The 72,089-nt window shown below is 40.7% G+C and overlaps 1 protein-coding gene across 1 annotated transcript; it reads left to right on the plus strand.

Moving 5' to 3' along the window:
* Nucleotides 1–8,515: 8,515 nt before the first annotated feature.
* On the plus strand, nt 8,516–30,148 carry SMIM3 (small integral membrane protein 3). The gene is made up of 2 exons (XM_029219214.1): nt 8,516–8,780; nt 28,836–30,148. The coding sequence occupies exon 2, from the start codon at nt 28,847–28,849 to the stop codon at nt 29,027–29,029; it is 183 nt and encodes a 60-aa protein (XP_029075047.1). The 5' UTR covers nt 8,516–8,780; nt 28,836–28,846; the 3' UTR covers nt 29,030–30,148.
* Nucleotides 30,149–72,089: the final 41,941 nt, after the last annotated feature.

Consider the following 72,089-nt stretch of genomic DNA (forward strand, 5'->3'; position numbering starts at 1 on the left):
TTATTTTTGTCCTTTACTCTCTTGATGTGGCATATTACATTGATTTTTGGATGTTAAACAACATTGCATTCCTGGAATAAGTCCCGCTTGGTCATGGTGTTTTTGTGTGTGTGTGGCCTTGTTGCTAGGTGCATATATGTTTAAAATTTCCTGACGGACTGGCCCATTATAAAATGTGGCTCTTTTGATATAATTGGATTTACACCAACCATTTCATTTTTTAAATATCACATATGTATTTTTGTTCTTTTATTACTCCTTTACTGTTTTCTTTTGTATCAAGTAATATTTTCTAGTGTTAATATTTCAATCATTTAATGATTGATGTTTAAAAATTGCTCTTCTTTGCTCATCTATTCCAGTATGAGAAAACCAAAGCTAAGAAATTAACCTCTATCAGGCTTTACTTGCAGTCCCTAAAAATAAGTGAATTCATCTTTTCTCAAGGTCCTCAACATTTGCTAACGTTCCTGACCTGCCAGCAAGTGAACTTCTTACTATCTTACTAGCATGATGCTGGGCTCTGTAAGCCATAAAATAGGTTTATCGGACCAGTCTCCTGGGAAGACTTCATAGTCTTGCTTCCACAAGGAGGTACAACTCTTGTTCCTTAATGGTTACACAATCATATTTTCTCAAATATAAAACTCTTTGGATGGCTTTGTTTGTATAATAGATTTATCCAATTGCAGCCTGATAAAGATTAAGGGCAGATTCTTTGAATCTTGGAGGTTATTCTTTGCAAGTAATTACATTACTAGGGGCTCAGAGAAAGTATTCACTTTTGAACTCCGAGGGATCAGTGGGAACAGAATATCATTTAAAAATATTTCCTTTTAGTTTGTATAAGCCTACCTTGCTAAACTGAGGGTTAGACATAGATCAGGAAGAAAGCAAAGAAGCAAAAGAGAAAAACAGGACATCCTCGTAGGCATATCAAATACAAAACATTAAAAATAGTCCAACAACAATATTCTACAATGCATAAGCACAATCTACAATTATGTTCCCCTCATCAACTTATTAGGCTTATGTGATCTATTCTTGACTCACAAATTTTGGACCAGAAGTGTACTTCCATGAAGTTTTCACTTCTGGACTAACAAGAGTCCTAGAAATCCTGATATAGATATAGATATCTACCTGTGGTTGCAACGTCAGCTTATGTGGAGAAGCCTAGCCCTATAAGTCTATTCCAGTTAAGAGTGCCTGGTACAATCTTTCCCACCAAGTCATTTGGACTGTCCTATGTTGAAGACTTTAGCATGCAGCAGAAGACCTGAGGTAAGCATGCAAGGAAAGCAAAAGTCACTTGATCTTGATTAGACTGAAGGCTCTGTTAATTTCTTAGAGAAAACAATTATATCAGAATAGAGGAGAGTAAAATTCTATTGGGTTGTGGACTTTGTCAGTGTTTCCTCAAAGGTAAGAATATACTGTGGACATGGGGATACTGACAAATCTACTTTAAAAGATGAACATAGGGAAGATAGAAATCATTTTTTTGATGGGACAGCTTGTCCCAGTTTGTGGGCTTAATATTTAATGCATATCCTACAACAGGATTAAGCCAATTAAGAAATATGGAGCATACCGAGACTTCCCTGGTGGTCCAGTGGTTAAGACTACACGCTCCCAATGCAGGGGGCCTGGGTTTGAACCCTGGCCAAGGGACTAGATCCTATGTACTGCAACAAAGATTCCGTGTGCTGCGACTAAGACCTGGTGCAGCCAAATAAATAAATATTTAAAAATAAAAAGAAATAGGGCTTCCCTGGTGGCGCAGTGGTTGAGAAACTGCCTGCCAATGCAGCGGACACGGGTTCGAGCCCTGGTTTGGGAAGATCCCACATGCCACGGAGCAACTAGGCCCGTGAGCCACAATTACTGAGCCTGCGCGTCTGGAGCCTATGCTCCGCAAAAAGAGAGGCCGCGATAGTGAAAGGCCCGCGCACTGCGATGAAGAGTGCCCCCCACTTGCCGCAACTAGAGAAAGCCCTCGCACAGAAATGAAGACCCAACACAGCCACAAATAAATAAATAAAATTTAAAAAAAAGAAATATAGAGCATATTAAACACAGCTAATTAACTTTACTATCCCTCCTGATTGTGAATGACACATTGTGGGTTATATGGTAAGAGGCCAAGCCTTTGGTATTTTAGTCATCTAGGAAGCAACAAAGATGGTTTGACATGTAAAAACACATTAATAATTACATTTTTATAAACTATGGAACAGATCTTGGGAAGGTAATATTGAAAAGAATTTTCAAAAAACCATCAGTAGTTTAAGATGGAAGCCTAGATGCCTGGGAACAATGAATGGTTGTAGCTTGGCTACCTATTAACCAGCGTGACAATACACTGGTGCTAAATAAACATAACTGTAGGCATAATTATAAGGAACTTCAACTATCTAAGAAATGAGGAATTTCTGCACTTTTTTTTTTGTTTTGAAATAATCAAGGCCATGACAAAGTCAGCAGAAAGTACAGACAGCTCTTCTGGTCAGATATATAATATCTGATATTTGGGCAGATTACACAGAAGTGAAAAATAACTTTTACTATCTCTTGTTGATAACAAACTGAATAGTCCAAGACTAGTTTGTCATTTTAACATAAAGGGAAAAAATCAAGTTCTACTCTTGTATTAATATAACAATTTGCAGCAAAGATCTTTTTAACAAGTCCTATGAGTAAAGCCATTAAAGCAGAGCCAATTTTGTCAAAAGTTTTAACATATTTCATTCTTTCTTTTGAGACTTACAATTGGTAGGTATTATAAACCACGGAAAACAAGGTTTTCTTTCCCTCAAACTTCTACAACTTACCTATCCAAATTTTGTCTCTTACTAATCTTCACATTCTGGCACAGTCAGCCGTTTATTTTACTTCAAGACAAAATTGCTCTTTTTACGTTGATAAACACAATCACACTCATAATCTTACATACACATTCATATTTCTTTGCTACTTCAATTCTTAATATAGTCTCAATGGCCCATATAAATTAAAACTTAAAAAAATAAATTTATTTTATTTTTGGCTGCATTGGGTCTTTGTTGCTGCATGCGGGCTTTCTCTGGTTGTGGCGAGCGGGGGCTACTCTTCGTTGAGGTGCGCGGGCTTCTCATTGCGGTGGCTTCTCTTGTTGCAGAGCACGGGCTCTAGGCACGCAGCCTTCAGTAGTTGTGGCTCGCGGGCTCAGTAGTTGTGGCTCACGGGCTTAGTTGCTCTGCAGCACATGGGATCTTCCTGGACCAGGGCTTGAACCCATGTCCTCTGTGTTGACAGATGGATTCTTAACCACTGCACCACCAGGAAAGCCCAAATCTTTTTAAGCTTATACATTTATTTGAAGAGAACTGACATTGTCACAACTAGATTTTTCTTCTAGAAAAGTGATAGGTTCATACATTTGTTCGTATCTTATTTTGTGTATTTCAAAAAGATTTTTCTAGTTCCCATCATATTGAATAAAATGGGATCCTAACATAACAGAGAGCCCAGAAATAAACCCACACACTTACAGGCAATTAATCTTCAACAAAGGAAGCATTAATATACAATGGAGAAAAGATGGTCTCTTTAGCAAGTGGTCTTGGGAAAGCTGGACAGCTGCATGTAAAGCAATGAAGTTAGAGCACACCCTCACACCATACACAAAAATAAACTCAAAATGGTTTAAAGAGGGCTTCCCTGATGGCGCAGTGGTTGAGAATCTGCCTGCCAATGCAGCGGACACGGGTTCGAGCCCTGGTTTGGGAAGATCCCACATGCCACGGAGCAACTAGGCCCGTGAGCCACAACTACTGAGCCTGCGCGTCTGGAGCCTGTGCTCCGCAAAAAGAGAGGCCGCGACAGTGAGAGGCCCGTGCACCGCGATGAAGAGTGGCCCTCGCTTGCCACAACTAGAGAAAGCCCTCGCACAGAAACAAAGACCCAACACAGCCAAAAATAAATAAATAAAATTTATTTAAAAAAATGGTTTAAAGATTTAAATATAAGACATCATATCATAAAACTCCTACAAGAAAACATAGGTAAAACATTCTCTGAGATAAATCGTACCAATGTTTTCTTAGGTCATCCTCTCAAGGCAAAAGAAATAAAAGCAAAAATAAACAAATGGGACCTAATCCAACTTATAAGCTTTTGCACAGCAAAGAAAACCATAAACAAAATGAAAAGACAACCTACAGAATGGGAGAAAATATTTGCAAATGATGTAACTGACAAGCGCTTAATTTCCAAAATATACAAACAGCTCACAGAACTCAATATCAAAAAAACCTAGCAACCCAATCAAAAAATTGTCAGAAGAACTAAATAGACATTTCTCCAAAAAAGACATGGAGATGGTCAAAAAGCACATGAGAAGATGCTCAAAATCGCTAATTATTAGAGAAATACAAATCAAAACTACAACGAGCTATCACCTCACATTGGTCAGAATGGCCATCAACAAAAAGTCTACAAATAATAAATGCTGGAGAAGGCATGGAGAAAAGGGAACACTTCTACACTGTTGGTGGGAATGTAAATTTGTGCAGCCTCTATGGAGGTTCCTTTAAAAACTAAAAGTAGAGCTACCATATGATCCACCAACCCCACTCCTGGGTATATATCTGGAAAATATGAAAACTCTAATTTGAAAAGATACACGCACACCAATGTTCATAGCCGCACTATTTACAATAGCCAAGACACAGAAGTAGCCTAAATGTCCATTGACAGATGAATGGATATATATATATATATATATATATATATATATATAATGGAATGTTACTCAGCCATAAAAAATAATTAAATAATGCCATTTGTAGCAACGTGGATGGACCACCTAGAGATTATGATACTAAGTGAAACAAGTCAGAGAAAGACAAATATCATCTGATATCTCTTATATGTGGAATCTAAAAAAAATGATACAATTGAATTTATTTACAAAACAGAAATAGACTCACAGACAGAAAACAAACTCACAGTTACCTAAGGGGAAAGCAGGGGAGGGGTAAATAAGGAGTTTGGGATTAACAGATACAAGCTGCTATATACACAATAGATAACCAACAAGGTCCTGCTGTATAGCACAGGGAACTATATTAAATATCTTGTGGTAACCTATAATGGAAAAGAATCTGAAAAAAAAAAATATATATATATCTCACTTTGCTGTACACCTGAAACCAACACAGCATTGTGAATCAACCAAAATTCAATTTAAAAAATGGGATCCTATCCATTTCTCTTTTTTTCCAGCTTTACTAAGATATAATTGGCATTTAACATTGTATAAGTTTAAGATGTACAAAATGTTGATTTGATACATTTACAAACTGTAAAATTATTACCACCACAGTATTAGCTACCATCTCCATCCCATCATATAGCTACCATTCCTTTTTTGTGTGTGTGCTGAGAACATTAAGTTCTACTCTCTTAGCATATAAATTACAACTTTTAACCAATGTAACTACCTTCTATTTCCTCATGGAGGTAACTGTAGGCAAGTAACAGAATATGGTTTGAAATACACAAACATTTAGCTACGAGCAAAGCAAACATAAAACTTCCTATGGCCACACACATCCCTTTTAAATTTCTTAAAGGGGCAAAACTGAACATACACATTAATATACCCCAAAGGCTTATCTACTCTCAAACATAATAATAAGAAGCATGTGCGGTGTGTATGTGTGTGTGTACATACCATGCTTGGTGACCAATGTTTTTGTATTCTATCTTCCTCAGAAATTATTCAGCCGTCTAAAGATTATTCACCAACTTACTTGATTTAATATCAGTCAAAATTCTTAAAGGCTTTGGAAATTATGTTTAAGCTGATATATTACAAAGTAACACAATCACAAATGACATAAACAATTTAGGAAATTCAGGTTAACTACAGTCTCCATGATAAAACACTCTCCATCACTGTATCACAATAACTTGTTGTGTAGTCCTCATGGTTTCACAAATTGATATCATCTCGCTTATTTATTTGTTTACTTACTTATTGTGAACATTTTACCACTAGATGTAAACACAATAAAGAAAGAGAATTTGGGGCTTCCCTGGTGGCGCAGTGGTTAAGAATCCGCCTGCCAATGCAGGGGACGCGGGTTTGAGCCCTGGTCCACGAAGATCCCACATGCCGCGGAGCAACTAAACCTGGGTGCCACAACTACTGAGCCTGCGCTCTAGAGCCCGCGAGCCACAACTACTGAAGCCCCCACGCCTAGAGCCCGTGCTCCGCAACAGGTGAAGCCACTGCAATGAGAAGCCCGCGCACTGCAACGAAGAGTAGCCCCCAGTCGCCGTAACTAAAGAAAGCCGGCCCACAGCAACAAGGACCCAACACAGCCAAAAATAGATAAATAAATAAATAGATTTAAGGAAGAAAAAAAAAAAAAGAAAGAGAATTCGCCTTCCTTGGTGACCAGAACATGTAGGAGACTTTCAATGAACAGTTTTGAATAAAGAAATATATGAATACTCAATAATTGTATCAGACAGGAGGAATAGGTCTCATTTTACTACTTTACAAGTGAGGTAACTGAGGCATTAATGATCATTTAGCTACTGAGTGACAGACTCAGAATTTTGGTTTCCTGACTTCTAACACAACATACCACATTATTTCTCACAACTAAATAAATGCTCATGTGCAAGTGAAAAATATACAAAAGAAAATACACTGAAGAAGAATATTCTTGCACAGATGTGATTCACAAAGAGGGTATCAGAAATGGATTGCATCCTAGTGGGGGCACCTTTAGGCAGTGCTTTGATAGAAGCCAATGTCATCAGACTACAGCTTCTTTTATTCAAACTCCCCCCACTATGCGGGGGGAGGAGGGTGGAATCTCCCAGTAAGTATTGCTTATTTCTTTGAGTTCCTGTTGTTTTTCGCTTTGGTATACTTGTAATGGAGGATTAAGAAAGACAAATGTGAGTTGTCCCCTGATTTTTGTTGTAACGAAAGCTTGTTGCTGAAATTAGCTATTCTTCCCCTCCTACTACCCCAACACAGCATCCATTATTCTTCCCTTCCAAAGCTGTCTTGGTAAAATCAGCCCAGCTGAGACACCAGACGTAATGTGGGATATCTCCGATAGGATATTCAAATTTCTTCTTCTGGCTTGCCTTTTGGGTGCCAGGGCAAATCATTACGAAAGAGAGACTGAGACACAGTCAAATGGGAAAGGCAGACCAAGCCTGGCTGCAACTAGCTCTGTTCGGGGCCTCTTCATTCTCTAAGAAGGAAGCCAGTGTTCATACAGGGCACATGGAGTTACCAGCTGTCCATGCAAAGGAACCCCTGCCCCCTTCCACTAACCAGGGAATATTTTGTATTAAGTTGAGATTATCCTCCTTTAACTTTTTATTTTTCCCTGTCAATAGTTTTGTATTAAACTACTCAGAATTGTGTGGTACTTGTTTTTAGGATCCCATACTTCTCTTTTCATTAAAATATGCTGTTGAGTGACAATTCCTAGAATTTTCGTCAAATAACTTCTCATGTCAGTCCCCTTCATCCTCATTGCTTTCCCTCTAAAAAACTGGCATCTGGTAGTGATGATTTAGAAATCATTTCTGCTCACCTCATTCCTGATTCAGAGAAAAGAGTAGGGGTTAAGTCCGGCGCTTACGCCATACGAAATTTGGTCTTGAGCAAGTATGGTTCCTACTGTACATATCTACTGGGCAAAGGAAGAAACTGAAACACAGCTGGGCTCCAAGACTCCTCAAGTTTGCACTGATGGTCAAGGCCTGAGCTCCTGTGTTTTAAAATAGTAAAACTGAAGAACGCTGGGCTACTGAATTAAATATTGTAGGTGCCGAGATGGGACTGGGAGTCCCCTTCACTGGGTAGATCACAGAGGTGTGTAGGAGATTGCAGAGTTGGCACTGTCCTTGTGGAAGCTGGGTGGGGAAATGGTAGGGCCTGGGAGGCCTCTCAGACACTGAGCTCTAATGGGCCTTAGATTGGGCCATTTCACTGTTATCACAAAATAAACAGGAGGCGCAACCCTGTCCTCACAACACGACTGGGAGACAGGTGTTCCTGTCCTCATTTTACAGAGAATGCAACAGTCAGCGAGGTGAAGCCTCTTGTTAAGGATCCTATGCTCAGTACACTGCAAAGGAGGAGCTTTGAGTTCTGCTCCTCCATTCAAACCTCCTTCCAAAGCAAACTCCAACCAAAGGGCTAGACTTTCCCATGTGTAAGACTACAGCTGGAAAGGATCACAGAGGACACATTTTAGGTCAATTCTCTCTGTTTACAATACAAGAGAGTGGAGACCCTCGACAGAAGTGATTGCTAAGGTCACAAGGCGAGTGCGTGACAAGTGGCACTCTCGGAACCCCAAGACTCGGTTTCTTCTTTCCTGTGCAGCCCGCTGGGGAGGCAGGGGGAGGAGTTGAGCCGGGCTGCAGCTGCCGAGGCCCCCGCGTTCCGGGGGCGGTCCCTGGCGGCCGCGCATTCCAGAGCCTCCAGAGCCACCCGAGCAGAGCGTGCCCCGTGCCCAGCCGCGCGTCCCGGCCACTGCTGCGCGCTCCCGCCTGCCCGGGGCTTGGAGCTACGGGGCACATTCGGGGCCGAGATCCCAGGGCTAGGGGTCGCATCCCACTGCTAGGACCCGTACCGTCCGAGGAGACCTGGAGAAGCGTTCCAGCTGCCTCCACCCCAGGAACTTTTCGCAGACCTGGCACGATCCAGCAGCGGCGGGGGCCGTGGGTTTTCAAAGGAGCTGTGCGGATCCAGGGTGAGTGGGGTTATTAAGTGTAGTGCCTGGGACTCTGGCTCTCGTGCTGCCTCTACCCCAGTGCCCTCCCAACTGCCCGCTTTTCTTCCACATTTCTCCCCCTTCATCACTTTTGCTTTTCTCTTTTCTCCTTCTGTCCGCCCCTAAGTTCCAAAGACCTTCGGCGCTCGATCTTGGGCCTCCCCGGAGGCCGGAGCTTGGATGGGTGGGCTCCCAACCCCACCGGAAACGGGCCTCTCTCGCGTTTCCCTGCTCCTGCCCGGGGTTGGGGAGCGCGACCCCTCCTCCAGCAGGCTCTGCTACCTCTACTCTCCAGGCGCGGCGTCAGGGCTCAGCTCCCCAGCCTGAGCACCGCTGTGGGCGCTGTGCTGGCAGTTTGGGTCTTTGCACCACCCAGAGCAGCAGGCTATCTGTCTTACTTTTCTCAAAGTCCTGCGTGGAGGGCACCAGGGGTTTGGAGTCAGGGGTGGTGGGTTCCAGCCCTGGTCTGTCACGAGCAGTTTCTCTGTGAAATGGAGAAAATACCTTTTGCATACAGATCAAATGAAAAGGGAACGTGCAAAGTAACTCGGAGAGAAGCCTTCCTCCCAAGCTCCCTCCTCCTGCCGCTTAGGACTTGGTTGTTCCAATTGCCGGTTCTCTTGCACCCCTGAACCCCCTTGAGTGTAGGGACTGTCTCGCATCCTCAGCGCTTGGCACAGGGTCTGGTGAACCGGCGCTCGATACTGCCTGCTGAGTGAGAGAGAGATGTAAACCGTTAAAAACCATACAACTGTCAAGGTTGTTTTTTGGATTCAGTGGCCAGGCTGGGCTCTTATGCATGCAGCTCCGCTTGTTTCTTCTTGACTCGTTTTAGTCTTGTTGGCACCTGGGAGCTCGAGTCTCACATTTGTCTATAGATTCCCTCAAAGCTCTAGGCTGTAGTGTTGAGAGCTGCTCAGTTATTCAAGGGTGAAAGATTCCCTGACCATCTGCTGTGATCTGTGGGCCCAGTGTGGTGGGTGAATAGTCCATAGTCCGGAAGGATTGTGAACGCTTGAATAGGGTGGGGCTGGGGGTTGGGTGAACCTTTCCCGGGGAGTCAGGAGACACTGAGTTACCTTGAGGGGTTTCCCTATCTGGACCTTGCTTCCCCCACCTATAAAATGAGGAAGTGGAGGTGGAACAGTTGGGTGTCTGTGGTTAAGGGGGATGTGCTTTGGGGGTTATTCAGGGCACGCAGCAATCCTCTGAGCACATACGAGACAGCCCAGCTGAGCCTCAGGACATCATGTACTTCTGTCATAACAACAACCAAAAACAGCCAAGGAGAAGCGTTTCTCTGCTCCAACCGAGACCTCCTGTTTCCAGCTGTCTCGGGGTTATGAATCTTGCCACGGGGGTTATAACTCATGCCCCATCAGATCTTCCAAACACTGACCTCTCAGAGCGTCAGTGCTGTGGGCTCCGCCGTCCCATAAAACGTCTGGGGATTCCCTTTCTCTGGCCCAGCCTGAGAATCACTGAGCCATGGTGAGGTGTTTGAGACATAAAACAAATCAGAGACTCTGGGGACCAAGTGTGGTTGGGTCACATATTGGGCCCATGGGTGCCAGACCAAGGGGGTAAAGAGGTAGTTACAGCCTCAGATGCTTTCCCAGCCATATTCTGATCCTTTTTTTTAAAGAAAAGTGCTTCTCAGAATAAAATGAGTCACAAGCAATTTTTGTTAGCAGTAGCTAGAGAATGGGTAACCGACCATTCTGGTGAATGTAGTGGGTGCACCTGGTCCTTCTTGTGGCGTTTCTAAAAGAGGCCCCCGCAAAGATCCACCTTGTCGACTATCAGGTAAAATAAAAGAACATATTCTAGAGGAAATAATACCTACAGGACTTTAAAAAAAAAAAAATACCGCCAGAAAGTGTAGAGTCTGCTCTTCCAGGGGAAAGCTCAGTGAAACACGGTATATTTGTAATAGATGTTCTGTTCCCCTACACAGAGGTGCCTGCTATACTGCCTATCACACTCTAACGAAATATTAGAATGCTTTAGTGAGACATGTACAAAGTTTCAAATAAATACATGAAGTGCAAAAAAAAAAAGAAAAGAAAAAGAAAAGTGCTTCTGTTTCTTCTCCGTGGATTAAAGCATAAAAACACAGGAAATATTTCCAAGGAAAGAGGATCTTTATCTTGATTGTCTTACACTGCCACTATTGGCAGTGGTATCAAAGACACACGTGTACTCGCACTCACACTTTATAAGAGTAAATGTTGGTATTACCACACATTGCTGACCCCCTCCCTGATTGGCCAGGTAAGCTGAATAATGTAATAATAATCATACTTGACATTTATCGAGTGCTTGCTATTAGCCAGGCATTATTTTAAGCATTTTACATAATGCTATGATATTTACCATAATCCTCTGAGGTAGGGACCATCACTGCATCCATTTTATAGATGAGGAAACTGAGATCCAGAGAGAGTAACTCACGCATGATCACACAGGAAGTAAGTGGCAGAGCTGCAATTTGAACCCAGGCAGTTTGGCTCCAGGGCCCGTGCTCTGAACCTCATTGCAGTTGGGGGGATCTGGATTCAGATCTTGCCTCTGCCATTTACTCACAGGGTGACCTGGGGGAGTTAAGTGAGAATTTGGCAGCCACTGGACTAGTGAATCACTGCGGACCCTAGTACCCTTCCAACTCACTAGGGAAACAGACAGTGAACCTCAAGTGAGAGTGGTGTACCTCTGGGATTAAAGGCTAAGACTTAGGGCAACTCTTAGCCTTAACTAAGGAAGGGCAACAGGTCAGAATTATAATTGCCTGGCACATGAAACAACAGCAAAACAGATTCAGTGACTAAATTGTGTGACTTTAAATTACTTAGTTGTGTGTAGATACAGCTTCCTTATTTTGTTGATTTGGACCCTGGTTGGCTGATTGGGCATGTGAATTGCTCATAACCCACTACGTAGGACCAGGGGAAAAGAAATGGAGGAGGGAGAAGGAAAGACAGAGAAAACAACTGGGTTCCCCAAATCAGTTTCAATTAACGATGACACATATCTGTCACACACATCACTCCTCCTAATTCCCTGCCCCAGGCTGACACTGATACCCAGGACTTTTCAACAAACCTCCACAGGGCAGGAGAATCCTTCTTAACACGGTGCTCTGGACAGCCTCTACGGATTGATTGTGAAGCATCTGTCTAGCCCTCTCAGACTTCCCACTTCGTTCCTCTGGGATATGTATGGTCAAGGAAGTAACGAGGGGCAAAACAGGAGACCTTTCTTTTTGAGTGCCCTGGGTAGCATCTTAGGAAACACCCTGGGGCTTTTTAAAGATTAATCTTCTTTTTCCCTCACTCTTCTCTATGTTTTCTTTAATGGTTTTCACCCCAACACACCATCTTGACCTGGGGCGGAGCTCTCCGGGGAGCAGAGTCAGTCTTTGAGAGCTGGCCCCTTAGGGGTCACCTTGTCCATCCTCTCCTATTGACCTACAGGAAACTGAAGCTCACTTTGAAAGAGGGACTTAACTGAGGATCACACCCTGCATTCGTTTTCTAATGCTGTAACAAATTACCGCAAATTTAATGGCTTCAAATATATTGTATTACAGTTCTAGCAATCATACATCTAGTATGGATCTACCTAGAATAAATCGAGGCATCCTCAGCCTGCGTTTCTTTCTGGAGTCTTTAGGGGAGACTTGGTTCCCTGCTTATTTGAGTTGCTGGCAGAACTCAGTTCCTGTGGTTGTAGGACCAAGGTCACTGTTTTCTTGCTGGCTGCAAGCTGAGGGCCGGCCATTCCCTGCTTCTCAGGCCACTGCATTCCTTGGCGCATAGCCCCCTTCCTCCATCTTCAGAGTAAGTAACAGCCAGTCAGGTCCTTTCTCTGACTCTGCTGCCTCCCGCTTCACTTTTAAGGACGCATGTGATTAGACCGGGTTCACCTGGGTAATCCAGGATAATCTCCCCATCTCAAAGGCCTTAACTTTAATCACTGCTGCAGAGTCCCTTTGCCTCTTCCCCTGACTCCTCCCTCTGAGCCATGCTTCCTTGTTCATATTTAAGGTTTGAGGACCAGGATATGCACATCTTTGAGGGGTCATTATTCTACCTACCATACACAGCAAGGTCCACTTCAGCAGAGGGACTTGTTCTGGATCACACAGCTTGGCAGGGGATTCGCACCACTGTGGTGCCCTTGCAGCTCTATCACTGACACCCCTCCACCCCCCAGCCCCCCGAGAGCCGATCTCATGGAGGTCTCCTTTGTTAGCCCAGCAGCAGCAGGCACTTAGTCACTGGCAAATAACAATGATGGATGGTAGAGGCTTAAACAGGATGCTGTGGATTTGGCCCGGGTTTCTCCTCTGCTGGCTCCCTGTTGGTTTCTAAGACTCTGTTATTGGCCGGGTCAGATGGTATGTGCAGTCTTGAACAGCTCTGGCTGCTTTCTGATCTCTTTGAAATATCCTGGTGTTTTTCCATTTTTCCAGCCACAGAGAGCAGATAGAAACTCAGTCAGGGAACAAGTCTTTAGACTGTTAAGAATTTTGGAGGAGATAGAAGCCAACTGGAGTAAAATGAGAACAGAGTGCTCCTCAGGGACCTCGGGTCATTGGAGAAAGTCCTCTGATTTGCTTTATTTCACATTTTTGATAGTTGTGTGTCCTTCCACTGGCCCCTTTCTTTGGAACAAAGGTCCCTGGTGAAATGGACTCCTTGCTGAGTTGGTAAATACTTGAGGCTAACTATTACATAACACTGTTTCCAAGAGTAAATGTGAAGCTGGGATGGCCTTCTCACACTGGACTTGTCGTGAGAAATCCCCTTCCCTTTTATCAGCCTCTCTGTCCTCTTTGGAGAACAGAGAGAGAAAAGTCCATACTCCGGGCAGTAACCCCCCAACCCCTACACATCCACCTCAATGCCCAGCCCCTGAACACAGGGAATCAAAACCTGAATTTGACTCACCAGCCCAAGCAAGTCAGTAGGTGGGAAGCCTAGAGGACATTATTCTGAAAGGCCAGTGCTCCTCTGCCTTGCACGTACAAGGTGGACTGGGAAAGAAAGAGGCCCCATAATCCTTCCTCAGTGTACAGAGATCAAGTCAGAAGGTGTTATTTTATTCAAGAGATAAGGTTGTGGGGGCTTCCCTGGTGGCGCAGTGGTTGAGAGTCCGCCTGCCGATGCAGGGGACACGGGTTCGTGCCCTGGTCCGGGATGATCCCTCATGCCGTGGAGCGGCTGGGCCCGTGAGCCATGGCCGCTGAGCCTGCGCGTCTGGAGCCTGTGCTCCGCAACGGGGGAGGCCACAACAGTGAGAGGCCCGCGTACCGCAAAAAAAAAAAAAAAGAGATAAGGTTCTGACTTCAAGGTCATTGAACTTCTACAGGGATGAGGATCCTTTCTGGACCTCCCCCACTAACTAAGTTCTAGGAGTTAAGCTCAAATCTAAAGTTCCCCAGTCTGTCCATATTCATTTCTTTGTCAATCTCACATTCATTGGGCACTACTGTGTGCCAGAGCAGAGCCTGTGATGGGCACTAAGTGAACAGCAGAGAACAAGAGATGATGCATCTACTCTCCTAGGACTTGCACTGTACTTTGAGTGGGCAAAGATGGCCAATAAAAACAAACAAACAAGCAAACAAACAAGCTAGTTTCAGGCTGTGAAAAGTCTATGAAGAAAATAAAACAAGGTATGAGATAGAGAATGGCTGGTGGATAAGATGGTAATTTAATAGGGTGGGTCTGGAAAGGCTTTTCCAAAGAGGTGGCATTTAAGTTGAGATCACGGCCACTGAGACACTGGATATTGAAGAGATCCGGCGGCAAGAGCATTTTAAGAAGAGGGAACAGCAAGCGCAAAGGTCTTGAAATGGAACAGCGCTTGGGACACAGGTCACTAGGTACCCCAGGCTACTAGGTGGCCCGTGGGGTCCCTTCTTGGTACATGAGTTGCCCTCTCTGTCTGGCCTAAATGCTCCATTCTTTTCTGACAATCTCACCAGCTCTTTCAGAGGGTAGAGCCTTAGGAAGAGGTGCTATAAACTGGGCCTTGCTGGTAAACCCCCTAGTCTACTCCCCTGTGAACCATTACCTCATTGTTCACATTCTGCAAGCTGCTTCAAGAGACGCCTCCAGCCTGAGTGACTCAGAGCTGGTTCTGGCTGCCTCCTCCCTGGCCTCCGTGTCTAGTGGAAAGGAACCATCAGCGCTGTCTGCTCAGAGCTCTGGCAGTGCCGGACTAGGGCCACACCTGCAGGAAGCCACCTGCCTCTATCTGCCTTTTCTCCCACTCCGGCATAATTAAGTTTGCCTGCCATCAGGAAGTCATTTCTTTTATTGCATTCTTCCTTGGAGAACTCCTTGGTGGTAAAACTGGTTGGATAACCACTGGCAGTCTCTCAAAAGTTAACTGTTAGCTGCAGTTCAGATGTGGAGAGTGTGCATTTCTGGTGGAAGGTCAAAGCTGGGACAGACATCAACGGCTGTTTGTTTATGAAACTATCACTACAGTTTCCTAGATCAGTCGCAGAGCAGGCATGGTGCCCAAACTAATGGTGGAGCCTCTGAACTTTGTGTGAGTTTGGGAGCTGTGTTCACTAGCTCAGCTTAACATTTATGAAGCCCTTACTGTGTACCAGGCATTGTCCAAGTGCTTTATGTGCATTAGCTCATTCAACTTCCATGGCATCACTATGAAGAAGTCACTATTAATAGTTATTATTATTCCCATTTTACAAATGAAACTGGAGCTTTAAAAGGTTAAGTTTCTTGCCCAAGCCACCAGGACTATATGTGCTCCCAACACACCAAGTATCTCATCAGCTCTGGGCTTTGTTGATGATGTTTATTCTACTGATCTTGCCTTTCCCCATATTTCTTTCTTTTGAACTCCTACTTACCTTCAAAGTCCATATCAAAAGCCCCCTTTTTTGTCTTCAATTTTACTTAGACAAAAATGAAGGCATGAGGATTAATATTTTTTTGAGCATCTGTTATTTTCCAGGACTCCATACATATTATCTCACTTTATCCTCGCAATAGGATATTACAGTGCAGTGCTTTTAGTGTCCCTATTTTAAAGATGAGAAGACAGGTTTAGCGTTTTTAAATAACTTGTCCAAAGTCATACTTCTAAGGGTGGAAAGCAGGATTCAAATCAAGTACTCTACTTCTTTCCTCCTTGGAGATAGCATGTAGTTTGTACCTTTAGTCCACTTTTCTGCCTTGTATTGTAATTCATGTCTTTTCCTCCAGAAGAGCCTGAGCCTCCTAAGGGAAAACACTGTATTTCTCTCTGCCTCCTAAGGGAAAACACTGTATTTCTCTCTATCTCCACACCCACTCCCCAGTGTTAATCACAGTGCCATAAATGTTTACTGAATTAGAATGAATTGCTACTCTACTAGCTTCATACTTGGACTGGAGAAATAGGTCAGCTTAACCAGTGCTGCTGCTGGTTGATTAAAAAAAAATTGCTGGGCTTCCTTGGTGGCACAGTGGTTGAGAATCTGCCTGCCAATGCAGGGGACACGGGTTCGAGCCCTGGTCTGGGAAGATTCCACATACCGCGGAGCAACTAGGTCCGTGAGCCACAACTACTGAGCCTGCGTATCTGGAGCTTGTGCTCTGCAACGAGAGGCCGCAACAGTGAGAGGCCCGCGCACCGTGATGAAGAGTGGCCCCCGCTCGCCGCAACTAGAGATAGCCCTCGCACAGAAACGAACACGCAACACAGCCAAAAAAATAAAAATAAAAAAAAATAATAAATAGCGTTCCCTTAAAAAAATTGTTAATATGGATTAAGCATCTATCTTCTTTGTTGATAAAGCAAAGACACAGTCCAAGTTAGGGATGCTAACAAACTCTAGCCAAAGGGGTGGATATTTGCAGAGAGTCCCTATGGTCAGGAATTATTAATCATAGGACGAACATTTGTAGAGTGCTTACTGTTTGTTAGAACACTGCTAAGTACTATATGTGATTATCTCATGGAGTTCTCCTAACCCTACAAGGCAGATACTATTACTTTCCCATTTTTGTTTTTGTTTTCAGCTGAGTAAATGGAAGCATTAGGAAGTTAAAGTAACTTATACAAGGTAGGTGAGCTAGAAAGTGGTACAGCCACGTTTAAATCCAAGCCGACTGGCCTCTAAGACTGGGCTTCTAACACTGCTCTGCAGTCTGCGTGTTTAGGAGCTAATTCCCTGCTGTTTCCAAGTATTCTCTCTACTCTAAGAGCTTCCATCACCTTACCAGATTACAGGAGCTTGGGGCTTTGCTGACTTAAGAAATGTTTATTCAGTACCTATACCACTGAGTAGAGAGGGAAGGCAATCTGTGAGGAGAACGGAGCTGTGTTGGGTAAAATCAGTGCTGGGGCAGAGCTGGAACCCAGGCAAAGTCCATTCCTCTCCTAGTCTTTTGTCCTCTATGCATGTTGGCTTTTTTTTTTCCCAATTTGGTGGAATCTCCCACTACAAGTAGGATTCCATTGTCTCTCCCTCTCTTCTCTGATGTTCTTACCCAAGGTGAGGAATAAATAAGTTACAAGGCTTAGTCATTACGTTCTTCACTGGGTTGATCTGCATTTGGACCTTAAGTCAAAGGGATGAAATACAAACGCTGGAACTATATCCATGAGTGCTTCTGACAGGACACTGCTTTGCTTTGCTCTTGGTGTGTGTGTGTTTGTGTGTGTGTGGTCCTGGAAAACTATCTCCCTGCCTCACCTTTGGGGAAATTGTTTAGGGCTCTGGGCCTAAAGGTCCCCTTAGGTTTTTATATAGTAAAAAAGGTACAGTCGAGAAGCCTGTACCAGCCACTATGGAAAGCAGTATGGAGGTTCCTCAGAAAACTAAAAATAGAATTACCATATGATCCAGCAATCCCACTCCTGGGCATATATCCGCACAAAACTTTAATCCCAAAAGATACACGCACCCCTCTGTTCATAGCAGCACTATTCACAATAGCGAAGACAGGGAAACAACCTAAATGTCCACTGACGGATGAATGAATAAAGAAAATGTGGTACATATATACAATGGAATACTACTCAGCCATAAAAAAAGAATGAAATAATGCCATTTGCAGCAACATGGATGCAACTAGAGATTATCATACTAGGTGAAGTAAGTCAGAAGAGAAAGACAAATACTATATGATATCACTTATATGTGGAATCTAAAGTATGACACAAATGAAACAGACCATGGACATAGAAATCAGACTTGTGGTTGCCAAGAGGGAGGGGATTGGGGGAGGGAGGTTAGGGTTAGCAGATGTAAGCTATTATACATGGAATGAATAAACAACAAGGCCCTACTGTATAGCACAGAGAACTCTATATTCAGTATCCTATGATAAACCATAATGGAGAAGAATATTTTAAGAAAGAATATATATATATGTATAACAATCACTTTGCTGTATAGCAGAAATTAACACAACATTGTTAACATTGTTAATGTTAATCAACTATGCTTCAATACAAAAAAAAAAGAAGCCTGGCTGGTTCTCATTCATTATATTAGTTTATTCTCTATCACTGCTCTCTCCAACCCAATGCCCCACCGTCTTCTCCCAGCTCCCATCTGAAACAGGATAGTGATGGAATTGAAAAGAGCACTGCAAATCAGGAGGCCTGAGTTCTCCCCTGGGTCCTGCCATTAACTTGCTATGGGACCCTGGGCAAGTCATGCGCTTCATCTGTAAAATGGAAGGTAGATTATGTGGTTTAAACTAGATAGTGTCTAAATTCTGTGTAGATTTCTAGAATACCATTACTTTGTAGAAGTTTCACCTCCACGGAACAAACCCAGTAGGATACAGTATTGCTGTATTAGTTTTCTATTGCTACCATAACAAATTACCACAATTTTGTGGCTTAAGACATACATTCAGAATCTCACAGTTTCCTTGGGTCAGGATTGCAAGCACAATTTAGCTGGGTCCTTACAGAGCTTCAGTCAAGGTGTCAGCCAGACCTCATTGTCATCTGGGGGATCCATTAGGGCAGAATCTGCCTGCAAGCTCTTTCAGGCTGTGGGTAGATTTGTTTCTTGCAACTCAAGGCCAGCAGAAGAGTATCTTTGACCTAGGGAAAGCTTCAGCCCTCTTTTAAAGGACTTCTACCTGATTAAGTCAGACCCACCCAGGGTAATCTTTTCCATTACTTTAAAGTAAGCAATTCTAGAACCTTAATTACATCTGCAAAATCCCTTCACCCTTGTTACGTGACCTAACCTAATCACAGGGTAACACCAGGGAACGGAGATTATGGAAGCCACCTTAGAATTCTGCTTACTGTCATTGCTTTACAGAAATAGCCTATAGCTATTAGCTATAGTTGTAACTGGAGCATACTAGAGTCAGCTCTCTATTTTCTGAGTCAGGTCAAATGACTTAATGTATGAAATAAGTTCTAAAACTTACTTGTTCCTACACTAAAACTACTCTGCTTTGAACTTGCTTTTTGAATGCAATACGTTATGCTTCCCTTTATTCTAATATAATTACTCCCCAGGTTATTCTCTCCCAATACCATTAATGAATATATAGTTATTCATAGAGGAAAAAGTCTAAATGTTAACTTTTTATTTTAAATTAGTTTTTCTACTTGAAATTATATATTGTAGAAAACTACTAATTTAAGAAGTTTTCTGTGTCCTTAGGTGATTTCTAAAATCTTTTTGTTCCGTCAGTATTTGAGAGAGATGTGTTGAACTCTCCCACTATAATTGTAAATTTGTCCATTTCTCCTTATAATTCTGAGATTAGGTATACTAAAATTAAAAATCATATTATCTTTTGGCATCTCTAGTTATACTTTTTGCCTAAAAGTCTACTTTGTCTGATGATAAGATAGCTCTACTAGCTTCCAAAATTTGTGATAGATGGTATTTCTTTTGTTTCCATTTACTTTCAACATTTCTGAATCCCCATGTGTCTCTTGTAAAAAAAAAATTATATTTTTATATGCTCTGATAGTTTTTGTTAGTTTGGGTTTAAATTTACTATCTTTTTATGTGCTTTCTATTTGTCCCACCTGTTCTGTTTTCCCCCCCTTTTTCTTGTTTTCTCTGAAAATCATGTACCCTTTTGCTACTTTTAAATGGCTACCCTAGAGATTACAATATACATCCTTAATTTAACAAAGTCCAATGTTATTTGGTTATCTTGCCCTTTCCCAGACAATGCCAGAAAATCAGAACACTTTAATTCTGTTTCTTCTGCTATTTATTTACTGTTATTGAATATTTAAATCCTGTATTTTTATCCGAAATTTTATTTCATCTTAATACTTTTCAGTTATTTTTGTTCACTTTAAAGAAATCATTCTGCTTTCTAGATTACATTGTTTCTGTTGAGAAGTTAGCTCTCAGTCTAACTGGTTTTCATTTGAAGATAATCTTTTTTTCTCTTTGTCTCTGGCTTTCAGCAGATTTACTATAATGCACCTAACTATGGATTTCATTTTATTTATCTCGCTAGGACTTCATGGGGCTTCTTTAGTTTGTGAATTGATGTCTTTCATCAGCTTAGTTCTTTCTTTCTCTAATGTTGTTTCTGCCCCATTCTCTCTTCTCTCTTTCTAGGACTCCAGTTACGTGTATGTTGTATTGTGTCACTGTTTCCTCTATACCCCTTACCCAGTTTTCTGTATTTTTCACCCTTTTATTTGTCTGCATCATTATATTTTCTCTCTGATCCTCCATTTCACTAATTCTTTTTTCAGCTATGCTTCATTTGCTGTTAAGTCCATTCATTGAGGTTTTTTTCTTTCAATTAACTGTTTTCTTCAGTTCCAGAATTTCTATTTTGTTCTTTTCAAAAATCTGTTGTGTTCTTTCTTATAGTTTCCAGTTCTCTGTGAAAATTTTCAATCTTGTGTTATTTTGTCCTCAAACATAGTAATCAAGGTTACTTAAAGTGTGTGTCTGTCTGACAACTCCAATATCTGGAGCCCCTGTAAATCTTTTCTTTTTTTTTTTTGGCTGCGTTGGGTCTTCGTTGCTGAGCGTGGGCTTTCTCTAGTTGTGGTGAGTGGGGGCTATTCTTCATTGCAGTTCACGGGCTTCTCATTGTGGTGGCTTCTCTTGTTGCAGGGCACAGGCTCTAGGCATGTGGGCTTCAGTAGTTGTGGCATGAGGGCTCAGTAGTTGTGGCGCACAGGCTTAGTTGCTCTGTGGCATGTGGGATCTTCCCGGACCAGGGCTCGAACCCGTGTCCCCTGCATTGCCAGGTGGGTTCTTAACCAATGCGCCACCAGGGAAGCCCTGTAAATCTTTTTCTGTTGTCTGTTGTTTCTGACGGTTCCATTCTAGGCATCTTGCCTTTTTTCACTGCTGCTTATTTTTGGTCATGATTGGACATTTGAATAAAAAATTTGAAATTTGAATGAAAGTTTGAATTGTGATGTTATCTCCTCTAGAGAGGATGTAAGTTTGCTTCTGCCAAGGACCTGAAGGTACTAGTGATCTGGAACAAACTTAATTCAATTTCAGGGACTGTGAAGATTCAAAGCTGGGGTTGCAGTCTCCGGGATTGGTATACTTCTTGTTCACTCTTAGCACTAAGAGTGCTCTTTGAAGTCCAAACTCAAAATGCAGGGGTTTTGCTTTCTCTGTCTTGGGAGTCTTGTACTTTTGAGTCTGTCAGAAACACTGCTTAGCCTCTATCCTCCACTAACGGAAATGCTGCTTCACATGCCAGGCTCACCTCCCTGAATTTCTGTCTTCTTCCAGATCTTAGCCTGGTAATTCTTCATTATTTTGCTACTTCTTAGTGCCTTTGAGCAGATTTTTGGGGGGCCTAATTTTTCCAGTCCTCAGTAAGAAGATTGGTCGAAATTATCTAGTTTGTCGTTAACAGAAGTGGAAGTCCTGATCTTTGTAGATTGCATCTCTCTTTTTTTAAACTGAGGTGTAATTAGCATATGATATTATATTAATTTCAGGTGTACATGATTCAAAATTTGTATATGCTGTGAAATAATCATCACAATAATTCTAGTTACCATCTAGTCACCAAAGTTACAAATTTTTTTCTTGTGATGAGAGGTTTTTTAAGATTTATTCTCTTATCACTTTTCAAATATGCAATACAATACTCTGGACTATAGTTATCGTGCGGTATATTACATCCCCACAACTTATTTATTTTGTAACTAGAAGTTTGTACCTCTTGACCCCTTGCACCCATTTTACCCACTCTCTGACACTTCTTCCCTCTGGCAACCACCAATCTCTTCTCTGTATCTATTGGTTTGGTTTAGTCTAGTTTTGTTTGTTCATTTGTTTTTTCATATTTTGCATATAAATGAAATGAAATGGTATTTGTCTTTCTCTGACTGGCTTATTTCACTTAGCATAATACCCTCAAGGTCCATCCACATTGTCACAAACGGCAAGATTTCATTCTTTTTATGGCTGAGTAGTATTCCATTGTGTATATACACCTCCCCTTCTTTATCCATTCATCCATTGATGGACAGTTAGTTTGTTTCCATATCTTGGCTATTAAAAATAATGCTGCAATGAACATAGGGCTGCATATATCTTTTCAAATTGGTGTTTTTGTTTTCTTTGGCTAAATACCCAGAAGTGGAATTGTTGGATCATATGGTAGTTCTATTTTTAATTTTTTGAGGAAGCTCCATACTGTTTTCCATAGTGGTCGCACCAATTTACATTCCCACCAACAGTGTACAAAGGTGCCCTTTTCTCTACATCCTTGCCCACACTTATTTCTTGTCTTTTTTGTAATAGCCATTCTAACAGGTTGAGGTGATATCTCATTGCGGTTTTGATTTGCATTTCCCTGATGAGTTGTGATGTTGAGCATATTTTCATGTGTCTGTTAGCCACCTGTTTGTCTTCTTTGGAAAAATGTCTATTCAGATCCTCTGCCCATTTTTTAAATCAGATTTTTGTTGTTGTTGTTGCGTTGTATGAGTTCTTTATATATTTTGAATGTTAACCCCTTACTGGATATATGCTTTGCAAATATTTTCTCCCATTCAATAGGTTGCCTTTTTATTTTGTTGATAGTTTCCTTTGCTGTGCAGAAGCTTTTTAGTTTAATGTAGTTTTTTTATTGTTTATTTTTGCTTCTGATGCCCTTGCCTTTGGAGTCAGATCCGAAGGATCCTTCCCAAGACAAATGTACAGGAGTTTACTGTCTATGTTTTCTTCTAGGAGTTTTATGGTTTCAGGTGTTTAATCCAGTATGAGTTAATTTTTATGCATGTTGTAAGATAGTAATCTAATTTCATTCTTTTGCATGTGGCTGCCTAGTTTTCTCAATGCCATTTGTTAAAGAGACTGTCCTTTCCCCATTGTGTATTCTTGCCCCCTCTGTAGTAAATCAATTGACTGTATATGTGTGGTCTTATTCTGTTCTGGGCTCTCTGATCTGTTTGTTTTTATGCCAATACCATGTTTTTGTGATTACTGTGGCTTTGTAATATAGTTTGAAATCAGGGAGCATGATGCTTCCAGCTTTGTTCTCTCTCCAGATTGCTTTGCAACTCAGGATCTTTTGTTGGTTCCATACACATTTTAGGATTGTTTGCTCTATTTCTGTGCATACCTTTTCTTAATTCTCTAAATCTAGAATGCCCTTTGACCAAAAACAGTAATAGTCTGACCTGGGCTTAAAAGAGAGCTATGGATCTGGCATCTCCCTGTTCATACTCCTGGGTCTGTGTGGGTGCTTTGGAGGTAGCTGTACATAGTGGTGAATACAGGGTCAGGAGACCTGAGTTTGAATCCCGTTTACTAATTTTATGATCACAAGCCAGTTAACCTCTGTCAGATTTAGTTTCCACATCTGTAAAATAATATATCCTGCACAGGATTACTGTGAAGTTTAAATAAATTAATGTATGGGACAAGGCCTAGCACAGTCCTTAGCAGTTGGTATTTGTTAAACACATGCTGGCTTGTGTAATTCTGTGTTTAAGGGGAGGGATACTTAACTTCTTTGTGCTCCTTGGAATTAAAAGAGTCATGTCTTTTGAGTAAATAATAGTAACTCCTAAGAGAGTGTCTTGTATATAGCAAGTACTTAACAAGTGAATGAATGAATGAACACCCTAGACAGTTACTAGTCCTGAGAGTGCTCAACCAAAAACTATTAGTGCTCTGTCAGAGAGGTGAAAGTTATTTGTTGGGGAGTGAGTCTCATAATTGAAAGGTAGATAGATAGCACAGATTAGTCACTTTGAATTTGGTTATTCTAAAACTCCTGACTTGTAGGAAATTTTAATTTATGAAATGTATATTTTTTTGTTGGCACTAGAAAATTTGCCATATGGTAGAACTGACTGGAAGGATTCTTTTTTTTTTTGTAAAAGAACTTTCAGTTACTTAAGAAAAATGGTCCCAAAAGTAAAATTTGATGTTTCTGAAGCAGGCAGCAGGGAACCTCTGCTTTCCTTCCTAGACTGGACCAAACAGACTACTTGATAGATGGGATGAATTTCCCACTTTTGCAGAAGGTACAGTGTTTTCCTCCTTTGGAGGAACTACCATTTTTTCTTTTTTTGCCCTTACACTTAGCCTTATTAATGGATACAAAATAGTCATTTTGGGATTCTTAACTTTTCCATTGCTTAAACTCATGGTCTAAAGTGGAGCCATGATGTCTCCAGGTCACAGGGCAGGTGGTGTAGGGCCTAGATGGTGTCAGTGGCTGATGGAGCCAGTGGCTCCTTTGTCTGTCAGCTCAGGGTGACTTTAACATAGTTTCTTAGACAAACACATCGAACATATGTTAAAGTTTATTATTTATTAACGAGGTAAATAGATAAAGTATACCAGTTTGAAGTAACAAGAATTTAGGCCTGACTGCTGGTTTACCTTCCGTGGTCATAAAAACATTATATTTTTATCAATGATAAGGTTACATTTGTGACATGAATGGCTTGTGCCATATCCCAACTTGACGTATTCATTAGAAATCACAAGTAATATATCTGCAAAGCAAACAATAAGCATATTGATCTATAGTTATTCATTAGATGTACCAAGAAACAGTTTTATGCCCTCACAAGGAGCCAGTCACCCAGATGCCAGATGAGGTCAAACAGAAGTCAGCGAGTCCTGCTTTTTCTCAAGCCAATTCTTCTAGCATGCCATTAATGGTGCTGAACGTATGGTTTGTGTAGTTCTCATTTGGGGGAAAATATCTTTTCTTTCACAGTGGGGAAAGGTGGAAGTTACTGGAACCTCTGTTACATGGGAGGGAACAGCTCATCAGAGAACACGCTGGAGGACTGAGAGGGTTGAAACAGGGAGAGGGAGCTCCCTGTGCTCTCTGACTCCTGGCCACGTGTATGGCCAGCCTTAGAGCCCTGAAGGGCCCTTGGAGAACATCACAGCTTGTGACTTTCAATCTGTGTTCTGAGGAGCCCAAGGGGTCAAGGAGCAGCTGAACAGCTGTGCTGTACCAAGTGAGCAGGCTGTGCTAAGTGGGGACACAAGAAAAATAACTGAGAAAAGTTATGTTCTCAGATCTTTTCGGTTAGAAGAAAAAAATGACTTTAATTTCATTATAACATGTACATTTTGGTGTTATGGTTTAGTATTGATTTGAGTTTGAATTATATATGTGAAGGGGGTGGGCACCCTAATCTCTAGTGCTTAGGGCCTCTAAGGATTCAGCTCTGCTTACTGGATAGGACCCCAAACCCCTCTCGCTGAGCACTCCCCAGCAGTCTAGAGGAGCTCCAATTTTATCTGTTTTTGTGACTGGGTTTTAAACAATTTCATGTGTGAAAAAGTAATAGTGGTACAGTCTGGAATACAGGTTACAGACAAAGTTTCATTTATTCATCGATTTGTTCTGTTTTGTTTTAATTAGGGCCAGTGATCTGATCAGATTTATGTCTTTGAGTGATCATTGTGGAAGCGGGTGGGCTTGAAGGTGGGGGAAGACCTTTGGGCTTCAATTTTGCCACCTGTGAAACAAGGCTAGTTCTAGCTTCAGTGGTTTTTGGTTGTGGATGAGCCCTGAAGCCTGAGTTCCCGTAAATGACAGGTTTTCCTTATGAAAATCAGCCAGGGAGATTATGTGTTCCTGGCATTTGGAGTTACAGAGACTGTTTGATGTTAATGGGTTTACCGGAAAGGGCTTTTGTGTGGTTCTGTTGGCCCAAGGCAAGCTAGCTATTGATGTAATCAGGAGACCACAACGAATGATTTTCCCCACCCCTGTCCCTCTTTAACAGTGTGCGTCTCCTGTGACTCACGCTTCTGTGCCTTAGACCTTGGAGAAAGTGACCATGTTTCTGAGGCTGAGGCAGGGCCAGCCTGTGCCTCTTCCTCCGGGGCAGGCCCCCTGCCTTATAATCCTGTGGCCCTGAGAGCCTCGCTAGAGGCTTCTCCTCCATCCTAGAATGTGCCCGCATCTGACTTAGACTGGCTACAGAGCACGGAGGAATCAGTTCCCAAATCATGGAGCTAGGAAGAGTGGTAGAGGCCTTAGAGATCAGGGATTCCCAAAGCGGGCTGCACATTCAAATCACCTGGGAAATGAGAGTGGGGGAGGCCCCTCTGGAGTCTAATTCAGTAAGTCTGTGATGGGACCTCGAAGCAACGTTTTTTAAACTGTCCTTAGGTGGTTCTCACTTAGCACGGTATATGGCATTTGGTGACCACTAATCTAGTCTCATACTTTAATTTTATTTGGCTTGAAAATTGTATGTGTGTGTATTTAGTCTTTTTTAATAAAGAAAAAACAAAAACAAAAAAGCCCATTTTTCCATCAACCGGTTGACTTGAAAAAAATTAAAAGTAAGACATGCTCATGTTTATAAAACTCAACAGTATAAAAAAAAAATGAAGAATGAAAAGCAGGAACTTTTCCCACTCCTAGTCCAACTCCCAAAGGTAATCACTATTAACATTTTCTTCGGATTCTGCTTATAAATGATTTTACTTTTATATATCCTCACCTGTCTATCTACTTAATTCTACAAAATCTGAACCAAAGGAGTTATCCTATACACATTATCCTGCACTTTATTTTTTTCCCCACTTAGGACTATTTTAGAGCTCACTACAGATCATCATTCTTTTTGATAATAACTATTAAATAAGTTAATATTTGTAACACACTTGGAACCGTGCATGGTGTGTAGCAAGCACTGTGTATTTGTTAAACAAATGAATGAAAATTGTTGCCTGGTGTTCCATTATATGGATACACTCTACTATTTATGGATACTTCCGTTGTGTTGGTTGCTATAGCAGACAGCGCAGAAACAAACACCCTAGTATGTATGCATATCTTGGAGACTGTACCTTGGGTATGGTAATCAGTAAAATTACTTAATGTGGCCACAGTGGGCATGGAGCCAAAGGCATTAAAAAGGAAAAGCTATTGATTTAGGTAAAAGCAGGAAATAGAACTGGAATTGGGGATTTTGCCTGGGACCTTGAATCACAGAATTATAAATCTTTGATCTAGAAGGAACTGTAGGAGATTGTTTATTCCGGCCTTGTGACTTCTGGGCAGGGAACACGTTGCACCTGTGGTTCCCGGGTTGTGCGCTGAGCCCTGGGGAGCCGCAGTGAACTCATTGGAAAAGTGTGTGTCTGGGAGCTGTGGGATCTTTAAAATTTTTGACAGGAATATTGATATTTGACAACTCTCAGACGTTGGGCAAACTACTAGTTCAAGATAATTTACAGTCTAACATTAATCATACTACATTCCTTTTGGTGATGCTATATTTTGTGATGCTGAGTTTTAGCAGTTGCCATGATACTGCAAGCACAGCACACAAATGAATGTGGAATAGGAAGTGAGCACGGCACCGTCCCATCTGACTCCAAAGTTTGAAAAGTTGTGCAATGCCTCACAGTCGCACACATGCCGTAAGTAACTGGCTAAGAATGAAATACAAATTTTTTCTTTCAATTTCTGTGTATTATATTTTCAAACAGCTACTCATTTGTTAGGACATAAATGTTTATTAAATTGAACCTAACTACGTAATAAATGGAACTGCTAGGTATTTCTTTTGGCCTAGAGTGCTGTGAGAAAATTACTGAAGGTGCTGTGAATCGAAAAAGTTTGGGAACAACTGATTTACATCTTTATCCATCAGAACTCTTTTAACTGCAAGTGAGAGAAACCAAACTGACACTGGCTTTAGCAAAACTAGAGGATTATTCGCTTATATATCTGGGCTGTCCGAGGTTGCAGATGGTGTCAGACTGGCTGGGTTCAGGTACTCAAATGAGGTTGTCAGGACTCCACTTCTCTTTCCATCTCTAGGACATGCTGTCACATGTGGGCAAGATAGCCCCATGCCCATCCTTTCCAGACTCATATCCTTTCAGTTTAGCAATCCCAGCAGAAAGAATCATCTTTCCCAATAGTTTGTGAATAAAAGCCCTGGGAGGGCTTTGGTTGACCTAGCCTGGATCACTTGCCTATTCCTGAATTGAGGCTATGGAGATTTGTAATGGCCAAGCCTAGGTCACATGTGCTTCCCTGTGCTCAGGTGTGTGTCCTAACTAAACCACACAGAAAGGGTAGGTTCTTCAGAAAAGAGGAGGACCTGTTACCAGGAGAAAGGGAGAAGGGGTGCGGGACCAAAAACAATGAATTTCCCATTTTACAGATGAGGGAACAGACTGGTGGTATGATAGTTTAATAGTTAAACATGAAGACTCTGGAGTCCCACCCACCTGGCTTTGCTTCCTTGGGGAAATTAACTACATCTACATCTTTTAAGGCTTTAGAGTCTTCATCTCCAAAATGGAAATAACTGAAGATAAAGGCCAAGAAATAAAAAAGCATGGCAATAATAGTCCCTACCGCAAAGGGTTGGTGGTTGAAGTGAGGACTAAGTGAGTTAATACACGTAAAGTGCTTAGGATAGGGCCCGGCACATAGGAAGCCCACAGTAAATGAGGCCGTTACTATTATTGATCAGGCAACATTAACGAGTACACAGCAGCTGGTAAGTGACCTACCTTCTGACTCCTGTGGTACAAAATGGTGAATTCCTCTTTCCTGCCTGTTGCAGAGTGAAGCAGCATGGATGCCGTCAGCCAGGTCCCCATGGAAGTCGTGCTCCCCAAGCACATCCTGGACATCTGGGTCATTGTCCTCATCATCCTGGCCACCATTGTCATCATGACCTCCTTGTTGCTGTGCCCGGCCACTGCGGTCATCATCTATCGCATGCGGACTCATCCTGTCCTCGATAGGGCCGTCTGAGAACCTCCCAAGAGGGGCAGGTGACGGATGAGGACAGTGTCCCTGCCCCCAGCTGCTTTCCCTTTCTCAGAAGAGCCGCAGGAGGGACTTTGGAGCATGGACACTGGAGCTCGATATGTGAGGAGACCTGAGTTCTGGTTTTGATTCTGCCACTGGCCAGTGGTGTGAGTTTGGTCAAGGGACCTAATTCTATGAGTTCCAGACTCCTTATTTTCCAAATGGGGATCATGATTCCTGCCCGTCCTACCTCATGGGGTTGTGAGAACCAATGACCTAGTGGAGGTTAAAGCTGTTGGTGAGTAGATACACAGGTGTTACTGCTGAATGCTGAGAAGCTTTGAAGAACCAAAGACCCTAGCCACTGATGAGGGTCTTCAAGGTGGTGAGGGAGACACTGGGGCAGAGCAGTCTTCCCCAGTGCCCCTAAGATGAAGGCAAGCAAAGGCACCCTGTCATCATTCCAAGGGACCAACAGCATGTGGCTCAACATTCTTTTCTTTGAGGTGCCACTCCCTTGAGTTGTCTAATTTGGGAGGGAATTGAGCATGTCAGGGGGAGGGAGATGGGTGGATCTTTCCAGGACACCGGAATCTGCAGTTTGGAGGGGCTCTGACATTTCTTGGCAATGCCCAGGGAGCTGGGGCGATGGGCTTCTTTCTGCATTAGCGTCCTATAGCTTTGACGCTCAAGCAGTGTTGGCAGATGCAGGGTGGCTGAGTTCCCTGGCCAGCTTTCAGGATACCCAGCACCCGTCCCGTCCCCTGTGTGCCCCTCTGCCCCAGCTCCTGCTGTAATTAGGTCCACCGCATAATGTGTACTCCCTTCATCCCCTCCCACCAGCACTGCAACCATTCCAAGGTACGAGATGTTCCCAGCACCTTTGGAACTAACTCAAACAGTGATGTTCATTTTAAATGCTACAATTTATATTTATATGTATAGAGAGATTTCTGGACCACTCAAGCTCTTTGACCGAAATAAGGAGCATCTGGGGATTTGTTAAATTATGTAAGAAGATAGCACAGATTATCGGGATATTATTGTGTGAAAATGATGCTTTTAGGTTGATCTGATTTCACTGATGTACCTAACTAATTTCCAATAAAGTGCTAGAATGAGCATGTCTGAAGTCTTTCTTTAAAGAGCACCTATTAAACTCAGTAAGAGGATTCCACTGAATTTATGGTCTTAGGGACAGATTGAATATAGGAATAGAAAGGGAAAGAGGACAATCAAATCAACTTCAGGAAGTGGGTGAATAGTTGTGCAGTTTACACAGACATAGAATGCAGGAGGGAGAACAGATTTTGGAAGTGAGATGACTTTAGTATCGAGTTTAACATGTTGAGTTTGAGGTGCTTGTTATATTCAGGTGGGTACTTTCAGGATGCAGTTGGAAACCTGGGAAAGATTTTATAGCTGGGATTATGTTTGGGGGGATTATCTGCATAATTAGACTGGGAGGAGTGAGGTACTAATGCAGAACTGGTAGAATGCTAAAGAGGAGTGGAAGGGGAAGAGGGGGGGAATGACAAAGCAAGGAGACGGAAAATGTCATGTGATGTGAACTGATTATGAGAGGGATGCATTCATACTCTGTGAGCAAAGGAAGGATGGGGGGTTAGGAATTGGAGACAGTGGGAACAGACAACTCTTTCCAGGAATAGAATGTAGTATAGAGGTAAGAGAGGAAGGTTTCGGAGAAAATGGTCAAAGGGGGATAGATATATGTGACAAGATTCTGATTGGTTTGCTCAGCATCTATTCCAATTTTGTTGTTGTTGTTTTCTAATATGCCTTCCTGGGTGGCAGAGGCTAGAAAGTGAAAAACTATACTGAATGTGAAAAACTCCCATTTTCCTAACTAAACTTTAGCCAGAGATTCACGTGTGATTTAGATTTTGCTAATTGGATGCGTGCATTGGAAGCTGAGTTTGGAATCTAGTTGGGTTGGGAGAGATACTGCCAGGTGTGAGGCATTCATGGTGCTGATGTGAATCCAATAAGAATCAGTAGACTGGGAACTGCTGGGTGTGCGGCCAAGGCCGTGTGTGCTGCCCAGTCTTTCTGAGTCAGATTCCTGGTCTGTAAGGCAGAGGGTATCAGAATTCAATGAGAAAATCCTTCCAAGGTTCTAGGTGACTGAACGTGAAGACCTTCAGGCAGTGCACCAGATGGTGATACAGCTCTTTTTTCACATGGAACAGTCAGCTCACAGAAGTTTCCAGAGTCAATCCCATCACATTCCTAGCAGCTCAAGAGTTTATTTTACAGTTCTGCTTTCAGACACTCTGGAGGTAACAGAGGGACCATCCAGTCCAACCTCCCCTGTAATGAAGGAATCCACCTTATTAACCCTGGGGTTGCCAGTTGTTGCCTATTTGGTATTTCCCTGTGTGGCCCTAGACCACCTGCCTCAGGTTCACCCAGGAGCATTTGCTTATACACGCAGCTTCCGGGGCTCTGCTTCGCACTTACTGAGAGTCCCTGGCAGAGGGTACTTGAGTGTCTGCTTTGTAAAAACAAGCTCTATGGGTGATCAGTGAACAGGTCAAAATTGGAGAACCAAATGCCAGGGAAAAGGAGTCCTCTTCTTGCTGAAAATGACCCCTTGATAGCTGTTCTGTTAGAATTCTTCCTTCAGTGAGAGAGAGGTGGGGACCCAGGGGCACCAGCTCGGCCCTCTTGGGGCCACCCTGAAGAGATCAACTTCCTTTTCCTGTGACAATGTCTGAACAATTTGAAGATAGCTATCATGACTTACCTCATCTTCTCTAAGTGAAAGATTCACACTTTGCATTAGGCATTGGCTGTCATCCTCCCTCCCTCCCTTTCCGGGAGACAGTATAGCCAGAGATTAAGAGCAAGGGCCTGAAGAATCTTGGCTTCGCGATTCACTAGCTTTATGATTGTGGGCAAGTAACATAGACTCTTTGAGCCTCAATTTCCTCACCTGTAAGACAGATGTAAAATTATACTTACATCACAGAATTGTTACGAGTATTAAATGAGGCCACAAATGCAAGGTGAAAAGGTAAAATACAGCAAATAATCAATGTGATCTATATGAATGAGTCTCAGTTTCTCGAGCCTGTCTGATGGTCATGACAATTACTTCTGAGTGTGGGGAGGATTAAATGAGATAATGTAAGTAAAGGATTTGGCCAGTGTCTGACTCATAGGAGTCTCTCAATAATGGTAACTATAAGGTAGCCAATAATGTAAAAACACTAAAGGCCTATGATCCTAATGGGGTGGGATTTTAAAAACCACTAGTTAAAGCAGTGAGTTTAGCAGAAAACTTCCCCACTGGCACCCTGTAGGATTGGCACTAAATTCACAAACGTCCTTAGAACTAATATAAAAATTGTACTTCTCCCTTCAGAAATTATTCCATAACTAACTCACAATAAAATACAAAGTTTTCCAGTTTTATTTCTTCACAGAAACTGCCTTCTAAACTTTTAAGAGTGCAAAAAAACATTTACAATCTTTAAGATAAAACCTTAATCAGGTCTCTACATAATTCTTGCTAAAGAGAAAGAATGGAAAAGTATTGTGAGATGAAATGATAAGAATAAAATTGCCTTTGAAACCCTTAATCCCAAAAGTTGAAGTAGCAACTTTTAAATTGTCCAAATCACACAAATAATTTAATTGAGGTGTATTGAAAGCTCTTCAATTCCCATGAAGATTTACATGCTAGAAAAAAAGTTTCTGTGTTAGCAGGTCTCTAACATTTTTTACGAAAATCATAAAAATTATTGTATGTATTTAAATTTGGACAGCTACCATTATACAGTGAATTGTTTACATGCACAAACTTCTGAGTCAAGCAGACTGAATTCCCATCTGGCTCCGCCAGTGTGTTCTTGAAAGTAGCTGTCTCGGAGTCTTACTGCCCTCATTAGTTAAAGGGAAGGTTTGTTGATCTCTGCAGGGCCACTGGAAGAATTAAGTCAGGCTCTGTACCTAAAATATTTACAGAGAGCCGGGCCTGTGTAAATACTCAATGCTTATGTTACCTAAAAACAAAGGAGGATTGTTAGCTCTGTCGTAGAGAATATAGATACAAGTGGGGCAGTTCTGCTGGATTGGTCTCCCTAGATTGGTTTCACCCAAATACCTCAGGGAACACTCATTCCCAGGGCATGAGCAGGAGAGTGGAAAGGGTGAGCAGGCTGGGGTGGAAGTGGGGTGGGAGACGGTAAGAGACAGCTTTTCTGTGCTCCTGGACCCAGTTCCAAAGTGCATGTGAGCTGTGGAGGTGCAGGCGTTCCCTGCACCAACAAGCAATTCTCAGACACCAGTAGGTGTCCAAGAGTTCAGTTCAATTCTGGAACCTGGGAATAGCATTAGATTCTACAGGTAAAGAACTCAGTCCCATAAGACCACCTTCTATTTTAGATGCCAATGGCAAGCCTAGGTTGTTACCTGTCCTTCTGGCCCACTGGTTATAAATCAGGGGGTTTCCATGACCTCCTCCTTGGGTTTGATTAATTTGCTAGAACGGCTCACAGACCTCAGGAAATTTACTCCCTACATTACCCATTTATTACAATGGATATTAAAGGATTTGAATCAACAGCCAAATGAGGGGACGTATAGGGCAAGGTCCCAAACAAAGGGGCTTCTGTCCTCATGGAGTTTGGGGCTGGGTAAGGTAGAACATGAAAAATGTTCTGGTTCCCTAACCTGGAAGCTCTCCAAACCTCCTCCTTTTGGGTTTTTATGGAGGTTTCATTAATAGGCGTGATTGATTAACTCATTGACCATTGGTGATTCATACAACCTCTAGCCTCTCTCCCGTACCCAGAAATCAGGAGGTGGGACTGAATGTTCCACCCCTCTATTCCTGGCAGCCAGCCCCCATTCTTAAGTGCTTTCCAAAAATCACCTCACGAACATAACCCAGAAGTGGTGAAAAGGGGCTTGTCATGAATAATAACAAGACTTATTTCACCTTTATGGCTCTGAAGGGTTTTTAGGAACTGAGAACGAGACCAAATATTATAACAAAAGAGTATTGCTCTTATTGCTAAGGAAATTCCAAAGGTTTGGGGAGCTGAAAGCGACAACTGTGGATGAAGACCAAGTAAAATGAGGAACGTATTTTGGTCATCTGAATGACCAAGTATATATATTTCTTATAAATTACAATATCGCAACAGCTAAACAGTCTGAGGAGAAATTAGGGTAAGGTAAGCTAGCTAAGGCTGAGTTGGAGGGTTGTGATTGGTGAATGTCAGGGTTCCTTGTGGGTGTTTCCAATAAACGACTGAGGTTTTGATCTGTGATGTAGGCTGGGCTGTGGGCTCACCCCCCATTTTGTGGCCCAATAAATGAACTCACTTTATCACAACAGTATAAGAAATATATATTAATGAATCTTTAAATTGTTATTAGTGGCTTTAGAATTTCCACTACTGGGGTTTTTTATACTTCATTACTTTTAATCAAGATTTGTACCTCAGAAAACACACTTAAAGTTTTGTTGTTATTGTTGTTGTTGTTGTTAGAAAAAATTCAGTATGACTGCTGCTGTGTCACCTGTTCACGGCAATTATCTGGGACATGTATAACAAAGAATGCACAACTAAAAATGAAGATATTTTGTGCTCTAGGAATCGAACCGCAGTTGGCCAAAGAATGATTTATGGAATCCCTGAACATCAGGGAAGTAGATTGCTCTTATTTTCAATTTTTCCATACTTAGTACTAAATTATTTTGAACTTATGGGAAGTTAGGCTAATAAACCACAACTTTTCATTTTGTTGCAAGAAGCCTGACACTTTCAAAAGGGACTAATACTCTTTCTTGGTGTAATGGATTGAACGGTGACCCCCCAAAGCTTTGTCCACTTCCTAATTCTCTGAACCTATGAATGTGAACTCATTTGGGAAAAAGGTCTTTGTTGATGTCATTAAGTTAAGGATTTTGAGATAAAGAGATCACCCTGGATTATTTGAGTGGGTTCTAAATCCAAAGACAAGCATCCTTATGAAAGTCACATAGAGGAGAGACACACAGAAAGAAGAGGAAGAGGCAATCTGACCATGGGGGAAGAGACGGGAGTGATGTGGCCACAAGCCAAGGAATGCTCAGAGCCAGCAAAGGACAGAAGAGCCAAGCAATGCATTGTCCCCAGAGCCTCTGGAGGGAGTGTGGCCCTGCTGACACCTTAATTTCAGACCTCTGGCATCCAAAACTGTGAGAGAATAATTTTCTCTTGTTCTAAGCCACTAAGTTTGTGGAAATTTGTTAAGGCAGCCCTAGGAAACTAACACACTTGGTAAACTGACGTGGGACAACAAAGTTTTTCAACAACTGTATGAATGGACTAAAAATTCTAAAAAATAAACAATACTGGATAAGGAGAGATAACATTACACACACTAGAAAGGGAAAGGAGAAGGAGAAGTAAGGGGTTCGGGGAAGAGAGAAAAAGAAGGGTGGTTATCATAATGTGAGCTAAGATTTGTCAGGCTTCCAGCAAAAGTATAAACTGTTGGGATCCAGGGCAGGCTGCTCCCAAATATTCCACAGTGGCACATTATTTTGAATTACAGTTATTTCAGAAGCGGCTAACACAAGAGGGACATGTCAACCCTCCTGTCTCCCGGAAGGCAGGAAATAAATCTCCCATGTGAAAGGTGCCCTCCCCACGTCTGGAGGTAAAAGGACACACTTATTGCCAGAGATAGGGAATTCAGCCTGAGAATCCTGTATAAAGAAACCTTGTTACTTCTTTAATTCACTACCCAAGCCCCAAATCTGTTTAGATTCTTCACTAATTAAGCACCCAAAGCCTAAGTTTGTCCTGTTGATTCCTCACAAATTTATTGTTTGTCTAAAAAGTATAAAAGCTGCTTCTTTTGTAGGAATATGCTATAATTTGTTTAGTCGTTTTACTGTTTATGGACATTTAGGTTGCTTCCCATTTGGGGCTATTATGAACCGGGCTGCTAACACTCTTCTTTGAATCTTTTTGTGAACATGCTTTAATTTCTCTTGGATAAGTGCCTGAGTGGAATTGTTTCGTCATAGGGTAAGATGCAAATTTAATTATATAACCAACTGTTGGACAGATCTTCAAAGGGGCTGTACATTTTATACTCCCACCAGCAATGCATGAGTGTTCCAGTTGGGTTATATCCTTGTCAACATTTGGTATAGCCTTTTTTATTTTACTCATTAATTTTGACATTTCTGTGAAATGATATATCATTGGTGGTTTTAATTTGCATTTCTCCATTGACTGAAGATATTGAGCACTTTTCCAGGAGTTTATTAGCAAACTACTATTCTTTTCTGAAGTAACTGTTCAAGTCTTTTGCCTATTTTTAAAAATTGGGCTTTTTGGGAGACCCTCAGATGGCAGAGGAGTAAGATGTGGCGATCACCTTCCTCCCCACAAATACATCAAAAATACATCTACATGTGGAACAACTCCTACGGAACACCTACTGAACGCTGGCAGAAGACCTCAGACTTCCCAAAAGGTAAGAAACTCCCCACGTACCTGGCCGTGTGGCTGACAGGGTATTGGTGCTCCAGCTGGGTGTCAGGCCTGTGCCTCTGAGGTGGGAAAGCCGAGTTCAGGATATTGGTCCACCAGACACCTCCCAGCTGCACATAATATCAAACGGTGAAAGCTCTCCCAGATATCTCCATCTCAATGCTAAGACCCAGCTCCACTCAACGACCAGCAAGATACAATGCTGGACACCCTATGCCAAACAACTAGCAAGACAGGAACACAACACCACCCCTTAGCAGAGAGGCTGCCTAAAATCATAATAAGGTCACAGACACCCCAAAACACAGCACCAGACGTGGTCCTGCCCACCAGAAAGACAAGATCCAGCCTCATCCACCAGAACACAGGCACTAGTCCCCTCCACCAGGAAGCCTACACAACCCACTGAACCAATCTTAGCCACTGGGGGCAGACACCAAAAACAATGGGAACTACGAACCTGCAGCCTGCGAAAAGGAGACCCCAAACACAGTAAGTTAAGCAAAATAAGAAGACAGAGAAACACACAGCGGTAAAAACCCACTAGACCAAACAAATGAAGAGGACATCAGCAGTCTACCTGAAATAGAATTCAGAGTAATGATAGTAAAAATGATCCAAAATCTTGGAAATAGAATGAAGAAAATACTAGAAATGTTTAACAAGGACCTAGGAGAACTAAAGAGCAAACAAACAATGATGAACAACACGATACATGAAATTAAAAATTCTCTAGAAGGAATGAATAGCAGAATAACTGAGGCAGAAGAACGGATAAGTGACCTGGAAGATAAAATAGTGGAAATAACTAGCACAGAGCAGAATAAAGAAAAAAGAATGAAAAGATTTGAGGAAAGTCTCAGAGACCTCTGGGACAACATTGAATGCACCAATATTCAAATTATAGGGGCCCCAGAAGAAGAAGAGAAAAAGAAAGGGACTGAGAAAATATTTGAAGAGATTATAGTTGAAAACTTCCCTAATATGGGAAAGGAAATAGTCAATCATATCCGGGAAGTGCAGAGAGTCCCATACAGGATAAATCCAAGGAGAAACACACCAAGACACATATTAATCAAACTATCAAAAATTAAATACAAAGAAAAAATATTAAAAGCAGCAAGGGAAAACCAACAAATAACATACAAGGGAATTCCCAGAAGGTTAACAGCTGATCTTTCAGCAGAAACTCTGCAAGCCAGAAGGGAGTGGCAGGACATATTTAAAGTGATGAAAGGGAAAAAACTACAACCAAGGTTACTCGACCCAGCAAGGATCTCATTCAGATTCGATGGAGAAATTAAAACCTTTACAGACAAGCAAAAGCTAAGATAATTCAGCACCACCATACCAGCTTTACAACAAATGCTAAAGGAACTTCTCTAGGCAGGAAACACAAGAGAAGGAAAAGACCTACAATAACAAACCCAAAACAATTAAGAAAATGGTAATAGGAACAAACATATCTATAACTACCTTAAACGTAAATGGATTAAATGCTGCAACCAAAAGACATAGACTGCTGATTGGATACAAAAACAAGGTCCATACGTATGCTGTCTACAAGAGACCCACCTCAGACTGAAAGTGAGGGGATGGAATAAGATATTCCATGCAAATGGAAATCAAAAGAAAGCTGGAGTAGCTATTCTCATATCAGACAAAATAGACTTTAAAATAAAGACTATTAGAAGAGACAAAGAAGGACATTACATAATGACCAAGGGATCAATCCAAGAAAAAGATATAACAATTGTAAATATTTATGCACCCAACATAGGAGCACCTCAATACATAAGGCAAAAGCTAATAGCCATAAAAGGGGAAATGGGCAGTAACACAATCATAGTAGGGGACTTTAACACCCCACTTTTGCCCATGGACTGATCATCCAAAATGAAAATAAATAAGGAAACATGAGCTTTAAATGATACATTAAAGAAGTTGGACTTAATTGATATTTATAGGACATTCTATCCAAAAACAATAGAATACACTTTCTTCTCAAGTGCTCATGGAACATTCTCCAGGATAGATCATATCTTGGGTCACAAATCAAGCCTTCGTTAATTTAAGAAAACTGAAATTGTATCAAGTGTCTTTTCCAACCACAACATTATGAGACTAGATATCAATTACAGGAAAAAATCTGTAAAAAATAAAAACACATGGGGGCTAAACAATACACTACTAAATAACCAAGAGATCACTGAAGAAATCAAAGAGGAAATCAAAAAATACCTAGAAACAAATGACAATGAAAACACAGTGACCCAAAACCTATGGGATGCAGCAAAAGCAGTTCTAAGAGGGAAGTTTATAGCAATACAATCCTACCTCAAGAAACAAGAAACACCTCAAATAAACAACCTAACCTTACACCTAAAGCAATTAGAGAAAGAAGAACAAAAAAAACCCCAAGTTAGCAGAAGGAAAGAAATCATAAAGATCAGATCAGAAATAAATGAAAAAGAAATGAAGGAAACAAAAGCAAAGATCAATAAAACTAAAAGCTGGTTCTCTGAGAAGATAAACAAATTGATAAACCATTAGACAGACTCATCAAGAAAAAAAGGGAGAAGACTCAAATCAACAGAATTAGAAATGAAAAAGGAGAAGTAACAACTGACACTGCAGAGATACAAAGGATCATGAGAGATTACTACAAGCAACTCTATGCCAATAAAATGGACAACCTGAAAGAAATGGACAAATTCTTAAAAAAGCACAACCTTCTGAGACTGAACCAGGAAGAAATAGAAAATATAAACAGGCCAATCTCAAGCATCAAAATTGAAACTGTGATTTAAAATCTTCCAACAAACAAACGCCCAGGACCAGATGGCTTCACAGGCAAATTCTATCAAACATTTAGAGAAGAGCTAACACCTATCCTTCTCAAACTCTTTCAAAATATAGCAGAGGGAGGAATACTCCCTAACTCACTCTACGAGGCCACCATCACCCTGATACCAAAACCAGACAATGATGTCACAAAGAAGGAAAACTACAGGCCAATATCACTGATGAACATAGATGCAAAAATCCTCAACAAAACACTAGCAAACAGAATCTGACAACACATTAAAGGGATCATACACTATGATCAAGTGGGGTTTATCCCAGGAAAGCAAGGATTCTTCATTATACACAAGTCAATCAATGTGATACACCATATTAAGAAACTGAAGGAGAAAAACCATAAGATCATCTCAATAGATGCAGAAAAAGCTTTTGATAAAATTCAACACCCACTTATGATAAAAACCCTCCAGAAAGTAGACATAGAGGGAACTTACCTCAACCTAATAAAGGCCACATATGACAAACCCACAGCCAACATCGTTCTCAATGGTGAAAAACTGAAACCATTTCCTCTAAGATCAGGAACAAGACAAGATTGTCCACTCTCACCACTGTTATTCAACATAGTTTTGGAAGTTTTAGCCACAGCAATCAGAGAAGAAAAAGAAATAAGAGGAATCCAAATTGGAAAAGAAGAAGTAAAGCTGTCACTGTTCGCAGATGACATGATACTATACATAGAGAATCCTAGAGATGCTACCAGAAAACTACTAGAGCTAATCAATGAATTTGGTAAAGTAGCAGGATACAAAGTTAATGCACAGAAATCTCTGGCATTCCTATACATTAATGATGAAAAATCTGAAAGAGAAATTAAGGAAACACTTTCATTTACCACTGCAACAAAAAGAATAAAATATCTAGGTATAAACCTACCTAAGGAGACAAAAGACCTGTATGCAGAAAATTATAAGACACTGATGAAAGAAATTAAAGATGATGCAAATAGATGGAGAGATATACCATGTTCTTGGATTGGACGAATCAACATTGTGAAAATGACTCTACTACCCAAAGCAATCTACAGATTCAATGCAATCCCTATCAAACTACCACTGGTATTTTTCACAGAACTAGAACAAAAAATTTCACAATTTGTATGGAAACACAAAAGACCCCGAATAGCCAAAGCAATCTTGAGAACGAAAAACGGAGCTTGAGGAATCAGGCTCCCTGACTTCAGACTATACTACAAAGCTACAGTAATCAAGACAGTATGGTACTGGCACAAAAACAGAAAGATAGATCAATGGAACAGGATAGAAAGCCCAGAGATAAACCCACGCACATATGGACACCTTATCTTTGATAAAGGTGGCAGAAATGTACAGTGGAGACAGGACAGCCTCTTCAATAAGTGGTGCTGGGAAAACTGGACAGGTACATGTAAAAGAATGAAATTAGAACACTCCCTAAAACCATACACAAAAATAAGCTCAAAATGGATTAAAGACCTAAATGTAAGGCCAGAAACTATCAAACTCTTAGAGGAAAACATAGGCAGAACAGTCTATGACATAAATCACAGCAAGATCCTTTTTGACCCACCTCCTAGAGAAATGGAAATAGAAACAAAAATAAACGTATGGGACCTAATGAAACTTCAAAGCTTTTGCACAGCAAAGGAAACCATAAACAAGACCAAAAGACAACCCTCAGAATGGGAGAAAATAGTTGCAAATGAAGCAACTGACAAAGGATTAATTTCCAAAATTTACAAGCAGCTCATGCAGCTCAATAACAAAAAAACAAACAACCCAATCCAAAAATGGGCAGAAGACCTAAACAGACATTTCTCCAAAGAAGATATACAGACTGCCAACAAACACATGAAAGAATGCTCAACATCATTAATCATTAGAGAAATGCAAATCAAAACTACCATGAGATATCATCTCACACCAGTCAGAATGGCCATCATCAAAAAATCTACAAACAATAAATGCTGGAGAGGGTGTGGAGAAAAGGGAACACTCTTGCACTGCTGGTGGGAATGTGAATTGGTACAGCCAATATGGAGAACAGTATGGAGGTTCCTTAAAAAACTACAAATAGAACTACCATATGACCCAGCAATCCCACTACTGGGCATATACCCTGAGAAAACCATAATTCAAAAGAGTCATGTACCAAAATGTTCATTGCAGCCCTATTTACAATAGCCCGGAGATGGAAACAACCTAAGTGCCCATCATCGGATAAATGGATAAAGAAGATGTGGCACATATATACAATGGAATATTACTCAACCATAAAAAGAAACGAAATTGAGCTATTTGTAATGAGGTGGATAGACCTAGAGTCTGTCATACAGAGTGAAGTAAGTCAGAAAGAAAAAGACAAATACCGTATGCTAACACATATATATGGAATTTAAGGAAAAAAAATGTCATGAAGAACCTAGGGGTAAGACAGGAATAAAGACACAGACCTACTAGAGAACGGACTTGAGGATATGGGGAGGGGGAAGGGTGAGCTGTGACAAAGCGAGAGAGAGGCATGGACATATATACACTAGCAAACGTAAGGTAGATAGCTAGTGGGAAGCAGCCGCATAGCACAGGGAGATCAGCTTGGTGCTTTGTGACCGCCTGGAGGGGTGGGATAGGTAGGGTGGGGGGGAGGGAGACGCAAGAGGGAAGAGATATGGGAACATATGTATATGTATAACTGATTCACTTTGTTATAAAACAGAAACTAACACACCATTGTAAAGCAATTATACCCCAATAAAGATGTTTAAAAAATTAATTAATTAAAAACAAAAAAAAAGAAGGTAAGAAACATACAACAAAATTATTCCCGATAAAGCAGTGGGAAGGCACTAAGAGTAGATTAAGAAAACAAAGGAAACTAATAAAAATGATTGATTTAGAAAACAAAGGTAAAATGGAGAGAATCAAGAAAGCCAAAAGAGAATTTTAAATATACATAACTACCAGGGCTTCCCTGGTGGCGCAGTGGTTGAGAATCTGCCTGCCAATGCAGGGGACACGAGTTGGAGCCCTGGTCTGGGAGGATCCCACATGCCGCAGAGCAACTAGGCCCGTGAGCCACAATTACTGAGGCTGCGCGTCTGGAGCCTGTGCTCCGCAACAAGAGAGGCTGCGATAGTGAGAGGCCCGTGCACCGCGATGACGAGTGGCCCCTGCTTGCTGCAACTAGAGAAAGCCCTCGCACAGAAACAAAGACCCAACACGGCCATAAATAAATAAATAAATAAAATTAAAAAAAAAAAAACATAACTACCAATCCAGTATAGATTAAAATATAGTAAGAGAGTACCATCAAATAATTTATATTGATAATTCAACAGCTTAGATGAAATGACTGTTCCTGATAAAATATAACTTACTAAAATATATCAAGAATAAAAAACCTAAATAGTCCTATAACAATAAATGAAACTGCAAAAATAGTTATTATCTTCTCTTATAGGAAGCACAAGTACAGCAGTTATATAGGCAATTCTCCAACAATTTCAAAGAGTTAATTCCAATCCTTTACAAAATCTCTGAATATGAAAAAGGAGGGAACTACATCTTAATTTATTCTGTGAAGCTAGTTTAACTTGATAACAAAACCAGATGAAGACAGGATAAGAAAGGCACACTAGAGTGTCTTTTTACCCATGAATGTATATATAAGAATTAAAACAAATTATTGGCACAATAAATAAAGCAGTCATTAGATGATTTTTCATTTTGACAAACAGACAAACATAAATGCAACTGGAGTCCTACAGGCAGAAGAAAGTAGAGAACAAGGTAGAAGTAATATTTGACTAAGAATTTTCCAAAAACAATGACAAATATCAAGCCAAAGGTCCATGTCTGGAAAACCTCAGGTAGAATAAATAATGAGCAATATAGACAACAAAAACCTCAAATAACCAAACAACTCCACCCACAAATCTAAACTCGTAATTTTTGAACTGCTGACAATCAATGATAAAGAGAAAACCTTGAGACATCGAGAAAATAAAGACATTAAATCAGAGGAATAAAGATAAGAAGTATATGTCATAACTGGAAGACAATGGTATGACATCTTTAAAGTTCTGAATCTCAAAACTGTCAGCCCAGAATTCTAGTCACGATAAAAATATCTTCAAAGTCAAGGTGTCAGGAGCTCAGATGAGCTGAGACAGCTGAGCTGCCAGGTGTTGGAGTAGCCAATTTAGACAACAAGGCAAAATGAAAATAACATACAAGTTTTTAATCACTTGCTGTCACAGTACAAGCAAGAGGCTAAACAGGAGAAAGCACTGACTCCTCCATTCCATTTTCCCTCAAGGAATGGTGCCTCAGTTAAGGGTTAAGTGGATTAGCACAGATGTGGGGCTTGTCTCACTGCTGAGGGAGCCCTGATGAGAAAGCTCCCGGCAATTTCATGGACCTGGAAGCCAGGGCCAGGGAGAGTAGGCTAGGCTTGGAAAAGTACTGAGTGCTGAGTCAGTGCGGAGAACAAGGCTTCAAGATTCCCTCCCCTCTTCCCAACAAAGGGGTATCGGCAGAAGTGTCTGACAAAGGCTTCTGCCAAGAGCCCCAGTGAAAAGGCCTCCAGAGGCACTTGAACTAGGAATGCAGATATACATAAGAGCATAGGTGGACGGGGGATGGGGGGTGGGGGGGGGACGGGGGTAGGGGTGGGGTGGACCTGCGTCACTGACTGCAATTCCTTTCAGAGACTGCAATACACAGGCTGTGCTCCAAGTCTGGTGTGGGGAGGGCAGCCAGATAAAGCTATAAAAAATTAATAAACAGAAACCTCCATTAAATAGAGTTGGGAGACCAGAAAGGGGAGCTCTCACACCCAGCGCCGTTGCAGAGCCCAAGAGGAAGAAGTCTCCTCTCCTTTCCTGGCAAGGACTCAGCCAAAGAAAACCACTGACTCTTTGTTAACTGCAGCCCTCCCAACTTCCTTTTCCCCTTTTCTTCTTTTGCTGTGTGGGGACTTGCATGTGGCTCGCCATGGTTGCAGATCCCAGATTGCAATTCTCTGCTGATCCTGAATAAACCCATCTTTGCTGGAGAAATATCTGGCAGTCTATGTTTCAGGTCCAGAAAGACTTTGTAATTGCCTATGGCCAGATCTGAAAAAAAATCACACATAGGTTTTTAGTCAGAAACAGGACTACTTGAAAGGTAAAACAAAGACTCCATGAGACAAATAAAAGTTGAGAGAATTCACTACCAGCAGGATGTGCTACAAAAATGTTAAGGACATTCTTTAGGGAGGAGGAATATTATAGTAGACAGAAACTGCAACACCAAGAGTGAACCGTAATGTAAGCTATGGATTTGGAGTGATTATGATGTTCAATGTCCGTTCATCAGTTGCAACAAGTGTACCCCTCTGATGGGAAATGCTGATAATGGGGGAGGCTGTGCATGTGTGCGGACAGGGGAGTCTATGAGAAACTTCTCTGCCTTCCTTTTCATTCTGCTTCATATATAAAACTACCTTAAAAAAGTAAAGTCTCACAAAACAAACAAAAAACCAGACCACCACTCTTGCCATCATTTATGTTTTCATTAGTCTTGAGTCAGGGAGGCCTTAGGCATCCCTGTACACTGGCTCTCCTGTGTCATGCTTACTGAGCACCAGGTGCTGTGTTAGGCAGTTTACTGACATTCTCATTAGATTCCTATGATAACTTACGAGCTGAGTATTATTTTACAGAAAACAGAAGTTTAGTTCTAGCTAACACAAGTTGAGCACTTCTTGTGTGCCAGGTATCGTGCTGTCTACTTTTCACAAATTGTCCTATTTATCCTCACCACCAACCTATGAGGTCACGGGTTCTATTATTTTCCTAATTCACAGTTGAAAAATCTTAAAGACAGAGTGTTTAAGTAATGTGCCCAAGCACATACAAGTAGGAAGCATTGGTGTCAGGATTCCAAAGACCCATGCTCTAAGCGCTAGCTACATGGTTGCCTGGAAAAAGTGGGAATGACAGTAGAATACAAAGAGAAAACTAAAGCAACACAGAAACATGAGAAAAGCAGAAAACTGGGAACTTTTCCACCTGGAAAAAATAATAAGATTAAATGTGGGAAAACAGTGCTAGCTATCTTCAAATATTTCCAAATTCTGAAGGGGAGAGTTCTCTTGTGGTGCCAGGAACCAGAGCTGACTTGGCTCACTGGGGGTATATTTTCATTTAAAGAAGAACTTTAAAGTACAAAGTTCCCTAACATCTCAGTGGGCAGCTTCAGTAGGAGGTGATCTAATGTGCTGGAGTTAACCATAGTGAGTGATACAGTAAAGGGGATTCCTGCAAGTCAGGCATGGAAAGGATATGAGGAGTCAGAACTAGGTAAGTTCTTGTTCCCTTATAACTCTCAGTTTTGATTTCAATACTAACACTACAAATCTTGGTTGGCTAAAAAAGTTGCGAACTTCGGGCTTCCATGGTGGCGCAGTGGTTGAGAGTCCGCCTGCCGATGCAGGGGACACGGGTTCGTGCCCCGGTCTGGGAGGATCCCACATGCCGCGGAGCGGCTGGGCCCGTGAGCCATGGCCGCTGAGCCTGCGCGTCTGGAGCTGAGCCTGCGCGTCTGGAGCCTGTGCTCCGCAACGGGAGAGGCCACAACAGTGAGAGGCCCGCTTACCGCCAAAAAACAAACAAAAACAAACAAAAACCTTTGAACTTCTGGAGTGACAACCTGGAACCAATGGCAAAGTGCTCCATTTGAAAAAAGAGCCACGCTGCCATCTGGTGATCATAATAATTGTTATTTTTATTCTTTTGTTTTTGAGTGTTTGCAAGAAAATCCATTAATACCCATCAGTAATTAAGATATAAAAGTTTCCTTAATTGTTGACATTTTTCCTTCAGTGCATTGTCTCTGTAACATTCCCTGCTAAAAAGGTCTATTTTGTTTTTATTTCCATAAGTAATAAAATTTTGCATCTATATCCCTATACAGTTGTCTGATCATTTCTTTGCAATAATTTCCTAAGAAAGGAGATGCTGTGTCAAAGAGTATTGTTTAATTTTTAAACTTTTGACATGCATTTTCCAATTGTTCTTCTCAGAAATATTGTGCCAACATGCCATCATTTTATAAGGGAATGTTCTTCCCTGCACCCCCACCAGTTCTACATAAGATCTTCAAGCTGTTTCTTTGCCTATTTGAGTTTATTTAATTATATATAGATAGAATTTCCTCTATTGTAAGTCTGTAGTTTCTGAATACTACTTATGTTTAATATTCAGATACACATTTTGTAAATTTTCTTGATTTTCTTTTCTGCTGGTCTTTTCACCTGTTCTTCTTTACTTACTGATTTGAAAGAGCTCTTTATAAAATAAAAGAGTAATACTGTATTTTAAAACATTGAATATCCTTACAGGCCAGGCATACTGCTGCTAAAGCACACATTTGAAAACAGCTCAAATTCTCTAGGGGAGTTTTGTTTTCTTCTCTACCCCATCACCATGCAATCAATTTAAAAAAATTAACTATCTAATATGCACTAGGCATATCACAGTGCTGGTGATATGTCCATGCCTTATCACTCAACTATGCCCTCTTATATAATACAGGAAATATTCGTAGTACCTTTACTAAGTTGTGAAACTTTGTAGTGGTTCCAGGAGTCTAAGGGACAAAATTTTTATTGGAATATCAGGACTTCAATTCAGACTCTCAAACAAAAAATATATGTCTATTTTGTGCCAGTTACTGACCACAAAGAAGAGATTTACATAGGTAAATAAAACACTGCCCATCTCATTATGGGCTTACAGTCTAGTGTGTTGAAGGGGGGGAATCAAGCACAGAAAGCAATAATAATAACTACTACTTATGGTACAACTAAGAATCAAGTACTGTGCTTGTTACTTTTGATGCATTATCTCTAATCCTTACTGCAATTCTGAGACGTGATTTTTGTCCGCATTTAAATAATAAAAGGCTGGAGTAAGATTGGTCAAGTTGGACAGTTCAGGTGAAATAGGGTGGTTTTTCCTGGAAGTAGGGCGTTCAACCTGGAGGAGGTTTAATGAGGAAAACAGAAAGATATTTAAGCTATGATTTAAATTCTGGCTCCAATAAAGAGCCTGTGTGTGACTATCTCTCTAGGGCAAAATGCTGGGGGGAAGTGGGGGACAGCACAGAATGGGAGCTTCAGAAATTTTCACTTCAGAAGCCATTAAAGTTGATTTACATCCTTTGTGAGAGATAATCTCTTTGAGAAAATTTTCCATTTTTTTCTGTCCTGACTTGAGTAAATGAGTCATTAAAAACAATTGGAATTACGGTTAAATAAGGAACAGTAAGCTAAGTTTGCCTCCTCTCATGTTCAAAACACCACTGTTATGACAAAAAATTTTTTTAAATTAATAAATCCTTAGAGAGAAAATATGCCACAGGGATTACAAAATTCATATGAAGATACTGTGAACTAGTTTGACAATAAATTTGACACCTTAGATGAAATGTATTAATTCCTAGAAAACGTGACTTGCTAAAACCAATTCATGAAAAAATGAAAATCTGAACAAGTCTATCCATTAAAGCAACTAAATGAAACATTAAAAATCATCCCAGGGAATTCCCTGGCGGCCCAGTGGTTAGGACTCTGTGCTCTCACTGCAGAGCATGGGTTTTTCATCCCTGGTTGAGAAACTAAGATCCTGCAAGCTGTGGGAGCATGACCATCAATCAATCAATCAATCAATTTCTCATTGAAAAAAAATTAAAATAGGGCTTCCCTGGTGTGCAGTGGTTCAGAGTTCGCCTGCCGATGCAGGGGACACGGGTTTGTGCCCCGGTCCGGGAAGATCCCACATGCCGCGGAGCGGCTAGGCCCGTGAGCCATGGCCGCTGAGCCTGCGCGTCCGGAGCCTGTGCTCCGCAACGGGAGAGGTCACAACAGTGAGAGGCCCGCGTACTGCAAAAACAATAAATAAATAAATAAATAAATAAATAAAAATAAAAATCATCCCATAAAGAAAGCTACAGGTCCAGATGACTTTCATGAGGAATTCTTCTAAGCATCTAAAATGGAAGAAACAAAAATCTCCCACAAACTCTTCTAGAGAATAGAAAAATATGGATACTCTTCACCACATTTTGTAAGGGCAATGTAACTTTGATGCCCAAACTTGATAAGACATTACAAGAAATGAAAATTATAGGGTACTATGTTAACAAAATAAATCAACTTATCTACTGATCTCTCTGTGTTACAACCATATTAAGTTTATTTTCGGAATGCCATGTTTATTAATATTTGAAAATAAATTGTTGAAAACCACCACAATGTAAGAGACAAAGGAGAAAAAACATGATAATCTCAATTTGAGAAGGACTTGGATGTAAGTATTTATTTGGAAGATGATCCGAGGAAACTGGGAAAGTGAGACAAGGGTGGGAAAAAAGCTAAGGAAAATACATTAATGAGCAGGTTAATATTGTGGAAAATTGGAACTCTCTGAACACGTGTGAGAAAAATGGCTCAGAATCACACTAACAGAGGACAGGGATGCTGCGACATTTATCCACTGATTGCCATTCCCTGCACTTCTGGCTGCTCCTTCTAGCAGCTGAGAAAGCTCCCCTGGTGCTTGAGAAAGCTCTCAGGCAGAGAAGAGAGATCAAGGCTCCTGATGTGGAAAGCTGCCAGGGCAAATATCTCTTGTGGTTACTGCTGAACCCATGTGGGCCAAGGGAATATGGGACAGGGCACCGACAGCATATGCTACAGAATCCAAGAGGATAATGTAAGAGACAAGAAGTCATGCACAAAAATCTGATAAAAATTTTAAGAGCTAATTTTTCTTTGTGGAAAAGAAATACAAATGTCAATCTAAATGATCAGAAAACACTGATATGGAAGGTGACAGAGGGTGGCAGATGCAGCTCCTACTTTCTATGTCAGGGGAGCTTTAGAAATTATGTTTACTGTTTAATAAAATAATAGGTAAGATTAGTAGAAAGTATATTATATAAACATTACAATAAAACATATCAAATGTTTTTTACCTGAGATTTTTAAAAACTAACTCTCCTGTCAGATAGTTATGATAATTGCTATTATCATCCCGTTTTCCTGTTAAGAAAATGAAGCTTAGAGAGGTTCAGAAACATGGTTAGGGTCACACCTAGCAAGTAGTGGAACTAGGAAATGTTCCCAAGCTGTCTGACTCCAGAGCCAATGTTTTCACCTACAGTGCTGTATTATGGTTCCATGTTAAAAAGTTAAGCATAACTAAACAATAGATAAGTGAAATAGGAAACAAATATTGAGATGATGGAGCTAAACCAAAAAAAAATTGATTCTATTGAGTGTAAACAGACTACACCAAGTAGATGTAAAGATTGTTAGACAATAAGATACTGAACTACATGTTCCTTATGTGAGACATACATAACTTAAATATAAAGCAAACTAAAAATTTAGATTAAAAGGTTTGGGGGGAAAAGCCCCATATAAAGTCTAACAAAAGGAGAGCTTGGGTGGCCTGCTAAAATTAGTCAAAGTAGACTTTATAGCATTAAGTATACCTAGACTTATGAAGAGTCACTTTGCAATTGTGAAAATTTCAGTTCACTAGGAACATATAATAACTATTTCTAAATATCAGCAGTCACTGAATAATGGCATGTTTCTCTGCTGAGTGACAATACGCTCAATTTCACTAAGTCAAAATTGTCAAGGAGGTAAAATATACCCCCGATCAGGAAAAGATGTCTTTATGTCTTGAAGTAAAGGCAATGCATTCGAACAGGCGAACTGTGTTCTGAAGCTTAAGTTCGGTGGCTCTGGGATTCCGAGTTCCCATGGTGTTTGAGTCTCTGATTGTAATCTTCACCAAGTCAGTTGCTGAGGCAGCTAATTCATTCTCCCTGTCCTGTCTGGAAATTCCTGTAGCGGGAGTGGACTCATATGGGTCCCAGTGTGGGAGAATTCATCACCCTAACAGCTGGAGACAATGCACTTGCGAGGTGTCAGGATGACCAACTTGGGAAAAGAAGAGGACTTAGCAGCATATGTGTTTTCTCCAGAGCACTGGCTTATCCTGATTTAAGACACAAAATTAAAACAGGCTTTGAGGGACTTCACTGGTGGCACAGTGGTTAAGATGCTGTGCTCCCAATGCAGGGGGCCCAGGTTCGATCCCTAGTCAGGGAACTAGATCCCACATGCATGCCACAACTAAGAGTTCGCATGCCACAACTAAGGAGCCCATGTGACACAACTAAGGAGCTGGCACGCCACAACTAAGGAGCCCACCTGCCACAACTAAGACCCAGTGCAACCAAATAAATAAATAAATAAATATATTTTTAAAAAGCAGGCTTTGAGAAGTCTTGGAAGATTGGAATGTGTCCCTATGGCTTGACTCAGGTAACCTCACAGTGAGGGACGTAACTATGGATGAGTTGGATGATGTTAAATGTTGAAGACAGGGCACAACGACTGTGTTTTGTTAACCAAATGTGATTAAAAAAAAAAAGCTTGACAGAGATACTGCTGATAAACTAATGGAAACTTTACACAGTTCTCTACAACCCGTCTGGTCTACAGGGAAGGCGAAGCTGCTCAGGGGGTTAAACAAGTGAACTGCAATAGGCCTGGGGCGGAAAAGGCAGGGCGGGGGGGTGGCGGGGGGGCACAGAATTCAAGTCTGAGGCCTGTGAGTCACTCTAGGGCTGCTAAGACTGTCCCATAATATTGTGTAGGTTGCTCACTGCACAAGGGCACCTGGTTCAGAGGTGAGGGTGAGAGTATACAATCCAGGCTGCATTACTTTCACCAAGCTGTATAGTCATCCTGGTGCTGGCTTGCCATAGCCTGGAGGAAAGGGCACCTGTCTACTAGCCAAACTGTGTGTCTGAGGGGCTGTGTCTGCCCAGAGGGCCCCTTTGTCTAAAAGGGCACTATGTATGGGTTAACTGCATTTAGTAGGTGCTGTGCTTGTAGATGCTAGGGAAACAGACCCTTTTGAGGCTGTTAAGGAAACTGGGACAAGAGATAATGTGTCTTTTCAGCTGTCTTGACAAAATATAGCCTTAAGCAATAAATCTGTGTTACTGCATTACATGGTTCAAATGGCTCAAGCCTGCAAAGACCTTAGAGCTGACCAGGTGAGTCTAGGCATTTCAGTCCCTCCCTATAAGAATGATACAGCAGAACAAAGACAGTATTGCAAATAATACACTCCGACATGGAACCCAAGCTGTTAGGGGGCCTCCCCATGGGAGGACTCCCAAATATGGCATGGATTCAAAGGAAAGAGAGATCTGACACAGCCCCAGAGGTTCACCAAGCCTTTGTGGAGGAAGAGACCTTTGGCTGAGTGTGTAAGGGGGACTGTGGAAAGTAACACCAAACAAGGAGGTTGGGGATGTATAGTGGGCCTTGCATGCCAGAGTGAGGGAGGGAGGGAGTGATTTGCACATACCTTTTTTCAGTAGGTGGCAGGGAGCCATTAAAGGTTTTTGAGCTGAGGCATGATGAGATCAGTGATGTACTTTATTAATCTGAATTAGGGCTCAACCTCTCAAGAAAAAGAGATGGATGTGAGAGGTGAAGTAGAATGTACAGGACTTGGTAACTCGTGTACCAAGTGGAATGTGGCTGGGCCTATTTGTTTTCCTTCCCATTTTTTTCCACCTAATCTCCCACTCTTTGGCTCCCACTCTTTGGCTCCCTGTAGGCTGTAGCCCTTCAACTTAATAAAGATATCAATCTGTAGTCATGGAAAAACAACATCTCCATCTGAAGGTTGCCAATAGCTGCTCTTTTTACCTCCTGGTGTGTTGCCCTGAGATCTTTTTGTTTATTGGGAAAACCTCCTGAGACCACCAGGGGAGAGTTCTAGCAGTGCTCAGGCCATCCCAGCTGGGACACAATGGATTTAGCTCCCTTTGAGGCAGAGGACAGGAAGAGTCTAGAAGTAAGACTTAGCAGATACTCTAGAAAATGGGGCCAGGGTGTTTTGGTTCCTGCAAAGCAGGTGGTGCTCTGGGGCTCATCTGAAAAATGAATTGCATTTGGAAGGGTTCGAGACCAAATGAGCCACCATTCAGAGGCCTTGCCACAAGGTTCCTAGTGCTTCCAAAGTGAGATTTCTTAGATACCAGCTCCTCCATTCGAATACCCACTGTTGTAATGCCTTCTAAATCATACTGACCATCCAATCTATTCTTGAACACTTACAATTCCAATACAGGAAGTCTGATCTGTTGCGGGACATTTTTAACTAATAGAAAGTCCTCCCTTTATTTGAGTCCTAATCCATCTCCCTGTGACTGTCACGTATCGATTTTTGTCTACATCAGAGGTGGTACAAGCTGTGTGCATGTGTACAATTTGTTAGTCGCTATCAAAATGGCCAGCAGTCTCACTTCTAGGAATATATTCTGAAGATATATGAACAAAGGTATATAAAATAAACGTCTATTGTGGCAGTTCTCTTTCTAACACTGGAACTATTCAAGCAAAACTTGAATCACCATCATGGATACTAGAGAGGGGATTAAACAGGAGATTGGACTTGACTTCAAGTCAAACTCTTGACTTATTCATCTACGGTAAGAGAGGGAGCAGGCCTTTCTGGTCTCACTCATTTTCTCTATTTGTTTTTTTCCCCCTTGGCACAGGTCATGAGTATCTATGGAGAAGGGCATCAAGGTCAGGTCAGAATCAGGTGACTTCACATGATCCCTGAGATATTTAAGGTCATCTCTTCTTGTTATGCTTAGGTGGGAGCAAGGAGGAATCCAGTAGTCCTCCCAGACATACTGCGTTTATGGAAGCACACACTCTTTTGCAATCATGAAACCTACACTGCCTGACTAAGGGGCAGCAGCAGGGGCGGGGGAGGCAGCACTAACAATAGGAGCCACAGCAGGTGCTATGCACATGGCGTCCACCAAGTCTTCACACTCAGGACAGGTCAACTGAGCACTGGCAGGAGCAGCCTTCGTGGATCCAGGAGGAAGCAGAGCCAGCATGGCCAGGGCAGTTGCTTCTGACATGTCCCCACCTATGAGGTGAGGTCTTAACATGTTTGTGGCAATGGCTGTAAGCATCTCTTTGTCCTCAGAGGGCCATTCAGCATGTCAGCAGGAGGTACCAGTCTCTCCCCAGAGGGCAGCATGCATGTGGTGCTGGCAGGAACAGATACCACCAGCAAGCCTCTACTGGAACAGCTAAAGTTCCAGTGGTGGGACCCCTCATCTCAAGCTTGCAGACTGAAAGCTGCATGATTAACAGGATGGAAGCCAGAAGGTCTCCCAAACCATGCTGAAGCCTAGAGGGAAAGAAAGGAAAATGACAGAACTCCCAACAGAAGGCATTCCCGTCACCATATGACTGGAAGAGGACAAATCAACCTTAATATCATCCTCCTGCTGGCCCTTTGCCTGGCATGGAACCACTAGGGGTGGAAAAGAAAGAAAAAAGGCTGGAGCAGCCCAGGATGCAGAGGACACAGATCCTCCTCCCATGAAAAACAAAACAAAAACAAAAAGCCATCAGCCTCAGCCTTACCGAAAAGGAGTCTGGGTGGGTGGTCAGATTACTCTTCCTTTCCTACTTTCTACTGACTTCAATACAATTGTGAAAGGCCCTGTCCTCAGGTCTGGGTGGTGAATCAGGGAAAGTGAGAAACAGTAGTCCTCTTCTCAAGGAGCTCACAGTATAGTACAGTGTATTGCCACCTTTTCTCTTATTCTCTTTGCCTGCTCATGAGAATCACTAACGCTGAATCACAAATAGTACAAGGCAGATTGATGAGTGTCACAGGAAAGGAAATCATGTAAAGCTGAAATGACTGGAATGGTTTTCTCTCTGGACTATGGGCTCCAAAAGGATAGGGACATAGCACATAGGTCAACTCAATCGTGCAGTGGGAAGGAAAACAGTCTTGCTGCTGCCTACTCTGTGCCAGGCATTGTACTTGGCACTTAACCTACAGACCTAATTCTCACAACAATTTTATAATGAAGGTATCATCATCTCAGTTTTACAGATTAAGAAAATGGAGGCCCAGAGGACTTGAGTAACTTACCCACAGACACACAGGTAATAAGTAATAAAGCTAGGATTGCAACCTATGTCTTTCTGACTACTTAAACTAGGTTCTTGGCAGCAGTCCACAAAAGCTAATTTAATAGGCAAAAACTGACTTACATTTTAAAAAGCCTTATTTGGACCTACAGTAACGTTGCAAAAAAAAGTAGAAAGTTTCCATGTATTCCTCACCTGGCCTCCCCTAACGTTAATATCTTAATACCACAGTACAATGATCAGAACCAGGAAATTAACATTGGTAACAATATTACTAACTAAACTAAAGCTTTCATTTGCATTTCATCAGTTTTTCCACCAATGCCCTTTTCTACTCTAGGATTCCATCCAGGATCCCACATTCATGATTTCTTTTCCACAGTAGTTTAATGCTAATGAGGCTACAAATAATGTACATACCCTGCATTTTGCTGAAATCTTTCTTAATTTTATGACACAGAATGTAAATGACACTTTGTAAATGGTCTGTAGGCACTTGAGAAAAAGTTGTATTTGTACTCTGCTGTTGTGTTGTGTTGTGGGATGTCCTATAACCATCAATTAGGTGAAGTTGGTTGAGAGCCATCTTTAAGTCTACTATGTCCTCACTGATTTTTCTTTCTACTTGTTCTATCAATTACTGAGATATTGTTATTGACATTTCTGAGTATATTGTAGATATGTCAGTTTCTTCTTGCAGACCTCTCAGTTTTTTGCTTCATGTATTTTGAAACTCTGTTAATTGGCACACAAACAATTAGGGTTGTCTTATCTTCTTGATAAATTGGCCCTTTATCATTTCTACATGGTCCTCTATCCCTGGTAATATTCTATATTTTGAAATCTAATTTGATTGATATTAATATGGCTATTAATATAGCCACTTCCAATTTCTTGGATTAGTGTTAGCATGCTATATTCTTTACTATCTTTTTACTTTTCGCAATGTTTATTTATATTTTCACTGGCTTTCTTATAGACAACATACTGTTGTATCTTGTTTTTTTATCCAATTTGATTTAGTTGGGTCTTTTGGAACATTTATGCTTAATGTTACTATTGATATGTTTGTGTGTAACACTTTTCTATTTGTTTTCTACTCGCCCATCTGTTGTTTGCATTCTCTTTCCTCTACTTATACTTTATTTTTTTATTTTTATTTTTTTTGTTACACGGGCCTCTCACTGTTGCGGCCTCTCCCGTTGCAGAGCACAGGCTCCGGACGTGCAGGCTCAGCGTCCATGGATCACGGGCCTAGCCACTCCGCGGCATGTGGGATCTTCCCAGACCGGGGCACGAACCCGTGTCCCCTGCATCGGCAGGCGGACTCTCAACCACTGTGCCACCAGGGAAGCCCCTTATACTTTATTTTTAATTAATTATGTTTTATGATTTTGTTTTACATAATGATGGATTCTTAGATAAATATTTATAGTATACATCTTTAACCACAGATCAACTTCAAGTAATATTAAACTTCATGGTACTTTAAGAACCATAAAATAGGACTTCCCTGGCGGTCCAGAGGTTAAGACTCCACGCTTCCAATGCAGTGGGTGCAGGTTTGATTCCTGGTCAGAGAACTAAGATCCCACATGCCCTGCAGTGAGGCCAAAAAAAAAAAACGAGAACCATACAATAATACACTTCCATGTATCCTTTCCTTGCTTAAGTACTATTCTTGTCACACATTTTACTTCTGTGTATGTCATAAAGCCCACAAATATGTCATTATTTTTGCTTTAAGCAGTCAATCATCTTCTGAAGAGATTTAAATCTTAAAGGGAAAAAAGTCTTATATTTGTCTCTGTATTTATTTTCCATAAATTTCATTCCTTGTACAAATCTGGATTTCCACGTGCTCTAGTCTCCTTGGGATTACAGGCCTTCCTTTAACATTTGTAGTGAAGCTCTGTTGGTAATTAATTCTTTCACCTTTTTTAGGGATGAATAAGTATTTTACCTTTGCTTTTGAAATTTATTTCTGGTGGGTAAATTGTAGATTGACAGTTAAAAAATTTTTTTAATACTTTAAAGAAGTTACCCTTACTCTCTTCTGACTTGCATTTTTTCCACTAACAAGTCTGCTGTAATTCTTATCCTTATTACAGAATAAGAATAATGTATCGTTTTTCTCTTTCTGGTTTTTAGATTTTTCCTTTATCACTAGATTTCAGTAATTTGATTATTGTGTGACTTTGTGCAGTTTTCTTCGTGATTCTTATGCTTTGGGTTCACTGAGCTTCTTAGATCTATGAGTGTTCACTATTTATCAAATTTGGGAAATTTTCAGCCAGTATTCTTTCAAAAAAATTTTAGCTATCTCAATGCAATGCACAACAGTTAATCTACAAGCAAAGTCAAAGATGGATGGATAATGCTGATTACAATGCATTCACTTTGCACACAAGTCATGTCACTCAGACTGATGCAACAATAGGTGATTCATTACTGTGAACTGCAAATCATAATTGCCAACATCAGTTATCAGGGGAAAAAACAGTGACAGTGACTAAAGAAGGCAGATAATCTATGCTGTATTCATTTGATATTAAAAAGAGTGTTGCTTTCAGGGACTTCCCTGGTGGCACAGTGGTTAAGAATCTGCCTGCCAATGCAGGGGACACGGGTTTGAGCCCTGGTCCAGGAAGATCCCACATGCTGCGTGCCTGTGTGCCACAACTATTGAAGCCTGCGTGCCTGGAGCCCGTGCTCCGCAATGAGAAGCCACCGCAATGAGAAGCCTGCACACCGCACAACGCAAAGAAGAGTAGTCCCCGCTCACCGCAACTAGGGAAAGCCCCCGCGTAGCAACAAAGACCCAACGCAGCCATAAATAAATAAATAAATAAAAGCGAATAAGAAGCAAGTAATAAACAAAATTAAAAAAAAAAAAAGAGTGTTGCTTTCAGACCTAGTTTTTTGGCTGCTGCACTGGTTTTACAGTTTTCCTCCAACCTTCTGTACCCATTATAGAAAACTGGAGATTTCTGCATCATGAAAAGGGGTTTCCTGGGACACATGAATTTCATTACTAAAACCAGGCTCATCCCAGACAAACTGGGATGATTTATTACCCTAGGGCCAACCTTCTTGAAGCCTGACTGGAGAGCACCAAAGCTGCCAAAGCATGTTTTCACCCACCTCCCCAAAAGAGAGCTGATTCAGCTAAGGAGAGCACTTGGATATGGATGGCATGAATCAGAGCCTCACAGGCAAAGGAGGAGCTCAGTAAAAGAACCCAGTAGGGGAAAGAGAAAGAGAAGCACCTGTATTAAAAATTGGAATCAATGTAGGGGTTTCCACTGTGATTCTGAAAATCAACTACATGATGGCCCTTTCAGTGGAATTTATTACTGCAATGATGGAAAACTGACAATATCAATTCTATTCCCCAGTAGACATGTAGCCTTCACATACTTCTTGCAAAAAAAAAAAAAAAAAGGTAAAAATAAATAATTTAAAAAGAAATGAAAAGAATCCATATTTTTCAACAAGTGAGAGACAGGATTCGAATGGACAGATCAGAAAGTATCCAGAAGTTTGAGCCGTATTTCCACCGATCCCAGACATACATACTGTTATGGGTAACCAGACTACGCAATGTGAAAAAAGAGAGGGCAAAGACTATAACAAAAATAGTCTGCCAAAATTTACTGTTTCAGATAGCCAAAACCTGGTAGAAACTCAATGTACTGAAATGTCTGTAGTTTTACTTTAGCTAAAAATAAGCATATTACAAATTGATGGCTAGTGGGAAGCTGCTGCATAGCACAGGGAGATCAGCTGGGTGCTTTGTGATGACCTAGAGGGGTGGGAGGCTCAAGAGGGAGGGGATATGGGGATATATGTATACGTATAGCTGATTCACTTTGTTGTACAGCAGAAACTAACAGAACACTGTAAAGCAATTATACTCCAATAAAGATGTATAAAAAAATAAGCATATTACAGAGACTGATGAAGAGTAAAAAGATGGAGTTATTGATTTTCAGACCCAGGTCAACTGTGATGAAGACATTTCTAGTAGACCATGGAAGTTCAGAAGACATAGAGAATGGAGAGACAGAAAAAATAACTTGGCACACAAGGATGAGTAATTACTAGCTCTCTGCTACTACAATTAGCAAAGTGAAGCATACTGTGAATTCCTGGAAGTGGTCTCAGTAAGCTCCATAGAGAAATTTATTTTGACTATCTTTTGAAAGTTATGAGACTGTGAATCTAGGCATCAAAATGGTAACATTGCTCATGGCAAACAGATGATCAGATCATAAATTACACGTGATGTGTATTCGACTGAATATGAGGTTAAAGGTAAAACTGGCTCTTTCACACTGACCCGGCTGTGGATGAGAGGAAGTGAGAGGAAGGAAGGAAGCGAGGGAGGGGGAAAATGTTTAAAAAATTGTTCAACATGGTTTATATGAGATAGACTATGAAAACAAAGCTTTTGAATAATCTAAAATACAAAGGCCATATAGAAAAATGTAGAGAAAAAACTGGGAGTGAAGAAACTTTCCAAGTGTCAATTCTGAAGTAGCAAAAAAGGTTGGACAATTTTGGAGATGTGTTGGATAAAAGGAGAGGCTTGGGGAGGGGGTAATAAGTGCTCTAATTCAACTGGAGCTCTCTAAGCCCATCCAGCCTTGGGGCCAGGCAAGCCCACTCCATGGAAGATGTTCATGTCCTCCAAAACTGAAGAAAAAGAACTAGGGCAAAGCCAGAGAGAGGTTTGCCCCAAACTACCCAGAAATCAAACTTCGGAAAGATGCAACAGAAACTATGCTTTGGGTAAAAGGATCAGTCCCAGAACAACTATTACAACTTTTAAAGCGTTTTGAGTCTTTCATTATATTGCAGAACTTTTTCTCTCCCTATCGAAATAAGTGTGATAGGGAAACCACATGGCTATTTACCCCACCACTATTCTAAAATACGTGTTTTGTTTAATATGAATTATTTGGCCAAACTGGACAAATTAAATATACGAAGTCTTCCTCAATGGATGATAAGTGCCAATGCTAAGCCATGACTGGATGACTGTTGAGGATGACTTCACCTATTTTCTAGCTGTCACTCTGGATAACCAAGTCAGCACTGTGAAGTGTAAGGGTCCATAGCAGGTATATTAGATTGAGGAGGATGTGGGATTAGGACAATGCAGCAGCATTTTGAGCATAGATTTACCTAGATCATGGAAAGAAGAAAGTCCCAACTGGCAGCTGCTGTTGAACACAAATATTACCAACATTGTATTTCAACTCAAAATTGCCCTTGCCTGAGACAGACACCACGGCAGAGAAGGGACTGCAAGACTGGAAGTTGTGTGTTCAGAATCCCCATCTCAGTTCTGTTACTAGGACTAAATTGGTCCCTGAATGTCTTTAGACCTCAGTTTCCTCACAGGGAAAACGAGGGATTGGGTTCAATATGTAATTCAACTCAACATTAATCAAGTGCTTCCTATGTTTCAGGAATTTTACTGGAAGAATAAATTGTTAGGATTCTTACCATTTGGGGCTCCTGTTACAATTTTATGATTCTGTAACAAGAAAACGGACTGTTGTTTACACCTTTATTTAGTGTCTGGGTGGAGAAACCGCAAATCCAGTTCCGCATCCATGCTAACATTCTTTGGTTTCCATGCTAGGGATGCCAAATGTACAGGAAGTGGTCCAGGATGGGAAAAGGCAATGTCATGTGAAACAACTGGACCAAATCATGAGAGAGGAAGCAGGCCCCTCTTGAGATAAGGGGTTTTTTGCCCTTCCTCATCCACCCCTTACCCTCTCAGCATTCTCAGGTGATCCTTCCTGGTGGGTCTGCTCAAGCAAAGGAGAAGGCAGGGACCCAGCAAGGAGGTCAGAGTCTGTGGAGAACTGTGGCTCAGCAGAACATCTATTAAATGACGTTTGGTTTGCAGCTGATCCACCATTCTCCTTAAAGAGGGCTCCTCACCTTATGTCTGATTAACTGATATGCATGGAAAGTATAACTAGGAAAAAATTATTGACTCTATTTTTTCTACAATTTTTTTTCAGAGTATTATACATTCTTATTACAGATAATAGGGAGGATCAGAAATATATGGAGAATGAAATAAATATCACCCATGGATATAAAAAGAAAACTCCGATTCATTCCATCTTATGTATTTTTTCAAATTATATATTAGCTTTATAAAATATGGACATTTATACATTTTAAACTTAATATTTTCTGAAGTATTCTTTCATGAAATTAAATGCTTTTAGAGATTCATAATTCATATTATCATTTAATATCTCTGATCATTTTTAAAGTAAGAAATTTCAACTTTATCTAATCAGATATTTCCCCAAATCTCCCCTAATTAACATCTGGGGAAAGTGTTCTCCAGGAGAATGTTTGAGAAAGTTTAAATTATCTCTAAGTTATCCCCTTATTCAAATATGGGTTATATCTATACTTTTGGCTTCTTTGTAATTAACTTATTTTGATAGTTTGTTTTTCTTTTGCTGCTGTGTACACAGTGGTGTCCCACACTTCACTGCTGGACATCTCATCTGCTCCATTATGGGAACCAGGTTACTCAGGGCCCCTATATAAATCCTAACTGAAGCCAAATTAAGGGAGGCTGAAGGACTAGGGTCCATGTGGTAATCTACTCTGTTGGGCAACTAGCATTTTTTCCACAATAGCAAGACTGAGAATAACATGCCATTCAGTACCAAGATAAAACCAAGATTCCCAACTGAAGAAGTGCTACCAAAAAATGACCCTTCATATTCCTGCTTTCCAAGCCTTCAGTCTCTGTCACCTACATATCATTTAACTCTTTTAGATAACCGTTTTACTCTTCCAAGTCACCATCTTACTCCACCCGGTCCCAACAATGGACAAACTCAAATGACAGTCATCACATTGCCCTAGCCCACTTACTTTTAGATCTTCTTTGCACTGCAATGAAAAAAACAACCACGGAAATGCAGATCACAGCTAAAATAATACTCAAAGTTATCCATATATTACTTCTGTCATGAAGGAAAATATAGACATCAATTACAAGTGGCAATGTGTGTCAGTACATGCTTAATTTCTCAAAAGAGCCAGATATCTAGTTCATGCTGACCTTAAAGCATCTTACATTTTCTGTCATTTTTTTTTTTGATAACATTTAAATTCTTCTCTACTGTAGCCCCTGTCTACACTAGAGGGGATGGGTCAGTCCTAATCTGATCACTCCACACACACATGCCTCCACCATTTTTTTTTTTTTTGCCTCCACCATTTTTAAATCGACCAGTAAAATAATACAAATAACTTCCCTGGTGTCTTACAGACAAAACAATCATTTCAATGATTTTAATATAATTCAACTATTTACTGTGCCATTGCATAAATATTATGAATAAAAGAAGTGTTTATGTAAGGATAAAGGTAAGCTTCAACTTCACTGTGCTTCCTGTCAATTTATGGGGAGGGGGAAGGTTAAGCTGTGACAAAGTGAGAGAGTGGCATGGACATATATACACTACCAAACGTAAAATAGCTAGCTAGTGGGAAGCAGCCGCATGGCACAGGGAGATCAGCTCGGTGCTTTGTGACCACCTAGAGGGGTGGGATAGGGAGGGTGGGAGGGAGGGAGATGCAAGAGATATGGGAACATATGTATATGTATAACTGATTCACTTTGTTATAAAGCAGAAACTAACACACCATTGTAAAGCAATTAAATTCCAATAAAGATGTTAAAAAAAATAAGACTCTGGTAAGAAACCCAAGCTCAAGAAAGAATATTGTGAATTTTGAATTTCATATCACACCTCACTTAGCAAAGATATGCTAGCAACTCTAGTCCAAGTAGGGGACTTTGAATAGAATAGTTCAATTTGGTATTGGAAGGTTGCCTAAAAAAGTACAGTTCAGGGACTCAAAATCATTTTCCTTGCTATTAGAAATTCAACAATACACAAGAAACACAGCTTTTAAAACACTACTCAAGGCAATGAGATGTAATAATATAGAAACTAACCTGACAACAGAAATAGTTATTTCCTTCTTCTTGTTGAGCCTAGGGCTGAGGACCAAAGAGGTCACGGCTACCAGGACTGAAGACTCAGTGGAGAACAGGCTGTTTCCGCCTGCTCTGTTGTTTTCAGAGTGTGGCTTTAAATTCTGTCTTTAGGGAACTCCCCAGCTTGCCTCAGGCTCTGGGTACCAGCCTGCAGCCTGACACACCAGATGGACCACTCTGGCATCACTGTTCTTGATGAGAGGGTGTGGGGAACTTCCTAATCCTGTGAACTGTGAAGGGGACAAGGAGCTCAATTAAGAGAGCAACAACCAAAAATTGTTTTGATCCTAGGTTTTAGTACACTTAACCAAACAGCATGATTGCTCATCTCTTGTGTAACTTAGGTAGTAAGAATATTCTGTGAACAATTTCCTCAGAATGAATGATTATCCTAAGAGATCAAAGGTAGCAGAAAAAGGGAAGAACAAGAAATCTTGAAGGAATGAGATATTAACAAATAGTCAAGAAAAGAAGGTAATAATGCGAAATCGAGTGTTAGGATTTATAGCAATCTCAGAGGCTTGTTGAAGGACACAGTTCTGATTAAGTCATTACACTACCACAAATGTTCAACTGTCAAAACAGATTCACAGCAATCACATGCTGTACCTAGCACCAAACTTTACTATGATTAGTGATAGACACAAAAAGCAAGAACAGAGACAGCAACATCCACCTCTGAAATGGTCTAAAACCATCTGACGTACTTCTCAAAAAAGTCATTTTTCCACCCTGGGATGTATATTGGTTTTACATTAAGAGATAAGTGCTAACAATATGTGTAACACATGTGATTTAAAAGTTAGAGCCTGAGGAAGCCACTTTAGATTCTTAGCTTTTACATTCCATCAATCACACAGGTAGGGAACCTACATGACTGACTTTTGCTCTCTAGTTGTGCCCTATAAACCATAAATTCCAGTTTTATGTACAATAAGCAATGTAGAAAGATCAAGTATCCAGAGATGCTGTTAACTCCTCCTTTCCCAGTTATGAGTGGGTGAATCAATGCTGTAGCCTTCCTTTTTGGGGATGTGCATGAGTTGCAGTCCTGGGAGTGGCAGGAGATTGAATCTGCATATGGAGGACGATTATCTACTCCCTAGACACCCTATTGTACATTGTGGACCCTGGGCCCTCTCAGGACTCCTGATGGAAGACATTGACAGATTTCTGAGCATCCATGAGATGGGCCTTGAGCTCCAATGAAAGTGTCTCTGGCCCTCTACTCGCTTACCTTTCTCCTGGGCTCAGAATTATTCAAGTTAGCACTCCTTTTCATACATCTTCCAGGTCTCCATCTCTGACTCACACTGAGGCCTATAATGCTAAACATATAATACTAAGAAAAAAGGAAGGCTACAGGCAACAGGAGAGAGTGTGAAAAAAGGAATGAATACACTGGAGACACTAAACTGGTCCTTGGGATGCTCTTGGAAATGTAGTAGGGCTGCCCACTAGACAGTGCCCAGTGGTTTGGGAGACTACAAGGTAATAGACATTTCTGGATCTCAACACAATGTTTAAAGCACACAACACACAGAAGCACCATTCATGGTTGATATATTTGGTGAAATCAGGGAACAATGCCGTATTCTGTGTCTGGAGTGATATTTTGGAAACTAATAAAAGCAACTGAGGGAAAACAAATTGACCACTATACTTAGCTACTATTAGAATCCAGATGCTAGTAGCAAATTTGAGCTTTAGACTGTAAACATGGAAATATTTGGAGGAGGCTGTTAGACTTTGATATGATTTTTTGGACTAGAGGTTCAGGGCATTGTTTATTGTCAATGTCAAGATGATTGCTGCTGATATACCAAGGGTAGATCAGCAGCAGCAGCATTTATTGTGCACTTACTATGTACTATGAAATGTACTAATTTCTTTGCATGCATTCTTATTTAAATTACATAATATCTCAATGAAGTAAGTAGTAGAGTTGACCCTTGAACAACACAGGTTTGAACTGTGTGGGTCCACCTACATGCAGATTTTTTCCAATGATTTTTGTATTTTCATTTTACAGATCTTCATACTAAGTGTGGGGAAAAGTATATTCGATTAGAGATCATAATATGTGAAATCAAGAGAACCAGGGTTTGAGTTCTGATTCTGTTCAAACTGGTTCAGCTTTCTGCCCTTGGGTGAGTCATTTATCAATTCCTTTGAGAGATAGCAGTACCCAATTTTCAAGGGCAGTGTTGGGGAGTGAGGGGTTGGTGCCTCAACCCTCACGTTATTCAAGGGTCAGCTGTATTTTTCTCACATTTGTTTAAATAATGGAAAAATGTTAAAGGTCAAGTAACTTGCATAAAAGTGTATTTCTAAAAAATAGTAGAGCATGAACTTCTTCCCAATTTCTTTTTTATTCTTTGTTACAAAATAAGGAATGAATATTATCTTCTCAGAGGTGACTTCCTGTGAGTTTATTTGTGCTCCATCAGTAAGGTATAAAATCTCACCTTGAAATGATAAATAACATAATCTTAGAGGATTTCATCCCTGGAATTATACATTTTAGGCCAGTGTCCAGTTGTTCAACCCTACTAAAATCCTCTGCGCTGACAGGAAAGAGATGATGTGTTACTTCCTCCTACATTCTCTCAGGCCTTCTGCAGTGTTGTTGGGATAACATTTATTGATTGCAATCGTCAGTTAATAAAATTTAAGAAATGTACCAGTAAGTCACTTTGATATAAATATTTGATACTGAATTTATGAAAATATTTGTGGAGAGATTAAATTATAGACATCTGAGAATAGTAAACTTGAGACAGAGAGATGAATATAACATTTCACTGGTCTGATACAATGAGTTTATGGGGTTCTTACCATGATTCAAGGGGAGGAGGGATGTGCTACAAGAAAATTGCATAGAATGGAGATATACTGCACAAAATCACCAGGAGGAGGTGGAATTCCATTTTCTCTTGCCAGTTCTCCTTGTATGTGAGCAGAGTGGTCATGTGAGAAATGACAGGTCTTATCCTAGAACTCAGCCACACAGACTCCTATCCCAGAGACTCACCTGCCACATACACTTAAAGTACCATTACTGTGACAGGATAAACGCTCAAAGCTGCATCTGTACTGCTCTTCATCAGAAGGGTGTATCTTGCGGCCTCAGAGCAACACTCCCCATGGTGTTCCCTGATGATCAGACATTTAAAAAAACTGTCTTAGCTAAAGCAATTAAATTCCAATAAAGATGTTAAAAAAAAATAAGGCTCTGGTAAGAAACCCAAGCTCAAGAAAGAATATTGTGAATTTTGAATTTCATATCACACCTCACTTAGCAAAGATATGCTAGCACCCCTTAGCTAAGGGGTGATCTTGAGTCCACTCACTCCATGTATTGGGCATCCACTTGTGGGGAGGGTCTGAGGTGACAGGGGAGCACAGCCTTGTGCCCCATCAGGGCAATGATTGGCTCGTTGGCTCCAGCACTGAGTACTTCCCTGGGAAAAAGGAGCTTTGCAAAAAAACACAAACAAACAAACAAAAACTGTCTAAGTGAATCCTAACTGAGCCAAAGAAAGGAGGAGTCAGAACTCTCAGAACTTTTTGGACTCATTATAATTGGCAAGGATATCACTTGCTATTTCCAGAAAACTGCCCCATGTTAACCATTTTTCAAGCTCCTTTTGTATTAGCTAGAGCTTAGAAAACCTTTGTGGATTTTGAATCCACACCTACATAACTCCAAACATTCAGTCAGACTGGAGTGAACCCTAGTTATAACTACAAGAAACACTAAAGTTTCAGAACCATATTTCTAGATGATAATCAAAATTTGACAATAATTTAAAAACAGAAATTACTCTGTATTATGATTCATTTAGCTCTTATCTATGAATAAGATATTTTATTGATGGAGTCATGATACTTAGCTTAAGAAAAACCCACATATTCTGGAATTCTACTTTCAGAATCCCAAAGAACTTATCTTACTCTTGAGACAGTTGCAGCTTAAGGATTTATCTGGACTTTCTCTACAGACTTTGCAATTTGAATCAGATGCCAAACTAATTCTCTTATAATCCCCTTCTCTGATAGTATGGGCATCAATGTCTCAAGAGCCACCCTCTCAGGCCAACAATAGCAGGTCTGATTCATGGAGCTTTCTAGTCAACAAAGAGGGCAGATACCATGAACATAAATAAGTAATTATACAGGTGAATTAACCTGCCATAATTAGTGGGTGATTCAGTCCCTTCACAGTTGCTGCTGGTTTATTATAGAATCCATCTCTGTCCTCCCAATATCAACAGATGCTCACAGACTCTTAGATCACTGTCTCTGAGCTCTCAGACCACCCTTTCTCCCAAGTGCTGCCTCCTTAGCTATATGGAATCCCAGGTCAAGTTCTCTGCTCTGACAAAATATATGTTAAATCACACTTAATAACCTGAAGAGCCTCAGCTACCAAAATCTCCATGTTCTCATGCTCAGATGCAAGAGACATTATTTATTCAAATTATTTGGCAAATTATTATTTATTGGACGCACAGCTATAGACTAAAGTTTGTGTCCCCTCAAAATTCTTATATTGAAAACTAGCCCCTAATATGATGGTATTTAGAGGTGGGCTGTTGGGAGGTGACTAGTCATAAGGGTGGTGTCCTCATGAATGGAATTAGTGCCCTTATAAAAGATACCCCAGAGAGCTCCTTCACCTTTTCTGCCTTGTGAGGACACAGTGAAAAGACCACCACCTGTGAAACTCTTAAGAAGAGGGCTCTCACCAGAAATTGAATCTGCCAGTGTGTTGATCCTGGACTTCCCAACCTCTAGAACAGTGAGGATAAATCTGTTTTTAAGTCAGTCAGTCTATGGTATTTTTGTTATAGCAGCCCAAACGGACTAAGACCTCTACTATGTGGCAATCATGTTCCAAGCCTTAGGGACAGAGCGTGCATTGCCACGAACAGTAAGGAGGCCAGTGTGGCTGGAGCACTGGGAGCAAATGTGGTTAATCATGGCTATATTCCTGTTTCTTTCCCTTCAAATAATGCAAGTCACTGTTACTATTCCTTCAAGTACAGCTGAAGTGTGACTGCAGCACACTCTCTGTCCTCTTGCCTGGACTCCTGTACAATTTAAGTGTTTTCACTAGAAGTCTGTGGACTCACTATAACAGATTTTCCCTTTCGAAACTGAGACTTGATGCCAACTCAAGGACTTTTAAAATTAAGTTCCCTCTGTCTGTACCACTTTTCTCCATGCAGGGCTCACTCCTTCACAATCTTCAGTATCTGAAAGTCATTATAGCAAATATTTTTATAATGAAAGTCCAGATAACAAGAGATCCCTATATTTGTGGTGTGCGCCCCCAGTGGTAGCCCCAGGATAGCGAACATACTGCCAGTTTGAAACTTTTATCTTAGTCCCTTTTATTTGCCAGACATTTTTTCTGTCTTTTACAGATTCTTCTGCTAATGCTATGAGAAAGGTGAGTACTATCATCCTCATTTATAGTTGACAAAACTGAGACAGAGGGAGGCTAACAGATTTGCTTAGTGTCTTCTTGGCAAACAGTGGAAGAACAAGAATTCTGACCCTAGCTCTCAGCATACAGATTCAACTAAATCGATAACTTGTATAGGAAAAACAACCAAACCAAACTAACCAACCAAGCCAAACCAACAAACAAAAGCACCTAGAATTCTAATATTTCATCACCATTAAATGAAAATAACTGATTCTGGGGTTATTGAGTAGAGACAATGTGGCTTCCATCATGAGTTGGGTGGAGCCAACCATGTCACTCACTATCACTCACTTACCCTGCCTACTCCTGGAGCCACTTCAGAATATTGTGTCATTTTCATCCTAAGTGGTAGAACTTCCATCTAACACACACACACACACACACACACACGGTAAACACTTATTTTGCATAAATAGAAGAAAGAAGTTGAACAAACTCAGTATCTTTCTCTTCTGCTGAGCTTGGATTTTCTTGGATATAGATAAATAGTGCTTAAATAATATTCCAAAAATGTTCAGAGTTTTGGAGATGGAATGGAGCAACTCTGTTGCTGTTTGCTTTTTGTCTCTAAGCTGAGAGACACCAGCAGAGGGTGTAAGTGTAAACAATATGGAGAGGGACTGTTTGGTTCCTCTCAGCCCATCAGATGCTTTTCCACACTCTAAAGGCACATTTTAGCCAACATTTCACCTTCTACCCAGTACTAAAATCAGGCCTTCAAATGGATATCAAGGTCCAACCAATGATTCAAATGTAATGTGAAAAATGTATTTAAATACAAATAATAAACATTCATTGTAGAAAAAAGGGAAATAAAAACAAGAATAAAGAAAGCAAAATAATAAATAAAGGGAATTTAGAAACAAAGTGAGAGAGATGAAGTATTGCAGCCAGAGGAATATGATACAAGCAAATGCCCAGAAGTGGATACGTGTAGATGTTTTGAGGTCAGGGCACAAAACAACTGGGGAGTGTTGTAGGACACTTGCATCACAAAGGTAATTAGATGTGTCAGTTCACAGAGAGCACTGAGTGTCAATAACAAAAGTTTTCAATTTACCATGAAGTCCTTAGGGAAATAATTTTTGAAGAATTATTTGCACAAACTTGTCAGTGACTTCATTTTTTAGGTTTAATGAAACCATATGTTCACATTTCCACTTTGGTTATCTAATTAATTCACCAAGTCAGTAATGCAATAATGCAATAATGTAACAGAAAATCCATTACAAGTAGACTGTAAGGAATTGAGAAATTATAAAAACAACCAAAAACAAAAAAAAATGTGTCCAAGAGCAGCTGTCCCTCCCTGTTTCCTCAAGTTTCAGTATTGCTTAAATAATGCCTTTTTTGAAGCAAGTGAGGTAATAAAGTGATAATAATACTTTACAGAGTTTGTAAGGAAAGGACAAGACACTTCATTAGCTGGAACCTGGTGTAAATTTTTGTCTTATAGAGTGAAACCTCATTAAAATATTTTATAATTGACTGTGCTTCAGTGGAGAAAGTACTTGGATTTCTATAGGAAATGATTTCATTTTAGTAGCTTGAAACATCATCCACTGGAAATCAAACTTAAAGTTTCCTAATTTACAAACTACTTTACAAATTATTCATAGAGGTTATCTACCTAAATACACATTGCTCATTTGGTACTAACTCCCCTGCCCACAACCAGATTCTCTGAGAAGATAAAGAACAAAAGCTAGACAAGGGAATACTCTTGGGAAGACCCCCCCAGAGCCAAACTGAACCACCAGGCAGCTGCAAAGTTGTTGCTGGGTGTGACATGCTGGGAATGATCCATGCAGGCAGCCTGAGGGTTAGACAAATGAGAGATAGATAGGGAGATGGAGATGGCAGGACGGCATGGATAAGAGAAAATAATTGTTTCAACATTGAAAAATTGGTGTCTCCAAGAAGTTTTGTGATACAAATAACAGAAGAGGGATGCTGATTTTCATAAAGCTGTGGTGGTATCCATACTTACACTATTTTAAATATTTTCAAAATAGATGATTAAAGTCATGACTATGTGAGATATGGCTTACCAGCAACAATAGGGATTTGTATCTGTGTCTATATAAAGTGTTCCAAAACACAATTTTACTTTCTGAATATCTTTTCTACGCCAAATACCACAGGCTTTTCAAATAACTATGAAAAATTTGCACTGTTGTCATTCCCCCTCAGTGTGAATGGTAGGAAATTCAGTTTTGTTTTGCTTGAGTGAATTTTTATCAAACTATAAGCAACACTAAGAGACCGCAAGATCCAGTAGTCAGCCAAGGAAGCTCCAGTTAGCCTGGGTTATGATATACATCAGTGTAACTTTCTGGTTGTCCAAGGCTGAAATCAGTTGCAGTTGCAGGGTGGTCAGTGAAAGAAGATCCATTCCATTGTCTAGGATCTTAAGGGAGAAATATAAGAGATTGGAGGAAGGTGTAATTAAAACTATAAATATGGGTCCACTCTGTCACATTATAGACTAGATCCTCTCCATAGTGATAGGACTGTCTGAAGGAAAGGAGGGAATGCTGAGAAAGAACTTCAAACGGATTGTCCTTGAGGCTCAGTGAATAGGAAACCATGGTCAACTGAGTATCTACATCCCTTCCTTCCCAGTGACCTAAGTCCAAACAAAAATTCAACAGACTTTCTTGGGACCCTCACCTCCCAGTAGTGACCACCATCAGTAAACATCTCTTCACCCAATGTACATATCAGAGTTTCAAAGTGTTTCCTGTTCTCTGAAGGATGATGCTTTTTGAAACTGGAGAAAACCAGTTTCCTATAATTAAATATAACAAAGTAGGGATCCAAAGTCACCACATTTTGAAAAGGAAGGTCATTTAATGTACTTGTACTTCCATCCATGAAAAGGTAACAGCTACACAGAAAGTTCTCTCATCATAAATGAGTAAACTGAATAAAATTTATGAGACAGCTACTTTCAGACAATGGGCAACAGGTAATAGAGGACTGGGATCTTTGAGGAAGGGAAACATAAGCTGAGCCCTAAAATCACCCCAGCTTTCTATCTCCTCGCCATCCATTATTTTTATGCAAATGAAAACACCATAATCTTACACTCAGGGATCACCACCAAGGTTGACACCTTAGTATATGTCCTTGTGGATCTTTTTCTACACATGTATGTATACCTGTAAGTGTTGGTTTTTAACCAAAGTGAGAACATAGTGTCTGCTGTTGTGTAACTTGTATCCTGGTCGATAATATCGCCTCTGTGTTTCAGTAATTTTAAAAATTTCTCTCATGATCTTGAAATGTCTTTACACTTATGTCCCTTCCTATTCCAGGATCATACTTTAATCATACTCTTAATCTAGCATAGTCCCTTTCTTCTGTTTCTGACTTACTGAACAGATTGGGCCAATTTCCTTATACTGATACTTGGCGACTTCCAGGCACCTGCACAAAAAGTGGGAATCAATAGATACCCTGCCATTCTTACTGAATTGAGTCCAAAACTCTTTAAAGGAATAAAACAAAACCTGTCACTCAATAATGTAAAAATCACACATCCAGCATCCAATTAAATTAAGTAGACATGGGAAGGAGTAGGAAAATGTGACTGGTAACCAGGAGAGACAAACAAAGAAGAAAAAGCAATGACGGAATGAGTAGAAAAGGACTTTACACATATGTTCAAACATTTAAAAAATAAACATAATGAGATAAATGGACAGTATAAAGAAGAATGAAATGGAACTTGTAGAAGTGAAAATCACAATATCAGAAATTATGTCACTGAATGGAACTAAAAGCAGATCTAACTCTAAGGAGGAAAAAAAATCAGTGAAATTGTAGGTGTAATAACAGACATTTGGCAAAATAAAAGACAGATTTTAAAACAAATTTACAGAATGATCAGAGTCTCAGGACCTGTGGGATATATCAAGCAGTCTAACATATATGTAACTGGAGTCTCAGGAGAGGACAAAAAAGAAAAAATAATTGTTGAAAATATTTAAAACAAGTTGAAAACCATAATAAAATTCTATATGAGATAAAAAGAAATTCTAAAGCATCCAAAGGAAAAAGAGAAATTACATAGAGAAG

The sequence above is a fragment of the Monodon monoceros genome, unplaced genomic scaffold, assembly GCF_005190385.1.
Source record: "Monodon monoceros isolate NGI ecotype Baffin Bay Population unplaced genomic scaffold, NGI_Narwhal_1 Super_Scaffold_12, whole genome shotgun sequence".
NCBI lineage: Eukaryota > Metazoa > Chordata > Mammalia > Artiodactyla > Monodontidae > Monodon > Monodon monoceros.

Excerpts from the sequence above, each read along its gene's own strand:
- SMIM3 (XM_029219214.1), top strand. The coding sequence starts at position 28,847 with ATGGATGCCGTCAGCCAGGTCCCCATGGAAGTCGTGCTCCCCAAGCAC.